Here is a 72089-nt window from a genome sequence, read left to right as displayed (position 1 = left end):
AGTTGAAGAATATTACTTGTCACTTATGACCTACAAATAAGTGACGGGTAACCTCGTCACCCATCACTGATGTATTTCTCCCCAGCACATGAGACACACACATTAGTAATGGGTGAAGCCATTAACCATCACTTATGACCTACACATCAGTGATGGGTAACCTCGTCACCTGTCACTGCTGTGTTAACATTAGTGACGGGTAACCCCATAACCCGTCACTGATGTATTTCTCCCTAGCACATGGGAGACGCACGTCAGTGATGGGTCACTATTATGACCCGTCACTAACGACCTCTCAATAGTGATGCGTTCGGGGTGACGGGTGCGTTACCCGTCACTAATGATGGCTACCATCCGTCACTGATGTGCTTTTTTCATGTAGTGGTTGGAACTGTGTGATACAGCGGAGCACATTTAGCAAGCATATTGTTATCAGATAATAAAAATGAAATAATGATGCCAGAATGTTAACAAAGATCACAATCCATATGGCCTTATTATCACAACCATAGTCAATTGCATCATGCATTCACTCCATTTGCCTTGTCAAGTTATTTTCCCTTTATTAAGAGGACCCTAAATGCAAATGCCACTAAAATCAACACTAATAGAACATTAGGTTCTACGAAATCAACACTAACAGACAATGGACCTTTGCATGGGCCAGCAATTCCAGCCTCAAACGAACTTGTCGAAGATTAGTTCTTGACAATATGTCCGTAATTGAACCAGGGTACCTTCGAGATCAGGGATCGAGTAGGAAATAAGACACATGATGTATACATGTTCGGGCCCCCGATGCGGAGTAATACCCTACGTCCTGTGTAGATGATTTTGTATATGGATGATCTTGAGTACAAGCAAGGTGGCTAGACCTATTACAATGAAGTAGATCAGATCTAAACTAATCTAAGGTTGAAGTCACTGAGTATCTCCAAGGGCTATGGTCTTGGTGCTTGCGTCGAGTTGTGTATGTGTCACTCTGTTGTGGGTTGCTCCTTTTTTCCCCTGTTGGGGGTCTGGGTCCCTACCTTATAGAGGGGTCATGGCATCGCCTTGAGTCTGCTATAGTCGATAGAGTGTCCTCCGCCTTGTTGGCCAAGGCAAGACAGCCGAATCCAGCTTGGATACTAGTTGTACTCGAGTTGGTTAACCCGATCGAGACTGTCCTAGTATAGGAATCTGTGATCTCCGAGTATACCAGGTTCCGCAGACTCGGATGTACCCTGTCTGTATATGGTGTACTCCTTGTACATATATGAAGGTTTATCTAGCCCCTAAGTGTGGTTTTGGTAATTAATGACAATACCTATAGACTAGCAATTGTGTTGGGAATTGTTAGTAGGTTGTTCCACAGGTGATGCATTAAGGATTGAGCATGGATTCATTGAGGAATGTCATGTGATCAAGAGAGATGCATCATGATGAATGAGCATGAATGAGCTCTAAGTGATGCTCGGGTGATACTCATGTGATTAAGGAGAAGCTAGAGTGGAAGAGATCTCAGAGGTTGAGGACGATATCAATAATATTGATAATAAGCATGAAGGCTAAGTTACTTGTGTAGATCAAGTAACCAAACGTATGAGATTATCAATTAGGTTTTATGGACTAACCCATGCGTTTTGTGCTTGAGAGTGAGTTGGGGTTAGGTTCCATAAGAAGGCATGAGTTGAAGTGAGATATTTAATATGATAAGTTGGAAGAGCAAGATCAAGACAAGCTTAGTGGACAACTTATATGCTTGATGCTTGTGATTCATGCTTTGGTGGTGAACCAAATGAAGGTGACACGAAGAGTGAAGTCTCCTATGCTTGATGCATAGGAAGCTATCAAGAGAGCTTCATTAAGCTTCCAGAGATCGAGTGAAGATCAAGATGGAAGTGAGGATGATCATTGTCATCAAAAGAAGAGGAGTTAATGACGAGCCTTGAAGAGCTATGAAAAGTATCGGGGCTTGGATGATGTGTTCGTCAAGTCCGACAGGATGGCTAGAGGCAAAGGTATAACTTGAATATGTTTTCTAGTTTTGCCGGTCTCAAGGTACTTGGTGGGATACCAGGTTACAGGATCGATAGCTGTACTATTAAGAGGGGCTCCTGAAAGTGTTGCTCGATTGTTGTGTCAAGTACTCAAACCATGTGCTTAGTGCGGGATAGGTTTGTGTTGAGAGTTCGCTTTAGGAGTCCGGGGTATCTAAAAGGTGTTTTACATTTAACTCTTTGTGTTGTCGGCCTTAGTGGTGCTTGGCATGTTCCATGTGGTACATAGTTTAATCTTAGGGGATTAAGTTTTGTACAATGGGTGGAAGTGTTCGAATCGGCTTTCGGAGTGTTTCCAGTTTTGAACCAATGTGGTTGAGATCATGAATTCAGTAGTGATGTGTAGCCCTCTGAATAATCTTTCTATAGAGTCAAAAATCACAGAAATCGGACAACGGGATCAAAAGTTATCGCCGTTTTTCTGAGTGTTGGTTGTGCTGATCGGATGTTCTGATGAATAGTTCGGATGGTCCGATAAACAGTAATTTCGGAACATTTGATTTTTAGAAAGTCAGTGTTCTCTATTTAGAACTAATTTTGGATCGGATGTTCCAATCCAGATATCGGAACTTCCGATGTGTTGTTTTTTCCAAATCTGACCGTTGAGATTTGAAAGATCGGATGTTCCGATCAGTGCAGAATCTTTCCAATGGCTAGTTTTTTAGAGTGGGGTATAAATACCCCTTTGCCTCCTTGCTTGGGGGTAGGGCTTTGGAAGTAGTTTGGCTGGCTTTGTGGTGCTTGTGAGAGGTGTTAGAACTTGATGTTCTACCTTTGTGTGCTCCCCTCCCATCTCTATCGAGAATTTGTGAAAATCAAGCCTTTGTGGTTTAGTGAGGATAGAGTGAGGTATGTGAGGTGTGTGGAGCTTGGGTTGCTCACACGTGTCGTATTAGTTATGTGTGTTTGAGTACTTGGCGTTGATCGTGCGCGAGTTTGGGAGTTTGTTACTCTTGGAGACCACTGTCTCCTAGACGGCTTGGTGGTGGATTGATGACGATCTCTTAAAGTGAAGATTGTGAGGAGGCTCGGAAGTGGTTATGGAACTCACTATCTCCGGAGTGGAGGAAGAATTGGCTATAGTGGAGACGAGGAGTGCATGTGTGTAACCTCGTGAGGAAAAGGGTTGAAAGAGACCCGGCTCAAGTGTGACCGAGCTTCCTCAACGGAGATGTAGGATATCGGTGGATATCTGAAATTCGGTAACAAATTATTTGTCTCCATATTTCCTTACTCTTGTGCATTACTTTGATATTCGTGCTTGTATGCTTATTTGTATGCGCATTGAGTTAATTTCGTGATATGCAAATCTGTCATTTTGCACTGATCGGATGTTCCGATGAACAGTATCGGAACATCTGATGAACAGTAATTTCGGAATATCTGATTAGAGTTTTCTGCATATCTTGCTAGATTTGAATAATCTTTGTCACCTTAAGATTGTAACATTCACATTTATTTAGGGTAAATATGCACTAGTTGAACCTAGTATATTTAGGTTTTTTCACTTGTGAAAAATCCGTTAGTTTATTTCCGATGCGAAGAGTACGAACATTTGCAAAAACACCTATTCACCCCCCTTCTAGGCGATATCATTGTCCTTTAAATTGGTATCAGAGCCAAATCTTTATTTTAGGGCTTTACCGTCTAGATAGTAAAGATGTCGACTAGTGAATTAGTGCACATAGAACCACTCATTTTAGATGGTTCTAATTATTTTGAGTGGAGTACTCGAATGCTTACTAGTTTTAGAACTTTGGGTTCTCAAATAGAGCGAGTTGTATATGTGAGCATTTCTCCGCCTAATGATAAACTCGTATCATTTGATGAGGAAGAGAAATACATACATCTAAATGCTCAAGCTACTAATGCTTTATTCAATGCTTTGAGCGAAGATGTATTTAAAATGATCATGCTGCTTAAAGATGCTCATCTCATTTGGACAATGCTTAAAGAAAGATATGATAAGCCCATATAGAATGAAGAAGGTCTTCTTTCGGAGATGTCATTTGGAGAGTGCTCTACTTCATCATCACATCATGATGAGCACCAAATGACTTCCTCATTTGTCCAAAAGGATTTCACCTATCATCCACCTTACCAATTGACAAATCTAAGCAAGGTAACGATACGGTGAGTGAGATTAGTAAGTGTCCAATCCTTCCTTTGGACTTTAATAATACTAGAACTGAATTTTTCATATCTACTAGTGTTATTAACCCTTGCATATCATCATGATAATTCCTATTTATCATGATGATATGGTTCTTTGTCCTTATAGTGATGTATTTATTCCCACTAGTACTTGTGAGACTAACATTTTGAAGGAAATAGAAGTTTATGAGAGACAAAGCTTAGTTGGAGAGGCCATAAAGAAAATCAAGAAGAAGGCTCCACCTAGAAGATTAAGGACAAACAAGATGTGCTATACATGTCACTAATATGAATATTATAGCATCGATTGTCCTCAACTTGGAAGTGAAGCATCCACTTCCTCAAGATGCTCATCTCCTCACTCCGATGGACCAATATGCCTTATGACAAAAGATAAAAAGAAAGCGGCAAGTGAGGTTCACAATGATATTGCTAGTTGTGATGCTAGTAATAGTGATGAGTTTTTGAGTTTAATTTTTTGAGCAAAAATGATATGTCTAAAATGATCAAACTCATGAGTATAGTAAAAGGTCCAGAGGAAAACCTTGAGAGGCAAGATGAATATCTCATAGAGAAAATTGAAGAACTTAAGATCTTAAATAAGAAGCATAAAGAGCTTAAATACTCCCATAGTTCTTTATCCGATCTTTATGGAAATCTTCAAGTTAAACATGCTAATCTAATTGATAAACTAGATTATGTGCCTCTAATGGATTTAGAAATACCATGTCCTAATTGCAATGTTTTATCTAAGAACAAATCTATTATTTCTCCTATTGATGATGCTTGTGCTTCTAACTTTATTTCATGTGTAGCATCTTTGGAGAAAGGAAATGTTGAGCTAAGGGCTCAACTTGAAAAGGTTACTAGCAAGTATGTGGAACTACAAGATGATTATGATGAGCTTTCATGCACTAACAAAAATCTTGTAGCTTCTCATACCAAACTAGAAATAACTTACGAGGTTATTCTCGTAACGGTAAAATCAAATGGACCACGTGTGGACAATAGCACATATTCTTTACATAATGCAAATTTAACATGTGCTAGTCCTAGCAATTCATCTATTATAAATTCTAGATGCAACGATGAATTGTCCTTTATTCCTTGTTGCTCTAACATTAATGTCTCCTCTAGTTCCACTTGTGACTTTAATCTTATAGAGAAAATAAATGATCTCAAGGATCAAATCACTTCTTTGAAAAAGGATTTGACTATGTGCTTTAAAGGGAAGACCACTCTAGATGAAGTGCTTAAAGATCAAAGGCACCCAAAAGACAAAAGTGGACTTGGATTCAATTCCTATAAGAAGAACAAGCCCAACAATACCAAAAAGAAGGGTCAATGTCAAGAGAAGACCACCACACTCATCACTTGCTTCAAGTGCAAGAAAGAGGGTTATCATGTTCGGGATTGCCCATTGAAGAAGAAGAAGAGATTCTTGATCAAGAAACAACAAGACAAGAGGTCTATGAAGGAAGAAGCTCCTTCATCATCAAGAGATCAAGGAAATTCTCATCAAGATGGCCAACATCAAAAGAAAAGACCCCAAGCTATTTCAAGATCACACAAGCAAAGAGGTCAAACAAATGGTGATTAAGGTGAAAAGCCTCAAGTGAAGAGGCTAGGCGGAAAAATATGCTATACATGCTGCAAGAAGGGACACTTGTCTTCATCGTGTCCCCAAGGTATCAATTCTATGCCTCCAATTGTCAATGTTTTTGCCAAAGTAATTGGTACTCAAAGTGGCTTGAAAAATGAAAAGACCATTTGGGTTACCATGCCTATTATGACTAATGTCTTAGGACCCAACAATGTTGGGGACCAAAAATCTCAAAATTGATCAATAGGTGAAATAGAGGCATTGGAGACTTGGTAAATTGTTTGAAGATTTATCTAATTGATTAAAGAGCCAAGTTATGTGGAAATATAATTATCATCTATCTAATGTCACTTTGTGAGGGTAACTTTCTATCACAATGTATTAAATTCATATTTCCATCTTTGTGATAGACAAATAGTCCAATAGGATTTTTGGAACTTTTCACATTTCGGAACATCCGATCCCATGGGTAGGAACATCCGATATAGTTTCGGGATATAGGAAAATCTGGGTTTTTACACATATCGGAACATCCGATCATGAGATCGGAACATTCGACTTGTTCTTTAGTTTTCTGAAAACTTGGAAATTTACACATATCGAAACATCCAATTGAAAAGTTAGAACATCCGATGTGCCCATAAGCTATTGAAGGTTCCTAGTCCTTTGCATGTGTAGGTTTTGTATATATGCTTGTTTTTGAGTTTGTGCTTTATGTAACCTTTTGTAGGTTCTACATCTAGCATGTGTAGGATCTATTGTATTCTTGACATGATCTTATTTCTAATTCAAACATGTCTTGTTTGTTGGCTAGTGTGCTATAATTTGTTTCTAGCACACCTAGCCTTTCTTGCCAACTAATATTTGTAGGTCATATATCTAGTATGGGTAGGATGTATTGCACATTCATGTGTTGAGTGTGGTTTTGGAGCCTCATTCGATCTTACTCATCTTTATTGAGATAAATTTGGCTCTTTGGAGACATTAATGGATTAACACATTATGGGGAGTACTATGCTTGGTGCATCTTACTTACTCACACAAAATTTGTGGGAAATTTGTCCCACAAATTTTGGACCACAGGAAGATATCCAAATTGTTTGGAGAAGGGATGGGGATATTTTTGGCCGGCTATTGTTCACGCCCATCCCTCTCTCCCGCTCTCTCTGCTCTCTCACTAGCTGCCGCTTTCCTTGACTTTGGAGGCCGGCCACAGCCACGTCGCTGGAAAGCCAGGTCACGACACCGTGCTCCTTCCCGAGGGACCGGGCGTCGGCCTTATCTCCTCCCCTCGGCCTCCCTCTCTGCTCACTCTCTTCTCTCTCGACCGCCATTGCACAGAGCAGCGCCGAGCACACTCTCACATGCACCGCTGGCCAATCCATCGCGCCTGAACCACCATCTCTCGAGCCTGAGCCACGAGGAGCACATGAGAGGGTTGCCGAAGCTCTCTCCGCCTGATTCCCACGTGAATCCCTCTCTTTCCCGGCCGGATTTTGGCGCGCCGCCCCTCTCTTCTCCGGCTCCGGCGCATACCTCCGTCCCTCTCCGTCGAGCCACTGCATCCGAGCTCCTCCTCGCCAATCAAGCCCGTGGTGAGCCTCCCCGTATCCTTCCGATGCTTGTGCATGTGCCGTTTTTACCTTGGCCCGTCGTCGGCGTGTGGTTCCTCGGTGACCCGGGCGCCGCCGCTCATGTGCGTCGCCGCCGGCCACTTTCCGGCTGAGCTCGCTAGCCAGCACCCTCCCAAAAAGTTTCCCCATGGCGCGCTCCTCCTTGTGGTGCCCTGGCCTGGCCGAATGGGTCGCCGCTCGCCGTCGGTGTGTGCCAACCGAGCCGGCTGACCCGCCGGCGCACTATGCCGCCATGGCTCAAAGGCCATTTTGACCGAGGTCAATGAGCCGGCCCCACCCGTGGCCTTTGTGGCGAGCTACAGCCCCGATAGAAAAAGGTTTAGGCCATTTAAATGTTCGGTAATCTCAGAAAAAGCGCAATTGAATATTGGTTATGTTGTTAAATCGGTTAGAAACTTGTAAAATGCATAGAAAATTGAATATTGCTCTTAAAATTGTGAAACCAATTTTGTTAGATTTGTACGATCATACTCTACACGTTAAAAATTCTAGGAGTCATGAAATGTGTGCCAAGATTTAATGGATTAATGAAATATTTTTAAGCTTCATTAATTCATAATTAAATATTGGTAACTCCAAAATTGATGAAATTAATTTTCCTAATCTTATTTTATTATGACCTGTTCATTAAAAATACTCACACTCACGTTAAACATAGTTAACTTTCTAATTTGATTTGAGCTTGGTTTATGCTTAAGTTAATCCGGGAGTAGTTCTAGATACCTCCGCGCCGAGCGATGCATGATCCAAATAGTTGGGGCTTATTGGTAAAAGGTTGATACGAGTACCCCCTTGCGTGGGCCTGTGTGGACACGTGAGCCGTATGGTACTCGAGTCGTGTGGGTTCAGGAGTATCCCCTGCAGGGTGTAAAAATATTTCGAAATGACGCGCTCTCGGTCATGAGCATGTTTTTGTTCATTTGCATCGGTTGTAGAGTTTCCGATTTTGGTTTGGTGGCTATGGTATGTTGGTATGAGGATGAGATGGTTCTTTACAGTTATTTTATGATGGTTCCGTTTACATTTATGTTCATATGGAGGTTTGTAGGGTAGTTTTATCCATGGTTGGTTAAGTATAGGTGCTCACACATATATGTCTAGGTTGCTTATGCATGTTAATTTACTTAACCTTGTGGTCTTTTTCCATGCTAATGGCTCAATGCATAATCCTTGGAGTCGGGCTATTTATATGTGCCATATATAAATTAAGTCTTGCGAGTACCTTTGTACTCACACTGCTCTTTCAGGTTCTGCTGGTGAGGAAGAGTCGGTGTTTGGCTACTTTACGCCCACCGGCGATGGCGGGGGGCATGAGTAGTGCATCCTACTTTGTCAGCATAGCTTTTGGGGGCGGTGCCTAAAGGCATATGGTGCCGCTCTCCTTTTGTTGTTATTAGATGTTCTTTCGCTGCTTAGTTTATCTATTTATGTAAACTTGTAATATAACTTTAACTACTTGCTCTTTCTTAAGTTATGTTGTGATGCATATGTTAGAAAGACATGCGTTCCGATCTTGGGCACAAAACACGTACCGGGACTACTGGGGTGGTATTCTGATTAATCATCGAAGTCGTGATTAAGCAAATGATCGACTTAATGATTAATTAGAATACTGTTTGGACGGTTCCTCATAGCGTGGTATCAGAGCTTGGTTTAATTAAGTAGTCTAAACAACGTCCTAAGCTTTGTTTAATAAGTGTGTCAATTTCACTAAGCAACCCACTAAAGTTCTTTTATACCTCCTCATGATTAATATGTATAAACTTGCTATATTATGCCCCTAAGTATAAAGCATGTATATGAGCGACGCTTAAGTTGTTTGTTTCTGCATTATGATGCATTTATGATTTATGTTGCATCGACGAAAAAGGTAAGGAACACATCCCGATGGCGGTAAATATCGAGGGCTCAACCAGTGCAAGGCAGGGGCCTAGTATGTTATGTACGGTGATGGTATGGAAAGTGAATACGTTAGCAATAGTGTATGAATATCCACCATATGATGGTAGATATGGTCGTCTACCCATGTGACGATTACCTGGGGTGTCCCGTAAGGCGACGGTACGAGAAATGAATACGTTGGCAACAACGTATGAATTGTCGCTTGTGCGGCAAGATGCACAAGCACCGTTCGCGCTACTTATTCTTTCTGGCGCGAAGGATGATGATTGGTTATATAAATTCTTGTGATCTTGATGTTTGTTGCGGAGAGACGCGCTCGAGAAAGAAACGGTAGATAGGAATCGAGCATGCATTCATTTTTCCCTATTGGTCATATGCATGCATGTTTTCATATATACGGTATTAAGGGTCTAAGCAAATGATATCCGACAAATGCTTTTAGGCTGTGTTGGAATTTGACTTTCCCCTCTTCGTCTTATCGTTGCAACAGGATAAGAACCCGCCATAGTCTCGGAGATCTTCCCGAGGGTTCTAATGAGAACAACCCTCCGCCGCCTCCACCGCTGAGCATGGCGGATGTGCTCATGAAAATTGAGCAGAACCGTCACGCTCACATGGCGATCCTCGAAGCTCTTGTGCGTAACACAGCCCCTCAAGGAGGAGGTGGAGCCGGACGCCGAGATGACTTCGCCGATTTCTTACGAACTCAGCCACCCACCTTCACGAGGGCTGAGGATCCTCTCGATGCTAACCACTGGCTTTGTACTATCGAGCAGAAACTCACTTTCCTTAGATGTGAAGACCATGAGAAGGCGCTTTTCACCGCCCATCAACTTCAGGGTGTGGTGGGCGCGTGGTGGTCCAACTACTTGGCCATGCACCCGGCCAACCACCGGGTGTCTTGGGCGGAGTTCCGCCAGGCATTCCATTGTTATCATATCCCCAAGGGGATAATGGAGATCAAAAGGCGAGAGTTTCTGGACCTCAAGCAAGGAGGCAGAACCGTCACGGAGTATGTGCAGGTGTTCAACCACCTTGCCCAGTATGCACCGGATGAGGTCAACACTGACGAGCGGAAGCAATACCACTTTGTGAACGACCTCACTTTGAAGATGCAAGACCGGCTATCCACACATGAGTTCACCAACTTTAACAAGTTGGTGAGCACCTTTCTCACAGTGGAGTTCAAGCTGAAGAACCACCAGGAGGAGAAGAAGCGCAAGAGGGTCCCAACGCCTTCCATGGGTGGGGGCTCTCAACACACCCGCACGGAGAGTCAGCCTCCACCATCTCACACGTCGGCCTCGAGTGCTCCACGGTCGATGTGGATAATGCGGCGCCCATCTTTCTCCGCTCCACAAGGGCAGCCTCAAAGACCCACTGCATCTCAGGGCAGTGTGACAGGTGGTCTCGGCGGCCCGTGCTACAACTGTGGGCGCGTCGGCCACTATGCTCGAGATTGCCCCTAACCGAAGCCGGGAGCCGTGGCGACCGCTCCAAAGCCGCCACCTGCTCAGTCTACGCCGCAGGCCTCTCAGGCTATGCACGTCGCCAAGTGCGGTCGAGAGCGCTACACCACCGCCGAAGAAGCTCACGAGGGCGACAACGTGTTGATGGGTATGTTACTTGTGCACTCTAATTCTGTCATTGCTCCTGCAGTCGTTCTTTTTTATTCTGGAGCTTCTCACTATTTCATAACGACAAGTTATACCTGGCGTCATGAGCTGATAGTTAGTGCCACCCCTACACCTTATCTCATAGATGCACCCGGAGCCAATGTTATTGTTAATCAATGTGTGCCCAAAGCATCGGTGATTATCAATGAGACATCCTTCGGTGCAAATTTGTTGGTAATGGACTCCAAAGGGATAGACGTCATCTTGGGAATGAATTAGCTCACCAAGAATAAGGCTTTCATGGATTGTGCTCAGCGGACTGTCACCATTAATGGTCTATTCGGCACCCGAGTTCATTTGAAGCTTAAGGACATCGACCCTTGTTTGTTTGCCCTGAAGGTCGTCACCACCACGGATCTCATGAATATCCCAGTGGTGTGTGAATTTCCTGATATCTTCCCAGATGAATTGTCAGGAATGCCACCAGACAAAGCAGTAGAATTCTATATTGATCTTGTGCCCGGAATGGCCCAAATTTTGAAGAGGTCATATGAGATGCCGCCGAACGAGTTAGCGGAATTGAAGAAGCAAATTCAAGAGTTGCTTGCAAAGGGCTTCATTCGTCCGAGCTCCTCACCCTGGGGATGCCCGGTGCTCTTTGTCAAGAAGAAGGATGGCACTCTGCGGATGTGTGTTGATTACCGTCCTCTGAATGAGATCACTATCAAGAATAAGTATCCGCTTCCTAGGATCAATATTCTATTCGATCAGTTGATCGGTGCCCGAGTTTTCTCGAAGATTGACTTGAGGTTGAGCTACCATCAAATAAAGGTCCGACTAGAGGATATTCCGAAGATGGTTTTCTCCACCCGCTACAGGCTTTATGAGTTCACTGTCATGTCTTTCGGCCTGACCAATGCACCGGCATTCTTCATGTATTTGATGAACACCATGTTAATGGAGGAACTTGATAAGTTTGTTGTGGTTTTCATCGATGACATTCTTATATACTCCAAGATTGAAGAGGAACATTCTGAGCGCCTCCATGTTGTTCTTGGCCGACTTCGAGATCACCAACTCTATACCAAGTTCAGCAAGTGTGAGTTCTGGCTCAAAGAGGTTGCTTTTCTGGGTCATGTCTTGTTAGAGAATGGTGTCGCAGTTGACCCGAGCAAGGTGCAGGATGTGCTCAATTGGGTTCAGCCCAAGAATGTCACCGACATTTGGAGTTTTCTCAGACTCGCGGGCTATTACCGTCAGTTCATTGAGAATTTCTCCAAGATTGTCGAGCCCATGACTGAGCTGTTGAAGCAAGGCAGCGTGCTCCAGTGGTCCAGTGAATGCGAGTCAGCTTTCCAAACATTGAAGAAACTACTCACGACCGCTCCCATTCTCGCTCAGCTAGAAGTGGACAAGGGTTTTGACGTCTATTGCGATGCTTCCCGCAAAGGCCTCGGATGTGTCCTTATGCAAGAGGGCAGATTTGTCGCTTATGCCTCATGCCAACTGAAGCGCCATGAGGAGAACTACCCAACACATGATTTAGAGCTTGCGACAGTTGTGCATGCTCTGAAGATCTGGCACCATTATCTTTTGGGCAATTTGTGCCGTATCTACATAGATCACAAAAACCTCAAATACATTTTCACTCAGGCCGATCTGAACATGAGGCAGCGAAGATGGCTCGAGTTGATCAAAGACTATGAGCTAGAAGTTCATTATCACCCTAGCAAGGCGAATGTGGTCGCCGATGCCTTGAGCCGGAAAGCTCATTGCAGTTGTCTTATGGTCAAGCCCGGGAATGCCACACTTTGTGATGAATTCTGACGGCTGGGACTCGAAATGGTTTCGGATGGTTTTTTTGCAAATTTGGAGATCAAATCCACTCTCCTGGATGAGATCAAAGCCGCTCAGAAAGATGATAAGGGCATGGCCCGAATCCGAGACAAAGTGAAAGAAGTGCCATGTTTCTCTGAAGATGGTCAAGATGTTTTGTGGTTTGGGAACCGTCTAGTGGTTCCTAAGGTAGAAGCTTTGAGGAAGAAGATACTGGATGAAGCTCATGACTCTTTGTTGTCCATTCATCCAGGGAGCACGAAAATGTATCAAGACCTCAAGCCACAATTTTGGTGGACTCGCATGAAGCGAGAAATCGCTCGATATGTTGCCGAGTGCGATGTCTACCGAAGGGTGAAGGCCAAGCACCTCAAGCCATCCGGTACGCTCTAGCCCCTGCCCATTCCCTCCTGGAAGTGGGAGGAGATCGGTATGGACTTCATTACTGGATTGCCGAAGACCTCGAATGGATATGACTCAATTTGGGTCATTGTGAACCGGTTGACAAAGTCTGCTCATTTCATTCCTGTCAAGACCACGTATTCGGTCAAGCAATATGCGGAATTGTATCTCACTCGAATTGTTTGCCTCCATGGGATTCCAAAGAAGATCATTTCTGATCGAGGCACTCAGTTCACTTCTCAATTCTGGAGGAGCCTTCATGAAGCAATGGGAACCGAGCTCTTCCATAGCACTGCATATCATCCTTAAACCGACAGTCAAACTGAAAGGGTGAATCAAGTTCTGGAAGACATGCTCCGAGCTTGTGCTCTCACTTATGGGAAGAGGTGGGACATTTGCTTACCATTTGTGGAATTCTCCTACAACAATAGTTACCAAGCGAGCATTGAGATATCACCGTTTGAAGCATTCTATGGCCGTAGATGCCAAACGTCGTTGAATTGATCCGAATTTGGCGAAAGGGATTTTCTCAACCCAGATTTGGTCAAGGAGGCAAAAGAGCATGTTCTAACAGTTCGCAAGTGTCTCCTCACGGTTCAGTCCCGACAAAAGAACTATGCGGATCGCTGCCGACGAGAACTTGTGTTTGAGATTGGGGATTTCGTCTATCTCAAGGTGTTGCCTCTCAAAGGGGTTCGGCACTTTCAAGTCGGTGGGAAGCTAGCACCTCGCTATGTTGGTTCATTTCAAATTGTTGCTCGGCGTGGAGAGTTGGCTTATCAGTTGGACTTACCTCTATCACTCGCCGCCATGCACAACGTCTTCCATATATCTCAATTGAAGAAATGCCTTTGAGTCCTGACTGAAGTCATTGAAGTTGCGAACCAAGAATTGCAACCGGATCTCTCCTATTGCGAGCATCCGATTCGTATTTTTGATGAAGCCAAACGAAAGACACGGCACAATTCAATTAAGTTTCTCGGTGTTCAATGGAATAATCACTCCGAAAATGAAGCAACGTGGGAACATGAAGATCAGCTTCGCACTTATTTTCCCGAGCTTTTCTCCAACATGTAAATGATGCTGTAGTAATATAGACGTTGTAAGACTCTTGCCAGTTGTTGAGACAACACCCACTGTTTTCTTGTGGAATCCTTGTTGAAGGATTTGCTTGTCTAGGTGAATATGGCCCTCAGAAACCTGAGAGTTTTCCCAAAGCTCCTAGTTCCCCGCACTCTACCTGAATCTCGGGACGAGATTCTTTTTAGGGGGGGGGGGGAGTTTTGTGATAGCCCAAAGTCTGTAAACACGTAATTAAGCATCGTAAGCATCATTAGCATTGCGCTTAATTGTTTTGAGCAAGTTTCGACATGCAATTCAAATTAAACATAAATGGTTAAAGTCAATATTAAATAGTGCTTTGTGAAGCATCTCACAAAGTTGCTATACAAAATAGAGTGGGAAACAATTTTAGAAATATGTCCACGCCATATGAAAAATATAATGAATTTTCCCAAATTTTTGGGAATTATTTTGAAGGCATAAAAATTATAACAAGTTAGAAAAGCATGCATCTTGGTGATTGCATGATCTCTACTTGGTGTTGTTGTTTATCCATATCCTTGTAGCCCTGTTCACTAGGTTGATGTCTAACTTAAGAGTCGCTCTAAATGCTTAGCAATGCTTAGGTCCTCGGTAGAAGTTGAGTGACGTTGCCCCCGTCGTTCGCGAGCATAGGTCTCACTTATGGTTTAAGAATACATTTATGATGTTGAGATGGTTGGATGAGTGGTGAGTATGAGACGAGATGTGGACGGTGTTAGGTGTGTTTTCTGCTCAGGAGTTGTCCTCGGGGCAGTTCAGGAGGGGAATCCAGACACCGTAGACCACCTGCATCGTTTAAGGTCGTCCGTTGGTGCAGTTGTCTCTAGCACTTATCTTACTCACCACATGCCGATCTAATGGTAAGGGGAGCCGAATACCTCTATAGTTGTGGTCATTTGGGCCTGAACATCAACGGTGTGAGCGGGCGGGCGGGCTTGTAGAGGTATCTTGTTTGCTTCGGGTGTAGTTCTAGATACCTCCGCGCCGAGCGATGCATGATCCAAATAGTTGGGGCTTATTGGTAAAAGGTTGATACGAGTACCCCCTTGCGTGGGCCTGTGTGGACACGTGAGCCGTATGGTACTCGAGTCGTGTGGGTTTAGGAGTATCCCCTGCAGGGTGTAAAAATATTTCGAAATGCCGCGCTCTCGGTCATGAGCATGTTTTTGTTCATTTGCATTGGTTGTAGAGTTTCTGATTTTGGTTTGGTGGCTATGATATGTTGGTATGAGGATGAGATGGTTCTTTACAGTTATTTTTATGATGGTTCCATTTACATCTATGTTCATATGGAGGCTTGTAGGGTAGTTTTGTCCATGGTTGGTTAAGTATAGGTGCTCACACATATGTGTCTAGGTTGCTTATGCATGTTAATTTACTTAACCTTGTAGCCTTTTTTCTTACTAATGGCTCAATGCATAATCCTTGGAGTCAGCTATTTATATGTGCCCTATATGGATTAAGTCTTGCGAGTACCTTCGTACTCACGCTGCTCTTTCAGGTTCTGCTGGTGAGGAAGAGGCGGTGTTTGGCTACTTCACGCGCACCGGCGATGGAGGCAGGCATGAGTAGTGCATCCTACTCTGTCGGCGTAGCTTTTGGGGGCGGTGCCTAAGGGCATATGGCGCCGCTCTCCATTTGTTGTTATTAGATATTCTTCCGCTACATAGTTTATCTCTTTGTGTAAACTGTTGTAAATAGTTGCATGCTTAAGAACTTGTAATATAACTTACTACTTGCTCTTTCTTAAGTTTTGTTGTGATGCATATGTTGGAAAGGCATGTGTTCTGATATTGGGCACAAAACACGTGTTGGGACTACCGGGACGGTATTCTGATTAATCGTCGAAGTCGTGATTAAGCAAATCATCAACTTAATGATTAATTAGAATACTGTTTGGATTGTTCCTCACATGCTTAATGTCTAAACCTTATTCACATGCTTCTTTGAAAGATAGTTGATATATGTTTTATTGCAATTACCAATGTGTGATATCTCCATATACCATTGTTTTCTTACAATTGGTAGTGATACAAGTGATAATATTTGTTGATGATCTTCCTTTGAATTTTTGCTTCTGGTGATTTCTTTTTTTGTGAAAGATTTCCTTTACCTCATATGTTAGAAAAATTAGTTTTTTGTAACACCCAGTTTTAAACGAACAAAACCGGGCACAACACATGTATGCCAGGATCAAGTTTCATACATGTGCTTATATCATTAGTCTATCATCACAGTGACAATAATATGATAACGTACTTAACTTTATTACAAAAGGACCCGAGGGTCTAAAAGAAAACACAGCGGAAACTAAAGGGTCTTTAGCGCCAGTTGCTCCATCTTCCATAGGCGTCGATCGGGGGCATATTAGCCTAGAACAGCAGCTCCGGGTCGAAGTCATCCTCGTTGAAGGTAGCAACTTCGTTGTCGGCTTCTGAACAACGGTAGAATGCAAGGGAGGGGGCAACAAGTGTGAGTACAAAGATTGTACTCCGCAAGTGGAGGGAAAACATGATATGGGGCTTAAGTCAAGGAAAGGCCTGACACGGGTTATCAGCACTAAGCAACTATGACCTACCTTTGACTCCAACAACAGGCATCCTATTTACTAAGTGTGAAGACACAACTGTATCAAAAGGACTGACTCATCGGATTCCATCTGATTACCCAGACTCACCAGATAATACCATTACCTGGCTATCCACCCAACCATACCAAACCTAATTCCAACTAATCTTGAAGAAGTCCAAGCTCACTCTTGTCCGTGAGCACGGCTGATCGACCAGATTGATACTCTGCAGAGTTTGCACAGCTCCACGAGTCGTGATTCCCATGTTGCTCCATACTTCTGGGGTAAGGAGTCGGGGTCTCACTACAAGGCCTTTACAAAGCTCCCGCCGACTTGTAGGCACCCACTAAGGTTTCACCGCTAACAGACGACTAAGTCGCTGCAGAAGCCCCCTCTTGTGCCACTTACTCGACCAATGGTTCCCACAGAATCGGAGGGTGGCTAATTAGTTGGCCAGGCCGTACCCATATAGGCCTCGTGGTTGTGCGGGTATAACTTGGTTACATGTCCAAGAACCGGTCCTTAGGACCCCACACAGGAACAAACACAAGCCTGCCATAGGCGCCACCTCAAACCATCCATCCTGTTAGGATCCCTATACCATGTTGCTTCAAATTACCCTTTCCCGATTCTTGTTCCATAATTCATTAGTCAAGATTAACATTTTTCCCCACCCTGACTGCACTAGCATATCTACCCATTCTATATCATGGATAAACAACGGCGACAAGGAATGTTCATGGGAAACTAGTAAACCCTATCATGAGATTTCATATTTAGACAAGCATGCATATTGAAGGATAAAACTACACCTGCAAATCCTAAAACAGGGTAAAAATGCTCAAGGGCACTTGCCTTCGACGGGGTGCTGCTCAAAATCCTCGAACGCTTGGTCTTGGAGATTGCCAAACTGCTCAGCTCCTAATCGACCTATCGGAAAAAGGCACACAATACAAATATCTAAGAACAGTACACCAAACAGCACTAAATCTAGATTAAAAAAACCCTATAAAAAGATTCTACACGCCGCTACGATCATTTGGGCGCGAAAATCGCCCAAATCGGAGCTTCGAGCAAAAAGTATTGATCTTTTGAAGTTCCAGGGACTTTTCTGCAAATTTTACATTAATTCAGAGACTAAACCGATTTATTTTTATACTGAAAAACTGATTTATGATGTCATAAAACATTTGCCGATTTATTTCTCAAAAGGAAAAAAATCCATGGAATAAGTCCACGAGCTCATGGACCGTGGCCCGAAGGGCCGGTCCATGTCCACGGTGGACCAAAACCGAAGGGGTATGCACCTCTCTAATCTTGACCGTCCAATCGAGATCGGACGGCCAGAGATCAAATGGGCTTGGCCGGGCGACGTTGAGCAGAGAGGGCGGCTGGCCGACGGTGGTGCACGGCCGGACCTTCGCCGGAGAAGCGCAAAAACGCGCATCCGGCCACGAAATTTGACGGAGAAACATGCGAGAGAGAGAGAGAGAGAGAGGAGCGTGCGGGGAATCTTTACTGAGGGGTCTCAACGGCGGAGAGGGTCGGTGGGAGGCCGGCGACGGAGAGGGGCGGCCGGGCGGAGCTTGAGCTCGGGCGGCGGTGCTTTGGCGGCGGAGAGAGGACTGAGAGGCGGCGGGATGTGCCTCCGGCGACCCTGCAGTGCCGTAGAGGGAAGAAAATGGGTTAGAGATGCTCAGCCACGAAGAATTACGGCGGCGGCGGAGCTCTCACCAGAAACAAAGTAGACAACGGTGCCGAGGACAAAACCGAGCAGGAAAAGAGGTGGAAACGGGTGGAGTGGGTGCAGAAGCTTTCCAAGAGTGCAATGGCCGTCTTATAAGTGCGAGAAGGGGAGAGGATTGGCCAGAATTTGAAGAAAATGGCCGGTGGCCATGGAATTTAATGGCGTCGGTTTCCCATTTTGATTGAGCAATAGAGGGAGTTTAAGGAGGGGGAAACGATGGGAGGCGCTTGATTGAGAGTCAATGCATTAATTTCGGCCATTTTTGGGAGAGGAGAGTGCGCGGGGAGGCGCGGAATCGGCGGCAGTGGCGAAGGGGATCGAGTCGGGCGGAGGTGGAAGAACGCGAGCCAGCTCGGGTGGGGTGGGCGGCTCGGCTCTGCAGGGCTTGAGCCGGCCCATTCGGCAGAGAAAGTGGCGGGAGGAGGAGTGGCTCGACGGCCAGCGCAGGCCGGCTCGGGCAAGAGCGGGCAGGCCGGCCCGACGGCCCACGCGGAAGAGCGGGAGGTGGCCCATGCGGGGGCAAAAGAAAAAGGGAGAGGGGAGGGAGGAGATTGGGCCGGAGAAGGGAATTGGCCCAAAAAGGGTTTTAACAATTTTGAAATGCTTTTCTTTTAAGATTTTGATTCAAATTCAAAAGGGGTTTGAACGAGCGACTTCTAGCGACTTTTTGCAAACTTTTTCCACACAAAAAAACCTATTGCAACTACAATGGCATGAATGCATCAAACATTTAACCTAGGCCAATTTAAATTTAGAAATTAATTTCCCTATTGAACAAAATTACAACCACCTATTTAAATTTCTAGCAAAATTTTAAATTATTGCAAAAATTGGAATTTAGGGTGTTACATTTTTTCAAGGAAACTTGCCTTTTGGAGTTTATAGAAGCTTGCTATCTCAATGCTTGAATCATTTTCAATATAGTTGTAGCGAACATGATCCTCTTAGGGCATGTATGTTATTTTGGTGATTAATAACAACATATTCAATGAGAATAACATGTTTGTCAAGTATATACTTTAGTATGTCTCATAGATACAACAAAAGAGAAGTCACCAAAGCCGGGATAATGAGAGGAATGAATTGAACTTGTCCCATGAATTTTTATATGATCAAATGGGATGGATTTCTATACAATCTTGTAGAGCTCTTCACAAGCTTTCCATAGAGTCCAAGTTCATCAAAATCGGAGTTCGGAGCGAAAAGTTATGCCCAAAATACATATTGATGTTTCTACTAAAATTGTACACTCCGGATATTCCGGGGCTCACAAAGAAAAAGCTCCGGTGTTCATAAAAATACTCCGGCATTCACAATGAAAAATACTCTGGCGTTCACAAAAAGTTTGCAGCGAAATCTCATACACGTCGGATGTTCTGGCGTTCAAAGAGGACATTGCGCCGGACCTTCTGGCATTCACAAGAAAGAAAGTGGAGTTCCAACAGCTAGTTTATAGAGACTACACACCGGATCTTCTGGCGCATGTAATGTTGCACAAGCCGGACCATCCGGTGAGTACAACAAAATGTGATCGTTGGGGCAACGGCTAGTCTGTGGGGTTGAGGCTATAAATAATCTTCCACTCAGCCATTTGAGGGTGCTGGAGTCCAGAGAAGCTCACATACACTTGAGAAGACATCCGAGCCACCAAAGTGCTTAAAGTGATCATCCAAGGCAATTAAGCACATGATTAGAGAGTGATTAGTGCTAATAGGCCTAGAGAGAGTTATGTCAAGGTGTTGCTGCTTAGATAGGGGATCAAGGAGTTATCCTAACTTATACCAAGTGGTACGCCGGCACCTTGGAGTCTTGGTGGCTCGTCGGCACTTTGAGCCTTGGTGGCTCAAGCTTGTTGACCCTCCAACTTGGTGTGGAGTGGCAGCAAGACTCTTGTATGGGGACGCGGAGACCCTTGCCTTGTTGGCTCAAGCTTCGAAGTGAAGACGATGGCAAGTGACCGGAAGAGAGACTTGTGGTGCGGCCTTGCCTTGGTGGCTTGGTGGCTCTACCCACTTGAGGCCTTGGTGGCTCAAGGGTCATGATCGGGTGCCGTCCAAGAGCTATAGCCTAGGTGGTTACTCCAACGTGGACTAGGGGTGACGTTTATATCATCGATACCATGGGATAAAAATCCCTTGTGCCGAGTTTGCCCTCTCTACCATCTTTACTTTTCTGCATTTACTTCTTTCAATTTATCCTTGCATATTTACCTTCATAGAGTAGTTTGCTAGGATTGGCTATAGGTTGCATACCTTTCAATAGTAGAGTAGACACACTAGATGAACCTAGAGGACATTTAGATAGAAATTGATATAGGTTTATCTTGTGAAGTTTTTGGAGCCAGTTAGTTTTAAGTGTCCTAATTCACCCCCTCTCTTAGAACGTCACCGATCCATTCAATAGTTGCTTGAGATAAGCTTTTGAGCATGTATGCAATTTAGTTGTCACATGCTCAATCTTTTCACTTAGTTCATTTGTTGAACTTTGTGAGTGATCATTTGTTGATCTTTTGTCTTAGATGTAATTTGGACATCATTTATGATATTTGCCTTCCTATTGGTATCTTCATGTCTTATATCTTATTTCTGTCCAAATTATATCTTTATTGTATCTTGGAAGTGATCACTACGTGAAAAAAGGCCTTAAGTTACGGGTCCCGCTCCCGTCACCCCGAGCGCGTCACTCATGAGTCGCCATTAGTGAGGGGTATTAACCGTGACCCGTCACTAATAAAGGTTATTAGTGACAGGTCGTAACAGTAGCCCGTCACTAATGATTGAACATAAGTGACGGGTCATAACAGTGACCCATCATTTATGACTGATGAACATTCTTTGTGTTTTCTGTGCACGAAAAAAAGTCAAAAAACAATATATTTTCACCCAAGCTATCCGAACACAGGGGCCCATCACATATGCCCCACAAGCCACGCCATTTTTCAAATGGTTTTTCAGTCTGCGTTTTGTGGGCCTCGAACCCGCGACCTCCCCTCACGCGCGTATCTCCCTTACCACCTCACCTATCACATAGATGTGATAGAAACCGGTTATTTTATCCTTTTAACCTTCTGTGCCGAAGGTCACAGGTGACAGGTCAGAACTATGACTTGTCACTAATGACTGAACATTAGTGACGGGTCGTAATCTTGACCCGTCACTAATGACTAATTTTGCCAAATTTCACAATTTGATAGGTGACCTGAAGTGTCTTTGGTAAAACGGGCATAATTTTTGCATACAGACTCTGATTTTGATGTTTTTTTACTCTACAGACATCTAAAAAAAATTACATCCATTTCTCCCTGACTTTGTCGGGTTCGGCAATTTTTTCGAGACCAAATTTGGCCTGAAAGATTGAGTTCTCGCCCTTTGAAGTTTCTGCACCATTTTCAAAACGCGTGTGTGTGTCCATAGCCACCACCCCTTACATCAAACTTGAGAAGAAATGTATAATAGTTCCTATTCTAGTGCTGCTAAGGTGAAAAAAGAGAAAAATAAAGAAAAATAAAAAATATAGCATCATGCTATGCACATATTTAATATATATATATAGGCATTCTACGCACAATTGCTACTTGTATGCACTTTGCTTTGTTTCATAGGAATTCTAATGCCAGTCCATGTAGTAAGCGGGAAACACTTTTCTCTAACTTAAATTAAACACCATGTAACATCGAAAACAAAACCCATAAACATAATCTGCAAAAAAAAAAATATTTAGAATAATTGGACACTACAGTGCACAACATTGTCAATTGCATGTACATCAAACAACAATCTCATGTACCAGATACTAACCAAAACTCATATTCAGGCATCAAACAACAATACCATCATGTAAACCGAAACGGAGCCAAGTATTTGTGAATACTGTTATTAGTGACGGGTCACAACTTGACCCGTCACTAATGACTGGCCTATGACGACCTGTCACTGATGAGTGGTCATTAGTGACGAGTCACAACTTGATCCGTCACTAATGACTAGCCTAGCATGACCCGTCATTAAGGATTCATCATTAGTGACGGGTCACAACTACGGTCCGTCACTATTATCATCAGTGACTGGTCATGTTATGACCCGTCACTAATGTTGTCTCATTTGTCTGGCTTTCACATAGTAGATGTGCATGCTTGTTTTTATTTAATTGTTAATATCTATAGCCGTTTGCTTTCTTTGATTCAACATATAGAGTAAGCCTCTCTCAAAAGCTCTTAATGGCTAAAAGGTGCATAGAGTTTTCTTTGACTTCAATTAGTATATGCTTTCAATCTATCAATTGGTACGAATTTCAATTGGTATCCATTTCATATCAAATTAATATGCACCATTTATGGGAGAGTTTACCCTATGTGTTGAGATTTTTTCTAACCTCTTCAGACCAAATGAATTTGGGGACCAAATCATACTTGAATAAGTTTTAGGTACAATGAAGATGCATTGGATGCTTGGGTTAATCAAAATGAAGGTCCTTCCAATAAGAAGATCATTTCAATTGGAATTCATGAAGAAGGTCTTCATCCTTCAATTGGTATTTATAAAGAAGATCCTCTCTTTCAATTTCAATTGGAATCATAAAGAAGAATCATGAAGAAGGATCATATCAAAGTGAAGCCAAGCAAGGATGAACAATGATCTGCTACATCAATCCAATGCCTTCTCGGTAACTTGTTCTTAATTCATGCATTTAATGTCATAGATTCAATCTTGTGTTGGTTGAATCATAGCATGAAAATAACTTGCAAAAATTTGTTTTCATTGCAAGTGCCCAAGAACCTTTTTATTGCAAATATAAGCAATTTGAAATAGCATAATTTTGTGGGAACTCTATAATCATGTTTATGATTCATCCAATCCCAAATATGCAAAAGAATTCATATCAAATGCTTGAGTTACTCTTATATGTTGATGAGAATGGCAAAATCTTTTGCTTGAGGTTTATAGTCCTTTTTGAATGGCCTTATTGAACATATAAGCTTATAAGATGTTGACACTTTGTGATAAACGAGATGTTTGTTATAATGTCAACAATTTTCCTATGTTCAACTTTGAGCCTAATCCATTGCACTTGTGTTTTGGATATTGATTTTGAACTTATGCTTGACTTGCCTTCAATTGAATTTCTTTCAATTGGTATTTCTTTCAATTGGTATGCTTTGGATTTTCAATTGGTATCTCTTGTAGGTATCCAATTGATATCTTTTGAAATTTTAATTGGTATCCTTTTGAAATATCCATTTGATATTTTTTAATTGGTATCCTTTTGAAATCTCATTTGGCATCCTTTTATACCCATTTGATCTATTGTATAACATCATCTCCTCACATGGTTCATAATTGGATAAGTGTATTTGGTTTCACTCAATTATGAGAAATACATATATCATGGGGAGCTCATACTATATATGGTCATACATTAGCTTTCAATTATTCTTTTTGTGGGATAGGGCTAATACCCTTGTGGGAGAATTTCTTTTTTGACAAATCCTCTCTATTTGGCAAGTCCACCAAATGTCTTCTATTTTGGTATTGATGTTAATTGGGGGAGAATTTGTACTAGATGTTATATTTTGTAAGAGGGCTTTGCTTATGGGGGTGGGGGTTAAAGGCTATGCCTTTGAGAAATGAGGTGAAGCTTTTTTCATGCATAAGTTGCATTGTTTTACTTTGCATTGCATATTCATTTTGATATATACATTGTTATGCTTGCTTCATATGTATAAATGAAACTCCATCCAAAATTTGAGCTGGACAATATATGCAATAATATTCAAGATTCATTCACACATGCATAGATTGTGGGGGAGTTTGCTATATACATATATTTAGTTCTACTAATATCAAAACCTTAGTGGTGTTTGATGCTGGTAAAACTAATTTTGGTAACTTCAAATGTCTTTGTGATGTTTGATATTTACAAAACTTGTTCTTAATATACATTTGATTTTCGGATTAGATGTATACTAAGAACTTAAATTTTTAAATATGATCATCTAGTGACATTGTCATCAATTACCAAAATAGGGGAGATTGAAGATTTATCTAGCCCATAAGTGTGGTTTTGGTAATTAATGATAATACCTATAGACTAACAATTGTGTTGAGAATTGTTAGTAGATTGTTTCATAGGTGATGCATGGAGGATTGAGCATGGATTCATTGAGGAATAACATGTGATCAAGAGAGATGCATCAAGATGAATGAGCTCTAAGTGATGCTCGGGTGATGCTCATGTGATTAAGGCTCTGTTTGGCATAGCTAAAACTTATGGGCTTTTGCTGAAAAACGGCTTTTGCTGAAAGCTGCTTATGACTTTTAGCTTTTGGTTGTTGGCTTTCACGAGAAATTTTTGGGTTCTTAGCACACCAAAAGCCAAAAAAGCCACTCTCAGCCAGCTTATCAGCTTTAGTTCATTTCATCAGAAGCTAGCTTTTCAGCTTTTCAAAAGCCAGCTTTTTAGCTTTTCAAAAGCCAGCTTTTCATAATCCTGTTTGTTTCAGCTTATGGGTTCTGAGAAGCAGAAGCCAGCAATAAGCTGTTGACAATAAGCATGAAGGCTAAGTTGCTTATGTAGATCAAGTAACTAAAGGTATGAGATTGTCAATTAGGTTTTATGGACTAACCCATGTGCTTTTTGCTTGAGAGTGAGTTGGGGTTAGGTTCCATAAGAAGGCATGAGTTGAAGTGAGAATTCAATATGCCAAGTTAGAAGAGCAAGATCAACACAAGATTAATGGACAACTTATATGCTTGATGCTTGTGGTTCATGTCTTGGTGGTAAACCAAATGAAGACAACGCGAAGAGTGAAGTCTCCTGTGCTTGGTGCATAGGAAGCTATCAAGAGAGCTTCATGAAGCTTCCGGAGATCGAGTGAAGATCAAGATGGAAGCGAGGATGATCATCATCATCAAAAGAAGAGGAGTTGATGACGAGCCTTGAAGAGCTATGAGAAGCGTCGGGGCTTGCATGATGTGTTCGTCAAGTCCGACGGGATGCCTCAAGGCAAAGGTATGACTAGAATACGTTTTCTAGTTTTGCCGGTCTCAAGGTGGTTGGTGGGAGACTGGGTTATAGGATCGATAGCCGTACTATCAAGAGGGGCTGCTGAAAGGATTGCTCGATTGTTGTGTCGAGTGCTAAAACTATGTGCTTAGTGTGGGATGAGTTTGTGTTGAGAGTTAGCTTTAGGGGTCCGGGGTATCTAAAAAGTGTTTTAGATTTAACCCATTGTGTTATTGGCCTTAGTGGTGAAAAGTGGTTGTAGCCAATCCTTAGTGGTGCTTGGCATGTTCCATGTGGTACATAGTTTAATTTTGGGGGATTAAGCTTTGTACAATAGGTGGAAGTGTCCGAATCGGCTTTTAGAGTGTTCCTAGTTTTGATCCAATGTGGTTGAGGTCATAAATTCAGTAGGGATGTGTAGCCCTCTGAATAAGCTTTCCATAGAGTCCAAAATCACCAGAATCGGATATCGGGATCAAAAGTTATCGCAGTTTTTCTGAGTGTTGGTTGTACTGATTGGATGTTCTAATGGATAGTTCGGATGTTTTGATGAATAGTAATTTTGGAACATCCGATTTTTAGAAAGTCGGTGTTCTCTATTTGGAATTAATTTTGGATTGGATGTTCGGATCCAAACATCAGAAGTTTCGATATGTTGTTTTTCCTAGATCTGGCCGTTGGGATTTGAAGGATCAGATGTTCTCATCAATGCAGAATCTTTCCAACGGCTAGTTTTTTAGAGTGGGGTATAAATACCCATTTGCCTCTTTGCATGGGGGTAGGGCTTTGGATGTGGTTTGGCTGGCTTTGTGGTGCTTGTGAGAGGTGTTAGAACTTGGTGTTCCACCTTTGTGTGCTCCCCTCCCCTCTGTATCGAGAATTTATGAGAATCAAGCCTTTTGTGGCTTAGTGAGGATATAGTGAGGTGTGGGGAGGTTGGGTTGCTCACACATGTCGCTTTAGTTGCATGTATTTGAGCACTTGTGTTGATCGTGCACAAGTTCGGGAGTTTGTTACTCTTGGAGACCACTATCTCCTAGACGGCTGTGGTGGATTGATGGCGATCTCATAAAGTGAAGATTGTGAGGAGGCTCGGAAGTGGTTATGGAACTCACTATCTCCAGAGTGGAGGAAGAGTTGGCCATAGTGGAGACGAGGAGTGCAAGTGTGCAACCTCGTGACAAAAAGGGATGAAAGAGACCCGGCTCAAGTGTGACCGAGCTTCCTCAACGGAGACGTAGGATATCGGTAGATATCTGAACTTCGGTAACAAATCATTTGTTTCCACATTTTCTTACTTTGTGCATTACTTTGATATTCATGCTTGTATGCTTATTTGTATGTGCATTGAGTTAATTTCATGATATGCAAATCTGTCATTTTGCACTGATCTGATGTTCCAATGAACAGTATCGGAACATTCGATGATTAGTAATTTTGGATCATCCGATTAGAGTTTTTTGCATATCTTGCTTCTAACATTCACATTTATTTAGGGTGATTTTGCACTAGTTGAGCCTAGTATATTCAGGTTTTTTCACTTGTGAAAAATCTGTTAGTTTATTTCCGCTGTGACTTTAGGCCAAATTTCAAAAGGGTACGAACTTTTTGCAAAAATGCTTATTCACCCCCTCTAGGTGACATCATTGTCCATTCATTATATACCCTATAGTTAGATATTCAACAGTAGCCCCCTTAACTTTACTCAGTCAGTAGGATTTCTACAAGTGCCTACTCGAGTACTGCCAAGTCTAAGCCTCGTCGAATAAAGTAGATCAAGCTCGCAGTCGAAAGAATCGAGCAAGAAAATGTCCTGTTCCAAGTATCGAGTGGAAACGCTATTGTGTCAAGCGCCCTACCGTTGTCCGCACTCGAGACTCAAGAAAGGCTTGAAAACTCGATTTCTCGACATCCGTCTCTGAGTAGAGTTAAAAAGAAATCTCCCAAATTTGAGTCATGAGGTATAGGCACATTTAAGGTAGTCAAATGAGCATGCAAAGATCAGCACGACGCCACCATCCCGTCTTTCACACAGAACGAGGCATCGCAGTAACAGGAGTGGTTTCCAAAACAGACGTTAATTACCAGGCTTTTTTATCAATATTGGACTGTAGCCATTCTTCATCCTCTCGCCGCCAGCCTCCTGCTTCAAGCCCTCACCTTTCTCCACCCAAGCTCCCACCGCCATACAGAAAATGTCGCTCATGACTTCCAGCCCTTCCGGGAATGCCACCTCTCCTTCCTCGCCTGAGAAAGAATCCAACTTGAAGACCGCTGACGCATCCCCCAAGCAACTAGACGAGATGAGGCTCTTAACCGAAACCTGGGCGATCTCAACGTTGCAAGAATCGAAGCTCCAAGAATATGAAGGCGAAGGAATCGTTCCTCCACGCGATTTGGCCAACTGGAGACTGGCATCGGGTGAGGAATTCACATCCTGCCAGTTTGATCATGAGATTGTGGTTTTTTAATCCTTTTTCCACTGCGGTTTCAATGTTCCCCCTTCCAAGTTTCTCCTCAATGTACTCGACTGCTACCAAATCGAGCTCCATCATTTAAATTTGAACTCGATCACTATGCTTAGTGTCTTTGACCATCTGTGCGAAGCTTTCCTTGGTATCGAGCCGATCTTGAATTTGTTCCAGTATTTCTATCATCTGAAGAGAAATACTGAAAACAATTGTGTCGGAGGCTGTGGTTTCCAACTGTGGAATGGAATGAAGAATTCCTATATCTCGGTTGCGCTAATCTCCTCCTGGCAAAAAGATTGGAAGAAAAATTGGTTTTACGTTTCCAACCCCGACCCAGTCACCTCTCCATTAGTCTATAAACGCCTCCAGCCCCACCTAAATCCGTCCTGGCCGAAGAAGCACCGCGAGCTCAACCACACTGCACACTTCATCAAGAAGATTGGCGAACTTAGGCTGAGTGGTTAACCGGGTGGAATGTGGCCAAAGACTTCATTAGTCGAAGGTCGAGCCCCTTGAAAGAGAGGAATCGCTTCGCTTGCGACTATGCTGGAGATAACGATAGCTCCCGGGACGCGGCTGGATGTAAGATTTAGTTAGCATTGTACTGCTTCTGTAGCCATAGTCGAACTCTTTCGAGTGACTTCTTCTTTCTTTAGCTCTGTCCCTGCAGGACACTACTGCTCGATTGAACAAATTATTTTCTGAAAAAGCGCCAGCATGCCCTGTTCAACCCTACTCCCTTAAGAATCCTTGACCACTGGTAAGAATTCGCTGGGATTGAGAAAAACATTATTGATTATTTGCTTCAGTCTGATCTGACATTTTGATTCCAAGTCCCAGCCTTCCACCAACAAGATACTTCCTCCTTCGGCGCCAATGACAAGGGGAAAACTCCGGCTGGTCAAGAGGCCGAAGGGTCTCTACGATCGTAGAGATCATCATCGCCGTCCGACCCACCGCCCCTCAAACCCACATCGGGAAAAAGTCCACTGGTACTGAAATCGAGTCCTTTAGTTGATCACCTGTATAGTGGCTATTCTGGTTATCGAGCATATTACAGCTGACGCCTAGTCCATATGGGCGGCTTTATTTTAGGGAACAACTGGTGCACCCCTTCAATCACGTCCTCGAGAAAACATGGCGCCTGATGACTTGGTAAGAGGGGTAACTCGTATCAAGTTATCGTTCTTCTACAGGTCCTTCTTCTGAGGATCAGCCCGATAGGTCCAGAATGATGATGAATCATTGTGGGCTGGTTTCCTGCAGGCAATGGCTTCCTTAACTTCATTGGACTATCAGGTTATCCCTTCAACACGACCCGTATCAGCTATTGACATGATGAATAATAAAGTAACAATCAAGAGGCAAAGGTCAAACATCATTTCACGCATTCCAACGACCAAGAGGTTTGACTCGAATACTTATCTGGTTTAGCAGTCTTCCTTTGCTTCCCTCACACGGTTAATTACAAACCATCCTCCCTGAAGAAACCTCAAGAGCAGATGGTGAACGATCTGACCAGCCAGCCAACCCCAAACTCCCAAATGACGTCGCCTCTGTTTCCTCGAGTAGAAAAAACTCCTACGAATGCACCTGACACAAGCCTGCAAGCCAACAAAGCTGAGGCCCGAGCATCATCCTCGATTGAGGATCCTTTGGCAGTGCTCGAAGATCTCCTCAATGCTGCAAGTGCCTAGCGGACGCTGCCAAAGCTTGGTATTCAGAAGTCGACCACAACAACTGTCAAATGGAAAAGGATGCATAGCTTGCGACTAGCCTGGAAAGAATTGACAGTTAGTCTGCCCACGGATCACTAGTATGTGACTTGAATCATTAGGCAACTGATAATAATTGATTTCTAGTTGCCTTTCCCAGTTCTCGAGTCCTTCTTGAAGAAAAAGACACTCTTCTTGATGAACAAATGAAAGCACTTGAGAACAATGTCAAATATCAGGAAAAACTCAGAGGTGATCTGAATAAAGCAAAAGACGACCGAAAAACCATGTCTACCGAAAGGGACACCATGGCTATCGAACGAGACGCTCTTGCTGCCAAACGAGACACTATGGCTACTAAACGTGACCGTGCGGTTGAAGAGCTTCAGAAGCTAGGGGATCATACCCTCGACCGCATGAATCAATTGGCCTTCGTAAGCACTGAAACGATGCTTGGTCTCCTCAAAAACTATAACCCCAACCTCAACACTTCAGTAGTAACGGAGGGGTTTGATTGTTCAGAAGAGAAGGTAGCAAGTACTATTCACAGCATCAAGCCTCTAATTCCTGTCTTCGTCAAGCTCAGCTTCCCTAACAACAAAAGTGACAGTAGTCCGTCTAGCTGATGGTCCATGACTCTTGACTCAAAACCTTTGAAACTCGATCCATAATTTGGAGATGTCTGTAAATATTACTATTATTTTGCTTGTCCATTATGCTTTTACTACTATTCCCTTGTTGATGAAATAGAGTTAGTATAAGTAGATGCAAAAACTAATTAGTAATATGTTTAAAACCATCATTGAAACTTATTTACCGAATATCTGTCAATACCTGAAAGCTCAACTAGACATATTATTAGATGCATTGCCCCTCGAGTAAACACTCGAAGTAACCAAAATAGTAAGGAACAAAAAACTAGTATGAAACTAAGAAAAAGAGACACCATGATGGTTTTTTGCAAACTTTTAGCCGACTTGCAGATTTGACTAGCCTGCAAACATGAACTTAATAGAGAACACATATGGGACCGACTAGAACTTCAAAACCTTGTTGGCCATTAAGCGTGAGATGTCTAACAATCTCTTGTGCTGTTATGCCTTATGAGGTGTAGTTGTTCATCATCAACCCAACACATGCCTCCGTTGGTTCTATTTAATGCAATCGATGCAAAGCCAGATAAACTTTTGCAAAAAAATATGTATTTACAGAATATGGCATTAGTATGTAGCCACCGACTCTATGGTCGAGGAGAGTATTTCCCGATCGGAGAGTAAGAAAGAACATATCTATACCATCGAAAGTATATGATGTAGCCCCCGACTCTCTGCTCGATGACTGGATCGAGTGGAGAGTAAAGCCGTAGCATCGAAAGTATGCGATGTAGCCCCCGACTCTCTACTTGATGTGATAATCAAGACAGAGAGTAAAGTTGTAGCATCAACAAATACCCGACATGGCCCTAACTCTTCGCTCAATAATCAAGTTCAAGTAGAAAGTAGAGCTGACGTTAATCAATGTAACTCCTGGCTCTCCGATTAACATGATAATTAATCAGAGAGTGAAGCATAAGTGTAAGCATCATCTCACTATTCCCGGCCATATGCTCGAAGGTGTAAACCTATGAGCGTATGACTTTGACTATGTTATGGTCATCGAGTGAATTCGAACCGTTAGGTAGGTGAACATTAAAAACCCACTCCCGCTTGTGCTCGTATTCACCGCAACCTTTGATTTGACGTGTTGTAATGACGCGGCATCCCTCTGCACGGAGATTGGATGCACCATAATGCCTTGGTGATGTTTCGGCTTCTGCCCAATGCATCAGCTTTGAATCACCGTGCACTCGAGGCAACCTTGGAATTTCAACCATCGTTATCGGATCTTGACGGTACCAACCCTTTCCATTCGACACATTCCCGCGACTATAAATAGGGGACCCGAGGCCGTTCATTTTCATCCCAATCTCCTTTGTTCTCGCTGTGAATTGCTAGTAGAACTCGTAGAACTTGAAACCATGGCCTCCACTCCACCGTTGTCTCCCAAGCAACATCCGAAAATCGAAGAAGTAGGATCTCTCACCCCAAGGACCCTCACTATGGTTCCGCCGAGAGTCATCATCGTTTCCTCCGACGAGGAGGAATCGAGTGAGAGGCCTAAAAGGAGGGGGAACGGGAGGTCTGTTGCAGGTCATCGACCCTTCACCCGGCACCTTCGTCGCTTCCTTGACGCCGATGCCACCGAGCAAGTGGCACAGAAGTCAACAACACGGACTGCATAAGAGGGAGGTGAAGATGGTGGTGATCTTGACGAGATCATCGACCAGGTTGCTGACAAGGTCTTCAGCGATGGAGCCCCTGAGCCACCAGTTGTGAAGAAAGCACGGTCGTCTTCTCTGTCGACAACCGTCAGATCACCCCCACGTTCCGCAGAGGGTTATTCGGCTCCATCGGTGCCAACCAGCAACTCCAGCAGGGTTTTTGCCTCAGCCACTATCCTTGGCCCTTATGCTGGTCGGCAGCCGATCCCCAGGGCGATCAGGTACTGCCCCAAGGAGGTGCAAAAGAGGTTCCTCGACTCGTTCGAGGGCAAGTAGGGCTCCACATACTTCTGAACTCTTGGAGGTGGTGGATCTTCACTATTTGCAAGAGCTAGGTGAATCCTTTCTATCACTTTGCACTAGACACGCAGGTCAGAAGGAAAAATATGTAATAGGGTAATCAGTATGATTAAAATGTAACCGACTTACCTTTACTTTACCTTATATATGAATGAAAATGTCAGAGTTGATCGATGTTCCACGAGCTTTCAAGTTCTCCACCGTTTGGAGTAGATAGTCGCATTGATCCAGGTCGAGTGACTTCGACTACTATGTAGGGTCCTTCCCACTTAGGTGACAACTTATGGCGCCTAGCCTGTTTCGACACCTTTCGTAGAATAAGGTCCCCAACAGTTTCCTGGGCTGGATTTTCTGACTATGAAACCTACATAGCGCTTATTGGTACTTAGCTGCTCATATAGACACTCGATCACGATACTCTTTGAGTAAATTAACATCGTCCGCTCTTAACTGCTCCTGCCCCTCTTCTGAGTAACTTTCCACTCGAGGTGATCCAAAGTGCAACTCAGTTGGGAGCATTGCTTCTACTCCGTAAACTAAGAAGAAAGGAGTTTCACCAGTGGCCCTATTAGTCGAGATTCGAACGACCCATAGCATCGAGGGAAGTTCTTTCGCCCAACGTTTCGAGTAGGCTTTCAATTTATTGAAGACCTGAGTCTTAATACCCTGCAAGACTATACCATTGGTGCACTCAACCTGACCGTTACTTTGAGGGTGAGCTACTGAAGCAAAAAAAGTTTTGATGCCTAATTCTTCACAAAACGCAGTAAAGGTTCCGCTTTTGAACTGGCTACCGTTGTCTGTAATTACCCGATGCAGAATGCCATATCGAGTAATTATGCTCCTCATGAACTTCTTAGCCGCTTTTGCAGTTATCTTTCCCACGGATTCGGCCTCAATCCACTAAGTGAACGTGTCGATAGCCACAAATAGGAATTTGAAACCACCTTGGGCCCTTGGGAATGGTCCCAGGATATCCAAGCCCAACACGGAGAAAGGCTAAGAAAAAAGAATTGTTTGTAGAGCTTGGGCTGGTCGAGTGGTGTGCCTTCCAAAAAATTGGCAGCTTTCGTACTTTTTGACCAGCTCAGAAACATTTTGGAGGGCAGTCGGCCAATAGAATCCCTGGCAAAAAACCTTTCCAACCAAGTTACGATAAGACGCATGATTACCACACGTGCCTCCATGGATATCGAGCAATATCTTATTTACCTCTTCCTGAGTGATGCACTTCATCAAGATTCTGTTACTCCCCTTTCGATAGAGCTTAATAGATTGCACAAGCTCTAGTAAAAGTAATGTAAAGAAAGATTTGCTGGTTGGATTACTCTCAATTTTGGTCAGCAGAAACTAGATTCAAATATGAAACTAACCCCACAAGAATCGAGTAAATCGGATATGTGGATCAAGAATTATACCTAGTCGAAGCAGGCTATATCAACCAGAATCGAGTAAGTTAAAACCTAATCGAGTTGACAAAAAGCTACTCGAGATCAAACCAAATCCACTCGAAATTTTCTCAGATCAAACACTAGATATTCTAGCAAGGTTTTGGATGGATTAAACCAAGATAAAACTTGATAAAAGCACGCGATTAATCGAAAACCAAAACCAAACATGCAGAATATAGAACAAAGAGAAAATTCCAAATCAGCAACTCATCAACTTACGAAACTTAATTTTCATTATATAGATGAGTTTACAAGATGTCTCTCCAAATCATCCAACAAGGATTTCAACGAAATCCCAAAACAGCTCTCTCTCGAGTTTCTCTATCTCTCTGCTGCATTGTGCTGCCTTGTTCTGCACTTTCTATTTATAGGGTAGCCACACGCACAAACGTGACCGAATCGAACTACAACTCCCTATCATATTCAATCTGGTCTCTATCCTCCTCTAATCATAAGAGGACAAACAACTTCCGCTAATTAAGCTAATTAGCCAACAACTCTTATGTAATCATGCATGCATCCCATGCATACATGCATATACGTAACCAACTCGAGTCCAGCTCTGACACCAACTCTTGTCTCGAGTCCAGCCACCACACGACTCCCTCGTGCCCGCTCCAACTCGAACAAGAATTCGCCTTCACGTCCTCTCATGATCAGATCGCCTCCAGCGTCCATCATGAAACCTTGTCTCCATATGCATTATTCTCTTAGCTCGAACGTCCCGCATGACATCCTCGATCACCACGACCTCAGTTCCTCCTGAACCTAGTCGCCGAACCTCAGTTCCTCCCTGAACTTAGTTCGTCAATCCGTCATCGACCACGTTCGCCTTCGAGCAACACCTGCACAGGAATCAAACAACAATTGAGTACGAGCACAAGTCCTTCCAGACTTGACTCAAGATCAGTTCACGCAACTCCACTCAAACTCCAAGCAAAACCAAGACACTAACATAAGCATACCCAACTAATGATAGCGCATCAAACCAACTATGCTATCCAAGCATATCTTAGCAACTCATGAACATCAACCAAATGTCATTATGCTAAATCACTTTGCTCTGCCAATTTCATCAATCAAACTAATTTTTCATCACATGATATCACATATAGTTTGGACTTACAATCAATTTTCTCTGCAGGCGCATCATCTTCAGGGATCTCTCGACCTTCGAGATAGGCTCGGAATGGAGTCATCCAAGTTAGCTCGCATTTGAGCTGTGCAACTACCATGTCTGCGGATTTGCCTCGCTGACCTGACCAGACTACTGGCCAAGTTGGGCAGCATCTGTGCTCCAGACTATCGAGACAGATGGTTTGAGGAGTTTCTCAACGAAGACTCCCACATGTGTTAGAGAATGGGACGAAGTGAGCCTCACAAGTTCATCAGTGGTGGAGTTGTCGCCTCTTCAAATGTTCGTGACTTCCATCCCTTCGAACTTTGCTCGAGCTTTCGTACTTTGTTCAGATAAGCCGCCATGTTGTCATCTAAGCACCAATACTACTTTTGCACTTGGTTTACAACTAGCTGTGAGTCCCCTTTCACGAGTAGTCACCTGATTCCAAGTGATACAACTATGCGGAGGCCGTTTACTAGTCCTTTGTATTCTACAATATTGTTGGAAGCTTTAAATTCTAATTGAATAACGTACCTGAGTTCGTCACCCGTTGGAGATTTGATCATGATGCCAGCCCCAAGCCCTGAAGCGCGAGCGATCCATCAAAGAAGAGCGTCCAATGGTCCTTAGCCACGTTTGGCTTTGTTTCCTCAACATTTGTCCACTCGGTGATGACTTCTGCTAGTACTCTCGACTTAACGCTTATACATGGTGCGTAGTTTACATCGAACTCATTGAGCTCGACCGCCCATTGCGCGATTCATCCAATAGCCTCTCTATTGCGTATAACATCCTTCAGTGGATACATCGTCACGACGGTGATCTTGTGCACTTGGAATTAATGTCATAGCTTCTGGGAAGTCATCAAGACTTCATATAGCAACTTCTGCACTTGCGGGTAATGTAGCTTAGTGTCGTGTAGGACTCCGCTCACATAGTAAACCGGCTTCAAGATCTTGGCCTTCCTCTCAGGACACTCTCGCTCGACCACCAGGATCGTGCTTACGACTTGTGGGGTAGCTGCAATGTATAAGAGCTTGACTTTTTCATTAGGCGGGGTTAGAATTAACGGAGATGATAAATACATTTTTAAGTCTTGAAAAGCCTTCTCCGCTTCTTCCGTCCACTTGAACCGGTCATGTTTCTTCAGCAGCTTTAAGAAAGGCATTCCTCGCTCGCCCATCTTGAAGATGAATCGACTAAGGGCTGTTATACATCCTGTCGGTTTTTGAACTTCCTTCAGTGTTCGAGGCGATTGCATCTGGTCAAGAGCCTCGATTTTGCCTAGGTTGGCCTCAATGCCTCGACTTGACACTAGGAAACCAAGAAGCTTGCCAGACGAGACACCGAACGTGCACTTCTCAGGGTTAAGCATCATACGATACTTCATAAGGTTGTCGAATGTTTCCTTAAGGTCGTCAATTAATGCATCTACAGTTCTAGATTTGACCACAATATCATCGACATAAGCTTCAATGTTGCGCCCAATCTGGGTTCTGAATACACTGTTGATAAGTAGCACTAGCACTCTTCAACTCGAAAGACATCTTTACATAGCAAAATACACCGAAGGGAGTAATAAAAGTGGTTTTTTCTTCATCCTCTATCCCCATGCTAATTTGGTGATACCCCAAATAGGCATCTAGAAAGCACAACAATGCACAACCTTCCATAGCATCGACTATCGGGTCAATGAGAGGAAGAGGATCTTTGGGACAAGCTTTGTTGAGGTCGGTGAAGTCGACACACATTCTCCACTTGACGTTGGCTTTCTTCACGAGGACTGGATTTGCGAGCCATGTGCGATGACGAACCTCTCAAATCAAGCATGCCTTTAGGAGTTTGTCGACCTCCTCTTGGATGGCTTGTTTTCTATCCTTCGCAAATCTTCGATGCTTCTGCACCCCAGGTTTGGCACCGGGTTCCATAGCTATTCGATGCTCGATCACCTCCCTATGGACCCCGGACATGTTGGATGGTTGCCACACAAACACATCTCGGTTTGCCTGGAGGAAAGTGATGAGCTTGAGTTCCTATTTGGGATTAAGGACGACCCCAATCTTGACCATCTTGGCAGGTTTAGATGGGTCGAGGGGCACTTCCTTGATGCCACCACCGGTCTTTTTGTTCTTAGCATCGTCGTCATTTCACACATTTGGCGACATCATTAGACTTAGAGGCATCTGTGAGGCTCACGAGCTTGAAGTCCATGATCTTGGTGGCAGCTTGATGCTTATGGCACTTAGACTCTGTACCCTTTGAGGTAGTTGTTGTTCAGCAGAAGTGTTCGACCATGTTTAGGCTCTGCTTGTCGCACTTAATTGCTGCACGTTGATCTCCCTTGACAGTTATAACCCCTATTAGGGCCTGGGACCTTGAGCACCTAGTATGCATAGTACACCATAGCCATGAACCTACCTAGCATCGGGCGGCTGAGGATAACGTTGTAAGATGTCTCAAAGTCCACAACATCAAAGGTCAGCTTCTCCGTGCAGAAGTTGTCAGGCTCACCGAACATGACCAGCAACTTGATCTGGCCGAGGGGCATGGTCAATGAGTTTGGAGTTATGCCATGAAAAGGTTTAGTTCTCGTCTTGAGCTCTGACCTTTTGATCCTCATCTTGTCTAACGTCTTGGTGAAGATAAGGTTGAGCGAGCTACCCCCATCAACTAAGGTCCTGAAGACTTCGATGTTGAGGATAGTAGGCTGGACCACAACTGGATATCGACCAAGGAGCGTAACTGCAGTTGGATGGTTAGCTTGATCGAGACTTCCGACCACTTGAGGTACCAAGGAGGTCCAATCAGGACCAGGTTGACCTCTCGCTCGACTGTCTTGTACTGCCTCTTGGACTCATACGAGGCAAATCCCGCGATGATATGAGCCAAGCTCTGGTCGACCCCGTAGAATTCAGGCTCGTCATCCTTAGCGTCTGGTTTGGCCTGTTTGCTACGGTAATCGACAATAGTAGCCTTGAGTTTATCGTCGAGTTTCTTTTTGATAACGTGGCACTCATCAAAGTCATGCTAGTTGGTCCGATGGATGGGACACCACTTCCCGTCCTCATGGCTTAGGCCCTTGTTATCCCCAGTGTTGCGTGACTTGCTCCTGTCAACCGCTGCTATGGTCGTGCCTGGACCCTTGCGCTTATCACCAGGTTTGTTCTTCTTCCCCTCATTCTTTGAGGACTCGGGTTTGTCCTTGCCAGACTGAGAATTTTTGGCGTGTGCCTAGGCTTCAGAATGCTTTGCACATTTATCGGCCAGCTCGAAAAGTTCTTTTACTGTATTGATCTTTCGAGTAGCTAGCTTCTTGACCAAATCTTGTTCTTTGACGCCTCGCTTGAAGGCGATGATGACCGAGCTATCAGAGATGTCTGGGATCATATTATGCCTGCCACTAAACCAGCTAATGAAGTCTCGAACAGATTCTTCCTTACCTTGGTTCAGTTGATGAAGATCGTCTTCCATTCCTAGTCACTCGAACGTTCCTTGGAAGTTGGCGATGAACTGAGCCCTTCAGCTCGGCCCACGATCGGATCGAGTTGGGCGGCAGGTTCAACAACTAGGACCTTGCAGGTCCATCGAGGGTGGTCAGTAGGTAATTGGTCATTGCCCTGTTGTCACTATGAGCTGCTCGAATAACGGTAGTGTAAATCTATAACCACTCGTTAGGGTTGAGCTTCCTGTCATACATATGGATCGGACCCACTTTGAACTTCTCAGGCTATCGTATCGACTGGAGCTCGGGTACAAACGCTTCGTAGCCTCCGTCAAATTCTTCAGGAGAAAATGGAGGACTATTATGCATGTTCCTTTGAATAGGGGAGTCACGTCAACCGTCTCGTCCAAGAGATCTGCGGTCGTTATGAGGACAATCATCTTCACGACGTTCCTCACGGTGGTTGTCTATCACTCTTTGCAGATTGTGTTGGTCGTGAGGGATGCGATTCCTTAGGTCTTCCTGGTTTTTACTCCTATGGATAGGGCAGTTACCGTTTGGTCCGCAAAACTACGCTCAAGCTCGACCACCCGAGCTTCCTTTTTGGGAACCCTCGACTCAGGGATGTCCACGCCCGTGGCTCCTCAAACCAGCACCTTGATGGCTGGGGCTCCTAGAGCTACTGGGGTTATTCACTCGAGCCACCTGGATCTGAGTCGCATCGAGCTGGGTCTTGATTTGATTGACCATCAGGGTCAGAGGATTTGCTGGATCCAACTCGGGGAAGGACCTTAGAATCATATGAGCCCCCTGGACATTAGCTTCCGGAGTACTGAAAACACCACTACCCAGACTTGGCTGTGGTCAAGTTGATGCTGCTCCGTGATCACTATGTTGAGGGAGTTCGTCCCTCGATCTTGGAATCGTCGCGGCTGGAGGCATCACCTAAATAGCAGGTGCTCCTAAGCCGAGTCGATGTTGAATTTTGGGGTTCACTTGACCCTCGGTCGTCTGTCGATGATGGGCGGTATCAGGAGCCTGCGGAACTCTAGCTCTAGACGTCTCTGGTGGTAATCCTCCGGCGGTGCCAGTGCCATGGGTGGCAGCTACCGTTGTTGGGTCTTCAGGGATTCCCACACTGTTGTTCATCACGATGTCCGGATCTTCCGCGTTTTGCTCATTGGGGGTGCCATCGGCTCCGGACATGAACATGAATCGATCTATACAGCTGCTCTGGCCATCAACGGAGCCATCATTGCCACTTTCCTTACTCTCCCTGTCGCTGTCAGTGTCCATGAACTGAAGAGTGTTGGGCTCCTTGGGATCCCACTCGAGCTGTCCCACCTCGCAATATGTGTCCAATGGGCTCAACTCGATGATACTGATGTGGATCAGTTCATCTTGATCGTCCCAGCGGTATGCCATTGTTCCGAAGGTGATCTCCGAACCGGCAGGAGGCGATGTGAAGATGACTACCACCGACTCGAAGTGGTCGTAGAAGCCGGTGTCGGAGAATCCAACACGAACGCACACTTGAGACATGATCGATCCTGAAAAACAGATGAAGCCCCCTACCTGGCGCACCAACTGTCGAAGATTAGTTCTTGACAATATGTTCATAATTTAACCGGGGTACCTTTGAGATCAGAGATCGAGCAGGAAACAAGGCACACGATGTATACAGGTTCGGGCCCCCGATGCGGAGTAATACCCTACGTCCTATGTAGATGATTCTGTAGATGGTTGATCTCGAGTACAAGCAAGGTGGCGACCTATTACATTGGAGTAGATCGGATCTAAACTAATCTAAATTGAAGCCGCTGAGTATCTCCAAGGGCTATGATCTTGGTGCTTGTGTCGAGTTGTGTATGCGTCGCTCTGTTGTGGGTTGCGCCTTTTTTCCCCTGTCGGGGGTTTGGTTCCCCATCTTATATAGAGGTCCTAGCGCCACCTTGAGTCCATCGTAGTTGATAGAGAGTCCTTCACCTTGTCGGCTAAGACAAGGTAGCCGAATCCAGCTTGAATACTAGTCGTACTCAAGTCGGTTAACCCGATCGAGACCTTCCTAGTATAAGAAGCTGTGATCTCCGAGTATACTGGGTTCCGCAGACTCAGATCCTCAATATCTAGAATTGTCCGTCAAGTATCCGATGTACCCTATTTGTATATGGTGTACTCCTTGTACGTATATAACTCGTAGTTAGATATTCGACAGAACTCCTACGCCACTATCTTCTGACCACTGCGTCGCACCTTCTTGTCCGCTCCTCCTTCATAGGTGAAGGCGTGATCTTGTCAACTGCACAATGATAGGCCCCAACCTGAATGTGCTAAGCTAGTATATCCGAGGATTAAGCTCTCTTGCTCGCTGCGATGTAGTCCACAAAACCATCGCTTCTTCCAATTGTCACATTGCATGCCTACAAGAGACTAAGCTATGTGATATCCAACTGGTCAGCCACTGCTATTCACCTCAGGGGCAAAAAGCTCTCCTGCATCGCGCACAAGCCAACGATTAGATATCCAACTGCTTCTTTGGAATGACAATGGAATTGAGATAAATAACATATCAACCAGCGAGTTTCACATTTCAGCACATGTGACTATCAGACAGTGCTCAACCTCCTTTTTCCTAACCTCGGTATATGGACCCACGAGAGATAGTAGCAAACCAAACTTCCTTCCGGAGATTTACACCATCAAGCCGCCGGCAAATGAAAAATGGCTCTTGCTTGGGGATTTCAAACTGATCTACAAAGCCTTCGACAAAAATAATGGAGCCTTAAATCACAGCCTGATGGAACAATTCCGGGACACGATAAATGAGTGCGACTCGTGTGAGATCAACCTCCAGAATCGAAGATTCACCTAAAGTAACGAAAGGCGAAATCCATCTTTGGTAAAACTAGATAGAGTTTTTGCAACTCCGAATGGGACTACGTTTTGACAGACATGCCCTGCACGCTCTCTCAACCTCCCTTTCAGACCATTGTCCACTGCTCCTATCCAACCAAAGGGGGCCTAATCAACCAAAGTCCTTTAAGTTCGAAAATTTCTGGGTCCGGATCCCCGGCTTCATGGATTCGGTTGCCTCTGCATGGAGTGCACACTTGTATCACTCCGACTCTATCCTAGTCCTTGATCATAAGGTTAGGCACACGGCAAAGGAACTTAAAGTCTGGTGTAAGATTATTCTGGCAGATACAAAACTACAGCTTCTCATGGCCCTACATGTCATACTACACTTATACACTGCATGCCAAGGAAACCAAGAGTCTATCGGAAAGGGAACAACTCCTAAGGGCCCAACTCAAGAAATGAATTTTGGGACTTGCTACGATAGAGAGGGCACAAAAGAAACAGGCTTCATGTATAACTTATCATAAGGACGGGGATGCAAACACAAGATTTTTTTCACTCCAAAATCAATGCGAGGAGACGAAAGAACCACATCCAAAGACTACAACATGACTAGGGTTGTGCCATCTCCCATGAAGAAAAAGCAACGATCACACAATATCACTACATTAAGTTCATGTCCCACCCCCTAGGTCATTCAATCGACCTAAACTGGGAATTGTTCGACTTTCCGAGAAGCAATCTTCAATCATTAGATGCTCCTTTGTCTGAGCAGGAAATATAGCACGCCATAAACCAATTGCCTTCAGACAAGGCTCCGGGACCAAATGATTTCACTGGACTTTTCTTCAAAAAGTGTTGAACATAATCAAAGAGTACATCATGGTGGCAGTGCAGTCTTTTCACGATCTGCGAGGATGTCACATGCTCATCCTCAACACGGCAAACATCGTACTTCTGCCAAAAAAGGTGGGAGCGCATAGGATCTCATATTTCAGGACCATCAGCTAATTAATACATTCTACAGCGAAAATCATCTCCAAGTTACTAGCACTGCAGCTCGCCCCACACATGAACACCCTTGTCTCCTAGTGCCAGAGCGCTTTCATCAGACAACGAAGTATCCATGACAACTACATGGCAGTATGTAACACAGCGATAAGACTCCACCAATCTATGACACCATCCTTGCAATTAAAGCTTCACATCACCAAGGATTTTGATTCTGTCCGCTGGGAATACTTCCTTACTCTGCTCTAGTGCCGTGGGTTTCTGCCTCGTTGGTGCGATTGGATTTCAATGCTCCTCGCAATGTCTTTGTCCAGAGTCCTCCTGAATGGAATCCCTAATGCACCCATCCAGCACAGGCGAGGCCTCAAACAGGGTGACCCACTCTCACCTCTCCTCTTTGTCCTTGCCATTGACCCCCTACATCGTCTCCTCGACCTAGAAGTCACTACGTGAAAAAAGCTTAAAAGTGACGGGTCATAATCGTTATGGGTGACGGGTGCCGCACTCGTCACCCCGAACGCGTCACTGATGACTAGTCATAAGTGACGGGTAAGGACCCGTCACTAATAAGGTCATTGGTGACAGGTCAAAACTTAACCCGTCACTTATTAAGGTTATAAGTGATGGGTCATAACTGTGAGTTGTCACTTATTATAAGTTATAAGTGACGTTTTTCGCGTTTTTTATAGAAAAAAGTCAAAAAAATACTTTTTTCATCCGAGCCATCCCAACGCATGCCTATCACCACTGGCCACGGGTCACTTCTATTTTTTCAGCACTTTTTCAGTCTTTGCGTCAAGCGGGAATCGAACCCGCCACCTCACCTCGCGCGCGCGCGCGTTACCACCTTAGCTATCGCGTGTTTGTGATGGACATCAGATATTTTATCCTTTTACCTTCTTTACCGAAGGTCATAGATGACGGGTCATAACAGTAACTCGTCACTTATGAAGGTTATTAGGTGACGGGTTGTAATCTTGACCCCTCACTAATGACTGATTTTTTTTATTTTACATATAAAATTTATATTAATATTTACATATAAAATATGTATTAATATTTACATATAAAATTTGATAGGTGACGGGTTATAATTTACCTATAAAATTGTATTAATATTTTATGAATTTCTGAATATCTCATGCAAACGATCGCAATTTGATAGGTGCCCCGGAGTGCCTCTAGTAAAACGGACATAACTTTTACATGCGAACTCCGATTTTGAATTTTTTTTTACTCTACGGACATCTACAGAAAAAGTTACATCCGTTTTGCATATGAACTCGGGTTCGGTGAATTTTTTGAGGCCAAAAATGGCTTGGAAGATTGAGTTCTCGCCCCCGAAGTTTCTGCACCGTTTTCGGAACGTGCGTTTGTGTCCATAGCCGCCACCTCTTACATCAAACTTGAGCAAAAATTATATAAATTTCCTATTCTAATGCTGCTTAGGTGATAAAAAATAAGAAAAAATAAAAGAAAAATAAAAAAATATTAATGAACTAAGTATCTATGACTATTATCATTAGTGACGGGTCACAACATGACCCGTCACTGATGTCAGGTCATAAGTGACAGGTCACAACTTAACTCATCACTTATGAGTGCCCAAGATGACCTGTCACTTATTACTTGTCATAAGTGACGGGTCACCTTGCACTACTCATAAGTGACGAGTCAAGTTGTGACCCGTCACTTATGACTTGACATAAGTGACGGGTCACGTTACAACCTATCACTACTATCATAAGTGACGGATCATGTTATGACCTGTCACTAATTTCGTGTTTCCTTTGTCTGTTTTTCACGTAGTGAGTAGAGGCCAATCTTCTCAGTCGTTTTAGGGGACGAAACACATGGGTGCGCATTTCTATGTATGTTGATGATACTGTATTGTTTGTTTCTCTGAAAAGAGAGGGGGTCTATCCCTGGCTATGATTTTAAACATGTTCGGTGAGGTAATAGGTCTACAAATAAACTTCCAAAACTCGATGGTGGTGCCAATCAGATGAGCGAACCTATAGCTTCAAGAAATTCTTGCAGAACTACCGACCACTCAGGCATGCTTCCCCATCACATCCTTGGGACTGCCCCTCTCCACCCAAAAGCGAAGGCGAGCTGACTTCTAACCCCCGGTAGACAAGGCTAACGTGAGCCTAGCAAATTGGAAAAGGAGAAACATGACTCCTAATGGTCATCTTACCCTCATCAAGTCTGTTCTCACTGCCCAGCCAATCTACTTCCTCACCGCCCTACAAGCTCCGAAATACATTTTCAAGACCATTGATCGCATACGGATGAATTTTATGTGGCCCGGTTCCGAGCATATCATAGGTGGAAAATGCAAGGTGAACTGGGCAAAGGTATGCATGCCAACAAGCAAGGGAGTTACAAATTCTGGATCTTGCCAATTTCATCAGAGCGCTACATCTTCGATTGTTGTGGCAATAATGGGTGCTCGAACACAAGACTTGGGTTGGATATGACATTCCGTGTAATGACACGGATAGGCTCCTCTTTGCTGCGTCTACCAAAATAACCATTGGCAACGGAGAAAAAGTTTCTTTTTGGCATTCGCATGGCTACAAGGGCAAAGGCCAAAGACATTGCCCCTAAAGATCTTCTAAGCATCCAAAGTTATACGCCGCACTCTGAGCGAAGCCATCACAAATAGCACTTGGATCGCCGATCTAGCCTTGGCATCAGGGATCACGGCCCAGTTCTTTGTCGAATTCGTATAGCTCTGGACCATGCTCCAAAAATGTCCAATTAAATCACGACACACAAGACAACATCGCATGGAAGTTCACAGAACACGGTGAATACACATCAGCTTCAGCTTACAAGGCACAGTTTCTAGGCTCTATACACATGAATTTCCGTAGTCTCATCTGGAAAGCGTGGGCACCGCCGAAATGTGAGCTTTTTGCCTGGCTGGAGAACCAGAACAAACTTTGCACATCAGATAAACTTGCCATCAGGGGTGACCGCACAACCCAATATGCCTGCTTTTCAGAAGAAGGCCATAGACTTGTCACCACCTTTTTGCGGATTACAGATTCACCAAACATGTCTGGACTTTTATCAGAGAATGGACTTTGCAACCGTCGTTGTTGCCACCAGCCTGGCGGCATTCCGAGAGCATCTACCAATGGTGGACAACTATGGCTTCGGTGCCAAATACGCCAAGACACGGACTGAAGTCGCTGATCATCCTAGTTTGTTGGAAAATTTGGAAGGAGCGCAACAACAGAATCTTCAACAATTTGTACCACTCTGTGCTCTCGATAGCCCAAAAGATCAAGAGGCAGAGTCCTAGGAGTTTGCCGAAGCGTGGCGCCTAGGGTGCCTTTTTCGGAGAGAATAGGGCTTTTCTATTTTGGCGCCTAGGTGTCTTATTTATTAATATAAAAGGCAGCTCTCTTGCCCTTTCGTTTAAAAAAAAGGGGGACACTAAATAACAGTCTGCATGAACATCGTTCACGTGACTTAGGGTTTTGTGGATGTCCATCTTCTCGTTCATCGGTTATGTACAGGAAACCATACGAACTGTATAAGGATGATTTTTGAATAAGTATTTCAATCCTTGGCGCTCATTAACCATCACATATATTAGAAATCCCAACTCCCAATTTCTATTTCCAGTTGGACACCACCTACCATACCAAAAGGCAAAAAGCAGTCCTAAAAAAGTAAGAGGCAAAAGCATCTCCTATTTTCTCTGTCAGCACCTGACAATGTCGGTTCAGAGAAGAGGATCCTATGAATGCTCCTGCCTCTGGTAGCCAAATCTTCATCAAGACCACCAAAGAGATCACTGGGTGCCTGATAACGCATTGTAAGTAGTCCAACAAAGCTATTACATTACTCAAGCATGGTAACATAGTTTGGAGAGAGCTTACATCATATTACATGCTTTCAATCTTAACCGAATGACCCGATTTGGAACGTGTGAATTTTTCTTTAAGGGCCTCTTTGATCGACATCGACGATGCCAAATTCCCATGAAATAGTTTACTATGCCCATGATTACGTAGAATTAAACATGTGCTCAAATCTCATTTTATATGTCCTTTGAATTGTTCCATGCATTCCTTCTATTTGTCTCCATTCTCAATATTTTCTCCTCCAAATTTCTCTCTCTCTCTCTCTCCTCGTCCTGCCTGGTCTGCAGCTGCACTTTGGTCACATGGCCACTGCACACCGGACTGACACCAAGGCCATACGAAGCCACAACAGCTGCTTGCTTATGAGCGAAAACAAACAGAGACTGAAAGAGAGCGTGCTGCAGACCCTTTCATGGCTGGAGGGCTTCCGCTGGAGATGTCCCTGGCGGCGTCGGCTGGGGCGGGGGCGGTTGAGCGGCGGCGGCGGCGGCGGGAGAGGGGCGCCGCTAAGCGCTCGCACCGGCGCACGGTGTCCTCGCTCTTCGCCGAGCTGGGCGCGCTGCTCCCCAACCTCCCTCCCACTCGGGTGAGTGTGTGCGGTGCTCTGGACGGCCGCCTTCCTCCTCCTCCTCCGCTCTTGGTCGCTTCTTTCTTGGCAATGGCGACGCTGGCTGACGCGTCGTGCAGCAACTGCAAGATGAGGGCTTTGTTTAATGCTCTTTCTTGGCGATCGATGGCGGCAGCCTGCGAGCCGGGAGGAGATCGTGGACGCGGCGGTGGCGCAGGTGAAGGTGCTGGAGGACACGGCGGCCGTGCTGGAGGCGTGCCGCGCGTGCTGGAGGCGTTCCACCGGCGCGGGGTGGAGGTCCTGGCGGCGACGATGGCGCGCCACGGCGGCACCGCCGTGGTCACGGTCACCACGGCCGCCGCGGCGCCGGAGGTCCTGGAGATGGTCAGGGCGGACATCGCCCGCATCAACTGATCAATGGATTTGCCTGGAAGCAGTAAACCTTTTGGAATATTGTTTTATTGTCATCAAATGGTCTCCTTCAGTTTTTGGAGCACAAAACTAGGTTTCTTTTAGCACGAAATTAGATGGAAGAGATTATCAGTGCTGTGGAGCACCGATACGGCACTGACATTTTCCGGTTCGGTAGTAATTTCAATCTGCGCAGCGATCGATTTGCGACAGCCTGATGAACATTGTCGATCTCCCAACTCTGAACGACTGAGACCTTCATTTGCATTTGAAACTTTATTAAACTTTGCGGTATTTCTTATTGATGTAATCAAGTAATCAAGATCCTACATTCCTAATCCTACCACAAGAATAGACCTTTAGACAGCCATGCTCTAGATGAACAAGGACCTTCAAGCAGACATGCCAAAGATGAAGGTCAGGGTTAGAAAAAAACCGGCCGAGCGGATACATGTTGTTACCAGATTTACGGTACGTACCGGTAGCAGCAGATACATGTTTGTTTGAATTATTTGATTGATTTAACGAATACCATTTTTACATTCAAGACTAGCTCAGAGGAGATTTTGTTCCGTGCTACAAAATCCTAGAGGATAGAGAAATTTGAGAGACCCGGTTTTTCTAGCTCTGGTGCACCATGCAGCTATCTGCCACCAAGGACTGCAAAACATGGCCAAACAAACTTGCAGGCGCACCACCAGATCAAAACATCAGCGACAAACTTGCCGTGGCTCCGGCCAGACCTCGCCGGGGTGAAGCTGAAACCCCTCGCCGACAAAAACGTGGAGCATGCATGGTTGGTTCCCTTCTGTAACCATTTTTTGGGGCGCAAAGTGGGTAATGATACCCAAGAGCTCTCATCCACCAGTAAGGATTTCATTGCCCACAAGCAAGCTAGGCTTAGGGGATGAATCGAACACGAGAGAGCAAACACGAACTTGATTCCGAAAAGATGAGAGCTATACTGAAAATGTTCATCAGGTCACAACCTCTTGCAGCAAGGGGGCAGGAAGAGAAGGCCTCTGCGGCCACATTTACAGGTAATTCCATTGTCAGTGCTAGAACTAGAGCTGTTAGATTGTACCAAGAGTCAACCAACCTGCGCAAAAACAGATAAAACAAGGTTAAGAGCCGTAATGTGCAAGAGGGTATTGTCTTTAACCAACCTGCGCAAAAACAGATAAAACAAGGTTAAGAGCCGTAATGTGCAAGAGGGTATTGTCTTTAGAGAGATTTTGACTTACCAAAATGACCTTGAATCTGGACCGCCCAATCCAAAAACATCCTGACAAGAACCAATTTCATGTGAAAAGAGCAAAAGAGACTGTTCACCGGTGGAGACACGACCATTTGACCAATAAACTACCTGTGAAATCAATCAGCATAAGCTCATTACGTTGAGTGGCGAACTGCGTGCCAAGATTGAAATTCAAGGTGGGTAAAGCCAATGCCGGAACACCTATCAATGGGCTACTCTACTGAGGACTTGGTCACATGAACACGTCCATTAGGTTGCTGCTGCGTCTTCTTGTTGCCTAGGTCACAAATAAGTTACAAGTTAGATAATATTACAATACATTCTTTTTATGTCAGAAGGTTTCTAGTCATAAGGTAGTGGTGCAGGAGCCTTTCAGTAAACTAAAAGTTTAGACCTGAAGCCTTGTAAATTACAGGGTAAATCAGACATTTTTGCGGAGCTGAGGACTTAGCTTAGACCAGAACTCAAGTATGAGCTGTAATTTTGTTTTCCTCATAGGGGGCCTGTTATTTTGTTGAGCTACAGTTGATAAGCCTAAAATAGTTCCATTGGAACATTCTTTGTCCAACAGATTGCAAATTCTGTTATTTTAAACAACAGAAATAGAAAGTTACGTAAGCGCCCTGCCCTCAGTTACTAGCGATTCTTTTGGACGGGTATAGATGACTAACATGGTAACAGATTTATCATTTAAAAAAGTTTTAAAGAACCGAGTCGTTTACTACAGGAAGGAGAAGATTAAAAGACCATGTTCCAACCTTTGTTTTTCGAATGGAGAACGGCAGCTCTGCTGCATCTGGATCGTGAAACTTCATGCTGGTTTGAGGAACAAGACTCCTCTGAGAACCATGCAGTGCTGAATTGTCGCATGGAGAAAACCGTGACACCATCAATCCATTCTCCTGTGAGAAGTTTGGAGTTGTGTAGCTGCCCAAATGCTCCGCACATGATTCGTGGTAAAGCTGGCCAAGCTCCAATCGAAGCCGGTAGTTGCCTTGTGAATGATACATTTTTGTTGCAAGAGGAACTGGCGCATCTAATATAAATTAAATGAGAAAATCAAAACACTATCTGATCAGAGGTTACAGCGCAAGGAAAACTGAGTAAGACATTATTCTCAAGTGAAAGCAACATTTGGGAGAACATCCTAATTAGAGTCTCAGGTAGAAAAAGGAGATCATTAAAGGTAAGCCTTTTGATTACTGCTGCATAGCTATGCAGGGAAGGTTTCATTATGTAAACATTTTTCCTTCTCATTTCTCTTGTTATCAACATGGGGCACCCGCCTATGTTGAGCTGGCGAGCCCGAGTGGCTCTGGAGCCAGCTCTCAGGTTGGCGGCTCAAGTTTGAGCCCTGGCGCTGACCCCCGGAGGCACCCTCTGTTGAGGGTGTGGAGCCTCCCCTAATGAAAAAAAAACATAGGGCACCCGCCCTTGATTTTGATTACAACTAATAGCGACCCCCCTCCCCCCCCCCCCATTTTTTTTTAATTATCATAGCTCCTACATCCCAATGAATTTAGACAACAACAATATACTTTCTGATGATTGCAACTCATAAATTGCTACTGGAAAAAAGAGAAACCATAATTCCATGTGTTAATCATGCAGCTGGAGTCCTACCCAGAAGAGTAGAAGGAGCAAAGTCTGTTGGATATGCATTAATATAGGAGTCCAAATCATTAAAATGATATGGCATTCCACATTTAAATCAACTGCTTGTTGCTTAGCTTGGGTCCAAGAAAGAAGAGTCCATTATTCCATAACATGGCTACTTGTCTGTGCATGACAAAACATAAGCAGAGGATAATCTGCAGTCTCACAATCTCTAGGAGGAAGCAAGCATGCTGACAATTGAGAAGCAATTCATACCTCTAAGGCAACTTTTAGGCGCATTGATAGTAGCTGCATTATCAACAGAAGTTTTCAACCCTGCAAAACAATGCAGCATGTAAATAAACCCTACCATAACAAAACAAACCTAATGGTATTTTGGTTCCTGCCGAAATCAAAATATACTGTTATGAACTGAAACGCCCAATTCTGTCATAGAATAGCCAGACTATATTGTTTTATTTACTTCTTTACTTTCTCAAGATAAGTTCACTGTACCTGTAACAATTTACTCTTTCTGTTTTTTAGCACTCCATTGAAGTGAAACCCGTTAAAGATGACCAAATGGGTCACTCAGGCCGGGCCGGCACGGGCCCAGCTCGACACGGTCCGAAAACGGCATGGCCCGATAGGCCCGTTTACTATAATGGGCCGTGTCGTGCCGACCCGCGTGCCGAGTCGTCGGTCTACGGCACGGCCCAGCTTTCATCGTGCCGTGTAGGGCCGGCCCACGGCACGGTCGGCATAATGGGCCAGGTCAGCACGGTGGAGGCACAACGGGCCCGGCCGGCATGGTGGAGGCACGCTCGACTCGCCAGCACTTCGAAAATAGAAAAAATAAAAAATAATAGCTAAAAAATTCGAAAAAATCAAAAAATTATTGAAAATAAATAAATAAGAGCTTTATTGATTGGTTGCCTCGTTAAAAACCTTTCTACTAGAAGAAAAAAAGAGTACAACCTATGATTATGCTCCGAAAATTACATGGTTTCATTAGAAACCACAGAATTTTGCTTGCAATATTTAATATGCTTCCTCAAGTGTCCCGTTCCATTTGAAGATCTGGCACCTAATTCATTGCTGCATATATTACACTTAGCAAATCTTACCTGTTCCCCGTTAATTTCTCTAAAGACCTTTTCAAAATGTTGCAACACCCATGACCATGCACGCGAGTTCTCGGCGTCTTGATCCATGAATTGAAATAAGGAATTGATTTCTTGATGTGAAGTGGCTACTGGCTACTTGGATAGCAACTAGGAAAAAAGATATGGGTGGCCGATGAGATCACATAGAGTTTGAGATGGTATTTATAGGCCAAGACGAGAGGTGGGTAGGGGTGGGGCCATGGGGGTCGTTTTAAAAAAAATAAAGAAAAAACATTAATAAAATAAAAAACATAGAAATAATAGGGATACATAATTAATTCTAAAAATGAGCTTTATTGATAGGTTGCCTCGTTAAAAACCTTTCTAGCAAAGGAAAAAAGAGTACAACCTAGCTCAGAAAATTTGAAATTACACGTTCTCATCAGCATCTAGATACAAATTTTGGAATGATTCTTCAAGTTCAGTGTTCTCTGCAGTGTGTTGCATTCGTGCTTCAGCTTATTTCCAATCTTTTACTATGGTGAGTATTTCAACCATATCACTTGACAGATTTGTTCTTCTCTCTTCGATTATCCTTCCAGTAAGACTGAAGGTAGCCTCAGAAGAAACTGTAGACACAGGAACCGTTAACAAATCTCGCGTTAACAGTGAAAGCACTGGATAATTCGTCTTGTGCTCATGCCACCATTGTAGTTTATTGAAGTTTTTTGTTCATGGCTGATAACGTCACTGTCGATGAAGGTAGTTAGCTCCCCTCCGGATGTTGGAATTCCAGTGCTCGTAGATGATCGTGACGAAGAGTCTGAACTTCTTGATGAAGAACCTGCACCAAATATTTTCCCCCACGTTGTCGTCTTCTTACTTGTTATGGGTGCTAGTGGAGGTCGTTGCAGGCGAACTCCGCCATACTTTATTTCATATTTACTATAAACTTCGAATAACTTAGAACGAACATTAGTATAATAATTAGAATAATCGTGACCAAGAGCATCACCTAGAATTACGAGAACTCTACAGAAAGCTAAAATTTTAGCTCTAGGATCTAAAATAAAGGCACTTGTAGAGCCTGACGGTGGAGGTGCTGCTGCATCACCTGCATGTGAACCAACCGGAGGTTCACCGTCGGGTCCATCATCACCTGCAACACTGGTATCAAAGGGGCCGTAGTCCCCTGTGAGTCCTTGGAGAAAAAAATCATGATCTATGGATGTATCATGATCACCGGCATCCATGATCAATGTCGAATGACACTACAAAAATTGCAAATATTCAGAGTTAGAAATAATCAAGTAATAAAACTAATAATAAAATAAGACTAAACAACGATGCAAAAAAATCACCAAGATTTCTTCAACTTCAAGACAGCAGGTCAGCAGGATGACGGTTTTGGAATTGCTCGGATTTTTTTGCAACAATTCAAACTAATTTTGCCAAATTATCGCTAATTCTCAAGAACTTTGAGACAAGAATGAGAGGAGGAAACAAGGGAGAAAATAGTGTTGCTGGTATGGAATGGAAGGGCAGGGTGCTCCTCTATTTATAGGTGAAAAATGATGATTTTTGTAATTTTTTTTCAAATTTTTTGGAGCTCAAACGGTCACAAAACGGCTATAAAATTCAAAAATATCGGGTTAACGGGTTAAACGGGCTGTGCCCGTCGTGCCCCCGCGTGCCGGCGGGGTCGTGCCCCGCGCACTGGGCCGTGCCATGCCCCCCGCACTGAGCTGTGCCGTGCCGTGCCGGGCCGTGCCCATGCCGGCCCGAAATAGCCGGACTGGGCCGTGCCGCACACTCAGTCCAGGCACGACCCGAGACTTCGTGCCGTACCAGCCCGACCCATCTACGCTCAGACCGAACCATGCTTAAACCGTGCCAATAATATCGTACTCAAACCGACCCATGTTACACAGCTCATTTGAACATCTTTAAACCCCATTTCCTGTCGATCACCAGGGGCTTTGACTATCATTTCAGCCCACCTTTCCAGCATAATAAGCACACAGCCCGATATCCAGCCCAGAGAGCCCATATCCAACTTTTCTAGCACAAAGAGCCAACAGGCCCTATTTGTCGGCCCAATGGGCCACAGATCACTTTGTAGGCCTAAATCGTCTAATACTCCTTTGCCGGTCCAAAAGGCCCAAAGTCTGGCAAAATAAAAACAGCTGCAGCAAACAGCTCATCTTCCCTTTGGAGCTTTTTTATTTATATATTTTTTAAGTCAAAAATTGTAAAAGTGGGCATTCTTTTTGAAAAATTGCATATTTAGACTTCTTGTTGGAAGGGTGACAGAACGGGCAATAAGATTAAAAAAATAAAAATAAAGCATTTCAATGCTCTCAAACATCAAAACACTATCGACATAGTCATAAAACATCCTAAATATATATATAGTGTAGAAGATGCTATATTCTAGCTCTCCTAAATTTTTTAGAGAGCTAGATCATAGTATCATCTACACCACCAATTTTTATCAGATTTTTTTTACAATTATTTCAATAGTGTTTTGAATTTTGTGGTCAATAGAACACAATATTTTTTATTTTTAAACGGGCATATGCCCTTTCAACTGGTGATAGGAGACCAGAGTGGAGATATGCGATTTTGCAAAACGGTCATCTATTTTTTATTTTTTGATTTAAGAAATATAAAAATAAAATGATCTCCGTTGTGTTGTCGAATCGGATCAAAGGCTTCGCTGGGGTTTCACCATATCTTGCGTGCAGATGAAGCGGTCGCCATCATGCGGCAAGGCGCCGGCCGGCGAGGGCGGAGGTGGGTTCAAGGAGGGGAAGGGGAAGCGAGGTGGGGCGGGAGGCGGCAGAACAAGCAGCGGCTGGGCGTCGGCGGCGGCAGTGCGCTCTCCCTCGCCGCCTTCATCAACGCCAAGTCCAGAAGCATCGGGTACATCCCGTCCCTCATCAGTGAGTACCACCACCATCGTCCATCGATTTCCCTTGGTTATTTTGCTACAGATCGCTGCGGTGGACTTTGGAGTTAATCTGTTGTTTCAGTTCAATCAGAAGTATTAGAATTATTGGGGCCGGTATATGTAATAATTCTCAATAAATCTTAAAGGTCCATATTGTTAAGAGGAGGCCCATGATGAGGTTCACCTCTTATTAGTATCATATTGCTAATGAAGGTGGAGGTGGGAGAGGTTTCTCCCTATATATGTAAGGACCTTCACCTCATTGGGTGTACAATAGAGATTGCTAATTGAGAGTAGCGTTAAAATTGGGAATGCTCTCATTACGTGAGTCTATATAAGAGTTAGAGTTTTGCCTCTTTCTCTTTCTATTGTGCTGTCGCTGTAGTCTACTACATCCCGGCATCAGGCGTGCACCGGCAACTGGGAGAGTAGGTCTCTGAAACCCTCGTTCTTGAGATCTTGCACCGGGAGAGGGTGAATAAGATTTTTGGGAAGCGCTCCACGTGACTGCTCAAGTTCTTCACCACGGCTCGTCTTCCTGGTCGCTTGGGCGCCACCCGCTGTCATCATCAACAAATTCGGCGCGTCATCAGCAGGATCGATCGTGTCAACACGGTGCAACCAGCATCTTCAGCAACCTTCACAGCGCAGGACCAGTACGTAAAAATCATGTTACTCGTACTTTATTTCCTGCGGTTCCTAATTTCGAGTATAGTTGATCTAGGCATATTTAGTGCTTTCCTACATATGACTAGATTATGTTATGGTAATATGAACATGTTAGTTTATCAGTTTATGTTCATGAATTATTTATGGATTAAATTAAACCTAAAAGTCTTATATATTTCAACAATCCAAAAACCTTATTGTAGGCACTTAGGTTTATCAATGACTGGATTTGTTGATGCACTGAAGCCAAATAAGTTTTTTGGTGTGCACTTTAAAAGATGGCAAGTCAAGGTCACTCTATGGCTGACGGCTATGAATGTCTACTGGGTGGCTAATGGCAAGCCGGAAGGAATCCTTACTGCTGAGCAGGAAAAGATGTTTACGGATGCCAATACACTATTTGTAGGATGCATTATTAGCGTTCTTGGTGACCGTCTTTGTGATGTGTACATGTACATACAAAGCGCAAAGGAGCTGTGGGATACGCTAAATGCTAAATTCGGTGCATCAAATGTAGGAAGCGAATTGTATATCATAGAGCAGTATCATGACTACAAGATAGTTGAAAATCGCTCTGTAGTCGAGCAGTCTCATGAGGTTCAGTGCATCGTGACGGAACTCGAACTCCTCAAGATCAATATACCCGACAAGTTTGTGGCTGGAGGTATCGTTGCCAAGTTACCTCCTTCGTGGAGAAACTTTGCCACTATTCTAAAGCACAAGAGACAAGAGATTACTGTTGAGAGTTTGATCGCGTCTCTTGATGTTGAGGAGAAAGCTCGGGCTAAGGAGGTGAGGGACAGACTAGCGCTAATATGGTGCAAAAGCCCTTCCACAACAAGAACAAAGGGAAAGATAATAAGCCAAACAAAACTACCACCTTCAAGAAGAAGAAGAAGATGAACACAGCAAACCTGCCTTGCTTTGTGTGCGGTGAGATTGGGCATTTCGCCAAGGATTGTATAGACCGCAAGGGAAGAAAGGCTCCACAAAAGCATAGCTCGAAGACTACTAATGTGGTGACCATTGGCGAAACTAGAAATGGAGCTGCAGGGTATGAAAATTTACCTTCAGTGTTTTCAGTATTTCAGTCTACTAATTGGTAGATTGATATAGGGGCTAATGTTCATGTGTGTGATGATATCTTAATGTTCTCTTCTTATCAGGTCACCTATGATTCTTCCGTCCTAATGGGGAATGGGTCACATGCTTCTGTTCGTGGTGTTGGCACAGTAGATCTGAAGTTTACTTCGGGAAAGATCGTGCAGCTGAGGAACGTGCAGCATGTCCCTACAACGAACAAGAATCTAGTTAGCGGCTCCCTTCTCTGTAGAGACGGGTTTAAGGTGGTGTTCGAGTCCAACAAAGTAGTAGTGTCAAAGCATGGACAATTTATTGGTCAAGGCTATGAGTGCGGAGGCTTGTTCCATTTTTCCCTTTCTGATTTCAACAATAAGTCTGTGAACCATATTTGTGGCAATGTTAATGATGATGCTAGTGTTTGGCATTCGTGGTTATGTCATTTGAATTTTGGTTCTATGACTTGACTTTCCAGCACGAGTTTAATTCTAAATTTTTTCATGGTCAAAGATTCTAAGTGTCATAGTTGTGTGCAATCAAAACAACCTCATAAGCCCCACAAGACAGTTGAGGAGAGAAATTTGGCACCTCTAGAACTCATACATTTAAATCTGTGTGAAATGAATGGTGTGTTGACGAATGGTGGAAAAAGATATTTCATGACTTTGATTGATGATACGACTAGATACTGCTATGTTTATTTGTTGAAAACGAAAGATGAGGCTCTAAATCACTTTAAAATCTATAAGGCAGAAGTTGAGAATCAACTAGAGAGAAAGATCAAAAGAATTAAATCGGATCGTGGTGGAGAGTATTTCTCTAGTGATTTCGACTTATTCTGCGAGAAACATGGGATTATTCATGAGAGAACACCTCCCTATTCACCCCAATCAAACAGGGTTGCTGAAAGGAAGAACCGCATATTGACTAACTTGGTTAATGCCATGTTAGACACTACAGGATTATCTAAGGTATGGTAGGGGAGACCCTGTTGACTTCTTGTTATGTTCGGAATAGAGTTTCTCTCAAGGATAAGGAGAAAACCCCATATGAAGAATGGGAAGGGAGAAAGTCATCACTTTTTTATTTGCGCACTTGGGGATGATTGGCGGAAGTCAATGTACCACTAACTAAAAAGCGCAAGCTCGGACCTAAAATAGTGGATTGTATCTTTCTAGGATATGCTCATCGGAGCATTGCTTATAGGCTTTTAGTGGTTAAATTTGAGGTACCTGATGTGCATATCGATACAATGATGGAGTCTCATGATGCAATATTTTTTGAGCACATATTTCCTATGAAAGATTTACATAGCATGTCTGGACTATCTTCTGAGATAATTTTTGAACCTACTTCACCTCTTGAGTTTATTGAACAAATACATGAGCAAGATCCTGAGGAGGATGACAGTAATACTCCTAGGAGGAGTAAGAGACAAAGGACTGCAAAGTCTTTTCGCGATGATTTTATTGTGTACCTTATGGATGATACTCCCAAGTCTATTTCAGAAGCATCTGCATCTCCAGATGCAGACTACTGGAAGGAGGCTGTTCAGAGCAAAATAGATTCCATCCTCAAAAATAGGACTTGGGAGATCACAGTACGACCATATGGTTGCAAACCTGTGGGTTGCAAGTGGGTGTTCAAGAAGAAGCTTAGGCCCGACGGTACTATTGAAAAATACAAGGCTCGGCTTGTGGCTAAGGGTTATACCCAAAAGGAATGCGAAGACTTCTTTTGACACTTATTCACCTATTACGAGATTGACTACTATCCGAGTGCTACTTTCCTTAGCTGCTTCACATGGTCTTATCATTCATCAGATGGACGTTAAGACAGCTTTCCTTAATGGAGAGTTGGATAAGGAAATTTATATGGAACAGCTTGATGGGTTTGTTGTAAAAGGTCAAGAAGGTATGATGTGTAAGTTGACAAGTTGTTGAAGTCCTTGTATGGTCTTAAACAAGTTCCTAAGCAATGGCATGAGAAGTTTGACATAACTTTAACATCTGCAGGCTTTTCGGTCAATGAGGCAGATAAATGTGTGTACTATCGCTATGGTGGCGGTGAGGGAGTTATATTGTGCTTGTATGTTGATGACATACTAATATTTGGAACAAACTTTAAAGTGGTTAATGAGGTCAAGTCTTTCTTATCTAAAAGCTTTGATATGAAAGATCTGGGTAAGGCTGATGTAATCTTAAACATCAAGTTAATCAAATGAGAAAATGAGATTACTCTTACACAATCTCATTATGTTGAGAAGGTCTTGAGCCGCTTTGGCTACCAGGACAACAAGCCTTCTCCAACACCTTATAATCCCAGTGTGATACTTCGAAAGAATAAGAAAAGTGGCAGAGACCAACTAAGATACTCTCAGATTATTGGATCACTCATGTACTTAGCTGGTGCTACAAGGCCTGACATCTCATTTGCTGTCAGCAAATTGAGCCTGTTTACTTCTAACCCGGACGATGAACATTGGCGTGCGCTTGAGCGAGTCATGCGCTATTCGCTTGGTACTATGAGTTATGATCTTCACTATTCTAGGTACCCATCAGTACTGGAGGGTTATAGTGATTCAAACTGGATATCTGATGCTGATGAGATTTACGCCACAAGTGGATATGTATTCACTCTAGGTGGTGCTGCTGTCTCATGGAGGTCTTGCAAACAGACCATCTTGATGAGGTCAACTATGGAAGCAGAATTCACTGTATTAGACACAGCCACTATTGAGACAGATTGGCTGCGTGAGTTGTTGATGAACTTATCTGTGGTTGAGAAATCAGTACCAGCTATCCTTATGAACTGTGATAATCAGACGATTATTATCAAAGTAAACAGTTCTAAAGATAATGACAAGTCCTAAAGGCACGTAAAGAGACGATTGAAGTCTGTCAGGAAATTGAGAAACTCCGGAGTGATAACCTTGGATTATATCTAAACAGTTAAGAACCTAGCAGATCCCTTTACAAAGGGTCTATCATAGAATGTGATAGATAATGCATCAAAGGAGATTGGTTTGAGACCTATGTGAGTTATACCATAGTGGTAACCTAACCTATGTGATTGGAGATCCCGTGAATTAGGATCTGAAAAGAAAAAGCTATTGGTCTAACTAGAGGAGAGTACCTTTGTTTTTGATCCACTTGAGTGAAGATGCAATACTCTCAGAGATCTGTAAGCCAGGTTTGCTATTGCCTTAATGTGTTCTGTTGGCTTTAACTAGCAAAGATGCTAATCTACAGGGCATTCTTGAAAGAACACACATATATGAGCCCGACTGTTAGTCGCAGTTTATGAGACTTGGGTGATCTCTAGTAAACTCATGAAGAAACCATGGAGTACAACTTATATGCTTCATCAGCGGGGTAGCCTACTGGCAGTCAAGTATCAGTTATGACTTTAAGTGAAACTTATTTGCACAAAACTTGCAATTCAAAGCATAGTCTATTGTTCAAGTTGTGAATGAGTGTAGCTTGATATTCTAGGTGGATGTTCAACTTAACAGTCTCCACTGAAACACTGGTATATCAAACAACAGTGGGAAACTAGCAATTCTCTATGAGACTTTGAGATCTAGTGGGAAATTGTTAGAATTATTGAGGGCAGCCCATGTAATAATTCTCAATAAATCTCAAAGGCTCATATTGTTGAGAGGAGGCCTATGATGAGGTTCACCTCCTATTAGTATCATATTGCTAATGAAGATGGAGGTGGGGGTGTTCTCCCTATATATATGTAAGGACCCCCACATCATTGGGTGTACAATAGAGACTGCTAATTGAGAGTAACCTTAAAATTGGGAATACTTTCATTACGTGAGTTTATAAGTTAGGGTTTTTGCCTCTTTCTCTTTCTATTGCGCTACCGCTGTAGTTTACTTCATCCTGGTGTCGACGTGCACCGGCAATTGGGAGAGCAGGTCTCCAAAACCCTCGCTCTTGAGATCTTGCACCGGGAGAGGACAAATAAGGTTTTTGGGAAGCGCTCCGCGCGACTGCTTAAGTTCTTCACCACGGCTCGTCTTCCTGGTCGCTTGGGCGCCGCCCACTGTCATCATCAACAAATTCGGCGCGTCATCAACAGGATCTATCGTGCCATCGACACGGTGCAACCAGCATCTTCAGCAATCTCCACAGCGCAAGACCAGTATGTAAAAATCATGTTACTCGTATTTCATTTTCTACAGTTCCTAATTTCGAGTATAGTAGATCTAGGCATATTTAGTGCTTTCCTACACATGACTAGATTATGCTCTAGTAATATGAACATGTTAGTTTATCAGTTTATACTTATGAATTATTTATAGATTAAATTAAATCTAAAAGTGCTATATATTCCAACAAGAAGTTGGGTTGTTAGGCACAAAATTAGCTTAATTTGCTCAGAGCACTTTGACCAGAAGCTGGGTTGCGTAGCTGATGCACTACTAAAAAAACCCTTCACTGTTAGTCTATAAAGGAGTTTCACTGCCGGTTTTGGAGCCGGCAGTGGGCAACGGACAGTAATAGTCCCCGACTATCATTGCTGGCCCGGAGACCGGCAATGAAGGGGTTATTACTGCCGGTTGAAGGCTTCAGCCAACAGTGATAGTCGGGCGCCGAATCGATCTTTTTGGAGCTGAAAAAATTGAAAAAATAATATTTTTTTGCACCCGAGGAACCCCCATGCCCGCATCGTCGCAAGTCACAAGTCACGCGAAATACACGCGTGTGCGGTTTGTGGCACACAAACCCGGAACCTCTCAGGTCACGCGATACGTCCTTACCATCCCACCACAGAAGTACTAGTGATACCATTAGCATATACAATCCTTTTGACATCTTCTGTCTGAAACTTTAAACGATTATTTGGATATCTAACTGACATAAAATGAAAAAGTTTTCAACTACAAAGTTGTAGATCTCGTCGATGGCTACAGTTTTGATATAAAATTTATCCTCATCCGACTTTGTATGAAAAAGTTATGATTTTTTTAAAATAAGCTGTCATCCACTATCACTGCCGGCTCTAGCATCACTGCCAGTTGGTGGCTAAAGCCGACAGTAATAATCAAGGTTTCATTGCCGACTCATAACACGAACCGGCAGTGATAGTATCACTGTCGGTTCGTGGTTAGAGCCGGCAGTGATTATCAAGTTTCATTGCTGGTTCTTTTCGAATAATCTTTCAGTGTCAGTCCTTAATACGAACTGGTAGTGATATTGTCAGCTCGTAAGAAACCGACAGTGATTGATCGACATATAAGTCTATTTCTGTAGTAGTGATGGCTAATCCCCTCGCATTCACGAGGCGTCGGATTGAGTTCATACTGAGATCTTGGTGTCGGCACAAAATCTGCTCTTGGTGATGTAGTATTTCAGCCATAATTTGAAAAAACTGAGTGACTGTAGCAGGACCAATTAATTTTCATAAAAAACTGAGTGATGTATATCTACTTCATATACATGCCAATTCCGATTGAATTGACAAAGGACTCAAGCTTTCAACTTTCAATCTTGAGGTTGTGTGGTCGTGACGATAGTCACACAGCGTAAGTCTTCGTTCTCATGGCCCATCGTTTGTGGCTATGTTACAGTAAAAGGAAGAACTTTAATTTGCTCGCCTCGGTTTTGGTTTTGGTGCGGATCTGTTTCCAGCACTTGTTCTTGGTTCTAGAATAATCATAGGGGGAAATGCATGCCATGCTAATGGAGAGTTAGCTTCAAAAGTCAATTGTCATATGCTTTGTAAATCATCTGCATTACTCACAAGGGATCTCCGTCAACTAATGATGCAAAGTGAACGCATGTAGCTTGCTTAAACATGTATGACTTCATGCTGGTACTTGATGCTTAACAGAGGAGTTGTGGTTAGCAGTAGAGTGTACTGTATATTGTCGACTTAATTTTCAGAAGCTTTTGGTGAATTTTGTATTAAATGTCTCTAAGACAACTGCTGATACTTTTGTCATTTTATTTCAAATATATTAATGTAACCATTGCTCCGATCTGCAGAGAAGCAGAAAGAGTTCTACAGGAATGCTAAACTAATTGGCAAGTACAAACGGTCAAAGAAGCAACAAAATCAGTCAAACGGTCCTCCACAATTTCAACTCCGTGTGGTAATTCTCTTTGACCAAGTGGATAATATTTTGTGCTGAAGTTATGATGGACTTCTGCATTCACTTTTTAATTATCAAAATATACACATTGGTTTTGGACATTACAAGATAAAGACCATAGCTCAAACCTATCTTTATGCGATTTCAATTTACAGAATGGAGGTGATGATGTACAAGATGTGCAGAAGACACATAATAAGAGGAAGAAGCGAACCGCGCAAAGCTTGAAGGAAGAGTATGAGAAGAAACGCGCGGTGGATGAGAAGGCAAAGAAGGAGCGAGATGTGACAATTCAGGCAAAGAGGGAAGAGCGGGAGGAATCTGAGGCGAAGCGGAAAGAACTGAGGGATAAGATGTTCAGGAAAACGAGATCTGGGCAACCTGTGATGAAATACAGGATCAAGCATCACTTGGAGACTGCACTGGGAAGCTCAAGCAAGTAACATGACGCTACCATTACCATGTGAGACGAATTTTGTAGTTCAGCTCAAGCAAGTAACATGACGCTACCACTACCATTACCATTACCATTACCATTTTGGAGACTGCACTGGGAAGCTCAAGCAAGTAACATGTACGCAAATTTTGTAGTTCAGCCCGCTGTACTCAAATTTGGCAGGTCAGTGCGACCATCTGTGTGTTTTAACCGACTTTTCGCTTTATTGTATACATCTTGGTAGTGCATATTTGGATTTTGAGCATCTCTGACCTCGGTGTATTGATGCCGTATTGCCTGCCGTGCCCCACGCAAGTGATGCAAGATGATTGGAAGGGATCTGAGTGCTAAAAAACCATTGGACACATGAGTCTTGAATACACAAGCTGTCAGCTTCATCTTGTTGAGCAAATAGGTTTCTGACACTGCTGATGCCCCACATGTTTCTTTGTAAGTAAAGTACAAATCCAACTACCATATTCATCAGAATATAGCCTAACCATCATACACCTACCTGCCTATTGTGGAATGTAGTGGGTGGAGTTTGGGTGATGATGGTAGTGTATATTCAGATCAAAGAGAAGTACAGCTAGAATGTACAAGTGAATTCGCAGAATGTAGTGGGTGGAGCTATATATATATAATTCTTGTTGAGATAATGGAGGTTAGTGATAGTAGTATAGACCTGCCTGCCTATTGTTGAGGATAGAGGTTGGGTGATGATGGTAGTGTATAGACCACCGAACCGACAGTTTGGACAACTCGCTGGCAAGCAAGCCGGTGCACATCCATGCTCTCTCTTCATCCTTGGGCCTTGGCTGACCTCTGGTTTCCATCCACCTCATTTCCATCATGGGCGGCGCCAGCTTCGGCGAGACGATCAGCCTCGTGTTCCGCATCCTGACGGTGGGCCTGTCGCTGGCGTCGGCGATCATGACGGCCGCCTCGACGCAGTGCGTGTACCGGGGCGACGGCGTCCCCTCGGCCACCGTCTCCTACAGCGACTACCACTCCTTCAGGTGAGTCCGCAAGAACGCATCCTCGCTCCTCGGTTGCTGTACCTCCATTATTGTTGCCCGCTTCTCGCGCTACGTGCACGCCTGCACGGTCGCCTCGTAGAGGCTCGCTGAACCGGCGGTCGGCGCGGCATGCAGGTACGCGGCGCTCGCCGATCTGCTGTCTGCGGTGCTGCAGGGCGTTACGATCTGCCTGGAGGCGACGAGGAAGCGTAAGGCGGCCTGGACCGTCGAGCTCATCGACAAGCTCGTGCAGGCTCTCACGTCGACGTCGGCGGCGCTCCTGCTCGCCGTCGACGACATCACCTCCTGCGGCGGGCCGCGGGGGCAGCGCCAGCGCCAGCGCAGCGGCATCTGCGGCCAGGCAGGCGCGTTCTGCGGGCGGGTCCGCGCGTCGTCGGTGTTGTCCATCGCCGCGGTCGTGTCCGTCTCCATCTCCGTGTACACCAGGCACGTCCCGGTGGCCGTCACGCTGGAGCCGACGCCACCGACGCCGCCGACGCTGCCGACGCCGCCGACGCCGCCGACGCCACCGACGCCACCGACGCCGCCGACGCCGGACGATCGGTGCTGCACAGAGGCTATTAATGCGCCGCGGTGCCGGTGCCCGAGGCTGACGATCCCGTGCGGCTGCGAGGACCCCGAGCCGTGCGGCGCCTTCTTCTAGCTAGCTTGACCGAGCCGTGCCATGCCAATGGAGTTAGATGTGCGGATCGATTGTGCATTGCGTACTATGCTACTCGAGGGTTTTTAAAAATTGACCGAGGCTCGTCAATCTTCATGTTTATATACCTTTTTTTACTTGATCGACAGCTTGGCAGCGAAGGACGTGTTCTTATATATAATATGTGTGTTACTTTGAGTTTGCAGTTCTGAAAACGTTTATTGCATGCATGCAGCGTCTCCACGCTATGGTATGGACTATATATGGACAATGACCTTTTATTTTGAGGAAAAAAATTGTTTTTGCAATTAGAAAACATCCTAATTTTGTTTCTTTGCCATTGTATTTTATCAGTTTATGTTTTTGCCATCGGTTTTACGATTCGTTGTTCATTTTGCCATGAATCAACTAATGACAGTCCTACTCGCTTCGCAAAACCCAGCACCAAACACGCCATGGCATTGATGGGGACCTCGCCGGAGTGGAGCAGCGCCGTTAGGCCTTGTCACCGCCATCGCCTGAACACCTAACGATCAGGTCCGCAACTCCCCATTGATGTCCTCCGACAACAGCAACTTCAATGCTACGTGTTAAGTCGCCGGATCCATCACCGGCAATGGCTGCGCCGTCGTCTCCGGAGTCCACTAGCGTGACGTGACACCCCGTCTGTTGATGCTTGCCATGCGAGTGACAAACTTTGCCAACCGTGCGAGGATGACAACAGCGGTGGCGGCATTGATGGGGACGCTGACCGGTGGGACCATTCCTGTGCTTAGTTCTCTTTTCCCTGGGAAGCAAATTCTATACGACTCTGTCCTACGAAAGATCATTCTTCTATGTGATGATATGTGTCTGCTTCATCTCTCTACTTTTTAGCTCAGCCGTTGGATTCAGGATGGATAGAGTGGATAGAGTCTCGCGAGAGTCTTTCTGAACAGAGTCCTATAGAATTTGATTTTCTTTCTCCGACGTATAGATCCGGTTCCAATAGCTTAGCATTTCTCTTAGACTCTATTTCCTTTTCTTTTTTAAAGAAAATAATCTTTTGTAAACACAACTTCGGTTCAGAAAAGATAGCTATGCAAGGCGTCCACATACCACTACAAGAGCACGCTGAGAGCAAACACAGCTTCGATTCGGAAAAGATACGAGATACTGAAGATGTTCATCAGATCACAATCTTTTGCAGCAATGGGGGCAGAAAGAAAAGGCTTTTTCAGCCGTATTTACAGGTAATTCCACGATCAGTGTGCTAGAAATAAAGTTGTTAGCTTATACCAAGAGTCGACGAACCTGAGCACAAATAGATGAAATCAAGTTAAGAGTTCAACACACAAATATTGTACAACCTGTGGCTTGAATTCCAGTGATTTGGACTTGCCAAAATGACCTAGAATTCGGATTGTCCAATCCACTAGACCAAAAACCAATTTCATTTGAAACGAAAAACAGGAGACGATGGAGCCATATACCCACACTAGACCAATAAACTATCTGTGAAACCAATCAGCATAAGTTTATTATGTTAAATCCCTAGACAACGGTGCGATACAGGCTACTCTACTGAGGACTTGACCACATGAAAAGAAATATAGGTTTGTATTAGAAAAAAGAAAATCAAATAAGTGATTTGACAATATAATCAAATGTTGACTAATATTATTTGTCAGTTCTGCAATTGATGGTTCGAATGGCAGTTCTACCAGCTTTTCTAAGCAAGTGTACCGAATAGTGAGCTTATTATTGCAGTTCTAAGAAGACCAAGATACATTAGTCACTGACAAAGTTAAATGCTAAAATAGTAAAAAATTTGGGCCTTTTCATGTATGAATTGTAAAATATGTAGTTTATGTGTTTCCGGATTCGTGCTAAATGTCTAAATTATGAGTACAAATTTGTGGATTAAATGTTCACAGCCTCGTACCACTACTATAGAAATGATTTAGTAGGACACCCATGTACATACGTCTATTTGGAGCCGTCTATACAAATGCCAATGGTTTGAGATACACATCGATATCGTTGCCTGGTTGATTCGGCCCACTAATCAGTAGAGGCATCATAAGGTACTTCCGCTTTATGCACATCCAAGGTGGAAGGTTGTAGATACAGAGAGTCACAGACCAAATGCTATGAGTACTTGTCGTGTTGCCGAAAGGATTCATCCCATCCGTGCTCAACCCGAACCTTATATTCCTCACTTCATCTCTGAATTCCTTGTATTTCGAATCGAATCTCCTCCATTGCATGCCATCAGCAGGGTGTCTAAGCATTCCATCTTTCTTGCGCTGTTCGACGTGCCATCGCATTAGCTCGGTATTCGCTCTGTTAGCAAATAATCGCTTCAAACGGGGGACTATAGGGAAATACCAAGCCACCTTAATGGGGGGTCTTTTCTTCTTTCTCTTCACCCCTACGCCATCGCTCTCGATATCATCAACGCTGCTCTTGTACCGCGGTGCATTGCAAACGCGACACGCTTCCAAGTCTGCATCCTCACCGCGGAACAACATGCAGTCGTTTCCACATGCATGTATTTTCTCTACTTCCAATCCCAACGAGCAGACAACCTGCTTGGCATGGTACGTGTTTTCGGGCAACGCGTTCCCCTCTGGAAGCAATTCTCTCAAGAATTCTAACAATTCATTGAAACCCTTATCGGCCCAACCATTGCTAGCCTTCATTTGCATCAGTGTCAGCACCACATGCAACTTGCTATGCTCATCTTTACAGTTCGGGTAAACTGGTGTTTTAGAGTCATCTATCATGCGCTGGTACTTTTGATGTTGTCTTTCAATGGTGAAGTCCCCCTCCCCATCGCGCAACATTTGTTCTATGCCTTCTTCATTGTTGCCAACAAAACTGTCCCGATCATCGTTCTCGACAAAAGTATCTTCAAATGCCGACATATCGAAGTCTTCGTTAGCCGTCGGATCGTTGACTCTGTCACCTTCGATTGTTGGTTGCCCTTCACGCCCAACATCTGCAAGTTCACCGTGCTCAGTCCAACGGGTGTAGCCAGCCTTAAAACCCCTGCGAATCAAGTGTGCACGGATCTGCTCTATGTTTGAAAACTGCTTCTCATTCTTGCAGTCAACACACGGACAGCATATATAGTGCTCGTCACGCTTCCCTTTTGGCTTCTTGTACGCCGCGGCAGCCCTCAAAAAAGTCTCGATGCCAACAATGAACTCTGGCCCTCGTTCCTTATACATCCATGACCGGTCTATCTGCAAATTATTATAATTAAACACATTGGACTTATAATCATTAAACATTTCAAAATCTAGAACATATTCATCGAATTACCTCGCATCCTGATTGGTCCCTATTTGAGGGCCCATCTCCTTCCGGTACTTGGGCCGGGTCGGGGGACCCGCCTTCCAAAGGCTGCCGAGTCTGATTGCGACCCGTGGGTGGATGTGCTATTCCTACAACACAGTATTTTATGAACTATACATGTTAAATTCAGTATGTTGATTAATTAATAGATGAAATTCATTGGATTATTATTAAAATTCATGACTTTAAAAATATACGCAATCCACATACCAGAAAATTAGAGCTAGATTTTAGAGACATTTTACAAATACCTCCCTGATTTTTTATTCTTTGGATGCCACTCGAATGACAGTTCTAACGGTATTTTTGTAATTTTTGAATGGCAATAATGGTTCAACAAGTTGCAAAGTTGCAACTCGTTAAATCATCTACAATGATAAAATTGCGATATTTCTCTAATTTATATGGATATTTGAGCTCTTGCTCATTTCAAATTTCAACACCAACTAACAACCACCTAAATTCAAACCTAGAGAAATCTAACAACTAAAATCCAACTAAGAATAAAATTTAGATCATCTCTATACATCTAACAACGACAAAGTTGCAAACTTTACCTAAATTAGATCTCAACTACATCTCTAAATCCATAACCATGGAACAAACACCATCCATCATCAACTCTAGAGCAATTTACCAAGTAATCTATCCAAAAATGAAATATAGATCTCACTAACCTTAAAACAGTTGACTCCTCCAAATTTTGAAGGCTCCCACGCAAAAAAAAACCTTGAATCGCCAAAAAAAAATGGCAAGGAGGCGCTGTAACACTAGGTTGCGGCGGCGACGACGGCTCTGTTCTGGGTCGAGACGGGGAAGAAGATGGGCTATATATATACTGTAGCAGTCTTTCAGTGCCGGTTTAAAGAGAAACCGGCACTGAAATACCACTATCAGTGCCGGTTTGTTATTAGAACCAGCACTGATGTATCAGTGCCGGTTCTAACCACCAACCGGCACTGATAGTAACTATCAGTGCCGGTTCTTAACTCCAGGCCCTCGATCGCGGGCGGGAGTTTTAGAACCGGCACTGATACACTGAAGGTGGCGGCTATTATGTGGGGTTATGTAGTAGTGATAGTGATATGATCTTAAAAACCGATGTGATGTCATGTAGTTGATTATACTGAGTATCGACTCTTTAGAGCTGATCTTTTTTTTTCCTTGGCTCGCCTTGAACTGTTCTTGCAATTTAATTGATCGATCTAGTGGTGACATAAGCTAATGGTTTATGCTGATACACAAACAACTATCAATACATGAATTTACGGTCTGTAATATGTATTAGTCCAATTCCTTGTTCATCTCATCATACAGGACATAGCTACTCTGAACCACCTAGCTTTTCATCTCATCATACAGGACATAGCTACTCTGAACCACCTAGCTTTCAATTACTATGGTGTTTCTTCACTTTGTACTCGGTGTCTTTTGTGTTTTGCTTCTGATTTTGCCTAGCGTAATCACTTATTCAAAAGCATCACTCATACATGATCTGATCAAAATTTGTGAAAGCAAACTGACCGGGTGTTTGTCACTTTAAAACATCAACAAATTTAGTTCTACCTAATTCATATTGGCTCCTCTATGAAAGCTTGTGATGGGCTACCAAAGTATAACCAGGAAAGCAGTTATCATTTCTTGTTAGTTATGTGCAGTTATACCCAATGAAACTTCTTTATGATTTTATGTTAATCTGCATATCTTACTTATCAGTTCTCTTACATATGCAGTCCATCGGGAGAAGGTTCTGGAGAAATAATTACATAGCCTCATTAAGCAATTGACAGATAAGCAAGTCAGTTCTATATTCTCCGTTTCGCGTATGGAAATAATCGATCTTGCCGACTGCCGCCCCCCACCACCAGAGCGCCCTGTCGCCGTTCAAAGGGCCCCGCCAGGACGAATGTGTAGACGGCATCTCCTCCCGTGTATGAAAAATTGTTAAGTGCATTATGTTTGCATGTGACTATTTATTTAACCATATTAGAAACCGTAGATATATAAAAATTACGTGTGCTCACACATGCATGGTTACTAGTTCAGGCAAAGGGAAGAGGGAGAAGTCTGAGGCCAAGCGGAAAGAACTAAGGGAGAAGATGTTCAAGAAAACGAGATCTGGCCAACCTGTGATGAAATATAGGATCGAGCATCTCTTGGAGACAACACACTGGGAAGCTCGAGCAGGTAACATGGTGCTGCCATTACCATGTGAGACGAATGCCTGTACGCAAATTTTGTAGTTCAGCCCGCATGTACTCAATCAAATTTGGTAGGTCAGTGCGACCATCTTTGTGTTTTAACTGACTTTTCACTTCATCGTATATATCTGGGTATGCATATTTGGATTTGAGCATCTCTGTCCTCGGTGTATTGATGCCGTATTGCGGTGCCCCTCGCAAGTGACGCGAGATGATTGGCAGGGATCTGAGTGCTAAAAAACCATTGGAACTGTCAGTTCCATCTTGTTGGGCAAATAGGTTTCTGACACTGCTGATGCCCCACATGTTTCTTTGTAAGTAAAGCACAAATCCAACTACCATATTTGGAATATAGCCTAACCACCATACAGATTAAAGAGAAGTACAGCTATAATGTACAAGTGAATTCGCAGAACTGGACCGTTGACACAGATATGTTTCTTATTGACGTAATGGAGGTTGGTGATAGTAGTATACACATGCCTGCCTATTGTTGAGGAATATGTGGATGGAGGTTGGGTGATGATGGTAGTATACATCCATGCTCTCTCTTCATCCTTGGGCCTTGGCTGACCTCTGGTGTCCATCCACCTCATTTCCATCATGGGCGGCGCCAGCTTCGGCGAGACGATCAGCCTCGTGTTCCGCATCCTGACGGTGGGCCTGTCGCTGGCGTCGGCGATCATGACGGCCGCCTCGACGCAGTGCGTGTACCGGGGCGACGGCGTCCCCTCGGCCACCGTCTCCTACAGCGACTACCACTCCTTCAGGTGAGTCCGCAAGAACGCCTCCTCGCTCCTCGGTTGCTGTACCTCCATTATTGTTGCCCGCTTCTCGCGCTACGTGCACGCCTGCACGGTCGCCTCGTAGAGGCTCGCTGAACCGGCGGTCGGCGCGGCATGCAGGTACGCGGCGCTCGCCGATCTGCTGTCGGCGGTGCTGCAGGGCGTTACGATCTGCCTGGAGGCGACGAGGAAGCGTAAGGCGGCCTGGACCGTCGAGCTCATCGACAAGCTCGTGCAGGCTCTCACGTCGACGTCGGCGGCTCTCCTGTTCGCCGTCGACGACATCACCTCCTGCGGCGGGCCGCGGGGGCAGCGCCAGCGCCAGCGCAGCGGCATCTGCGGCCAGGCAGGCGCGTTCTGCGGGCGGGTCCGCGCGTCGTCGGTGTTGTCCATCGCCGCGGTCGTGTCCGTCTCCATCTCCGTGTACACCAGGCACGTCCCGGTGGCCGTCACGCTGGAGCCGACGCCGCCGACGCCACCGACGCCACCGACGCCGCCGACGCCACCGACGCCGCCGACGCCGCCGACGCCACCGACGCCGCCGACGCCGCCGACGCCGGACGATCGGTGCTGCACAGAGGCTATTAAGCCGCCGCGGTGCCGGTGCCCGAGGCTGACGATCCCGTGCGGCTGCGAGGACCCCGAGCCGTGCGGCGCCTTCTTCTAGCTAGCTTGACCGAGCCGTGCCATGCCAATGGAGTTAGATGTGCGGATCGATTGTGCATTGCGTACTATGCTACTCGAGGGTTTTTAAAAATTGACCGAGGCTCGTCAATCTTCACGTTTATATACCTTTTTTTACTTGATCGACAGCTTGGCAGCGAAGGACGTGTTCTTATATATAATATGTGTGTTACTTTGAGTTTGCAGTTCTGAAAACGTTTATTGCATGCATGCAGCGTCTCCACGCGATGGTATGGACTATATATGGACAATGACCTTTTATTTTGAGGAAAAAAATTGTTTTTGCAATTAGAAAACATCCTAATTTTGTTTCTTTGCCATTGTATTTTATCAGTTTATGTTTTTGCCATCGGTTTTACGATTTGTTCATTTTTCCATGAATCAACTTATCACGGTCCTACTCGCTTCGCAAAACCCAGCACCAAACACGCCATGGCATTGATGGGGACCTCGCCGGAGTGGAGCAGCGCCGTTAGGCCTTGTCACCGCCATCGCCTGAACACCTAACGATCAGGTCCGCAACTCCCCATATTGATGTCCTCCGACAACAGCAACTTCGATGCTACGTGTTAAGTCGCCGGATCCATCACCGGCAATGGCTGCGCTGTCGTCTCCGGAGTCCACTAGCGTGACGTGACACCCCGTCTGTTGATGCTTGCCATGCGAGTGACAAACTTTGCCCAGCCGTGCGAGGATGACAACAGCGGTGGCGGCATTGATGGGGACGCTGACCGGTGGGACCATTCCTGTGCTTAGTTCTCTTTTCCCTGGGAAGCAAATTCTATACGACTCTGTCCTACGAAAGATCATTCTTCTATGTGATGATATGTGTCTGCTTCATCTCTCTACTTTTTAGCTCAGCCGTTGGATTCAGGATGGATAGAGTGGATAGAGTCTCGCGAGAGTCTTTCTGAACAGAGTCCTATAGAATTTGATTTTCTTTCTCCGACGTATAGATCCGGTTCCAATAGCTTAGCATTTCTCTTAGACTCTATTTCCTTTTCTTTTTTAAAGAAAATAATCTTTT

General features: G+C 44.1%; 1 protein-coding gene, 1 long non-coding RNA gene and 2 pseudogenes across 3 annotated transcripts; 3 read left to right on the top strand and 1 right to left on the bottom strand.

Annotated features, from left to right (window-relative positions):
- The first annotated feature begins 46596 nt into the window (after window positions 1-46596).
- On the top strand, window positions 46597-47166 carry LOC133904563 (uncharacterized; annotated as a pseudogene).
- Window positions 47167-47827: 661 nt separating this feature from the next.
- Window positions 47828-49236, bottom strand: LOC133905253 (uncharacterized). 2 transcript variants are annotated; one of them, XR_009907596.1, is made up of 4 exons: window positions 49180-49236; window positions 48623-48698; window positions 48408-48529; window positions 47828-48262 (listed from the first exon to the last, which is right to left on the bottom strand). It is a non-coding gene; the product is annotated as an uncharacterized LOC133905253 (long non-coding RNA). The 2 variants fall into 2 exon arrangements; XR_009907595.1 differs by having other exon boundaries at window positions 48408-48698.
- Window positions 49237-53870: 4634 nt separating this feature from the next.
- Window positions 53871-62377, top strand: LOC133904562 (stress response protein nst1-like; annotated as a pseudogene).
- Window positions 62378-70188: 7811 nt separating this feature from the next.
- Window positions 70189-71045, top strand: LOC133904561 (CASP-like protein 1U1). Its single transcript, XM_062346047.1, has 2 exons — window positions 70189-70363; window positions 70499-71045. The coding sequence occupies exons 1-2, from the start codon at window positions 70197-70199 to the stop codon at window positions 71043-71045; spliced, it is 714 nt and encodes a 237-aa protein (XP_062202031.1). The 5' UTR covers window positions 70189-70196.
- Window positions 71046-72089: the final 1044 nt, after the last annotated feature.

The sequence above is a fragment of the Phragmites australis genome, chromosome 22 (assembly GCF_958298935.1).
Source record: "Phragmites australis chromosome 22, lpPhrAust1.1, whole genome shotgun sequence".
Taxonomy (NCBI): domain Eukaryota; kingdom Viridiplantae; phylum Streptophyta; class Magnoliopsida; order Poales; family Poaceae; genus Phragmites; species Phragmites australis.
The sequence above is the reverse complement of the archived record's forward strand: the minus strand, read 5'-3'. Positions and strand labels throughout refer to the sequence as shown.

Excerpts from the sequence above, each read along its gene's own strand:
- LOC133904561 (XM_062346047.1), top strand. The coding sequence starts at position 70,197 with ATGGGCGGCGCCAGCTTCGGCGAGACGATCAGCCTCGTGTTCCGCATC. Across the intron at positions 70,364-70,498 it reads AGCGACTACCACTCCTTCAG|GTACGCGGCGCTCGCCGATC; the intron begins GTGAGTCCGCAA and ends CGCGGCATGCAG.